The sequence below is a fragment of the Lacerta agilis genome, chromosome 13, assembly GCF_009819535.1.
Source record: "Lacerta agilis isolate rLacAgi1 chromosome 13, rLacAgi1.pri, whole genome shotgun sequence".
In the NCBI taxonomy this organism is placed as follows: Eukaryota; Metazoa; Chordata; class Lepidosauria; order Squamata; family Lacertidae; genus Lacerta; species Lacerta agilis.
Genome location: NC_046324.1, coordinates 39,059,932 through 39,132,020, shown reverse-complemented (window position 1 = coordinate 39,132,020; position 72,089 = coordinate 39,059,932). Strand labels below are relative to the sequence as shown.

The 72,089-nt window shown below is 45.9% G+C and overlaps 1 protein-coding gene across 1 annotated transcript; it reads left to right on the top strand.

Annotated features, from left to right (window-relative positions):
• The first annotated feature begins 32,012 nt into the window (after nucleotides 1–32,012).
• GPR139 (G protein-coupled receptor 139) lies at nucleotides 32,013–49,273 on the top strand. Its single transcript, XM_033167256.1, has 2 exons — nucleotides 32,013–32,334; nucleotides 48,154–49,273. The coding sequence occupies exons 1-2, from the start codon at nucleotides 32,229–32,231 to the stop codon at nucleotides 49,086–49,088; spliced, it is 1,041 nt and encodes a 346-aa protein (XP_033023147.1). The 5' UTR covers nucleotides 32,013–32,228; the 3' UTR covers nucleotides 49,089–49,273.
• Nucleotides 49,274–72,089: the final 22,816 nt, after the last annotated feature.

Sequence of the window (72,089 nt, the reverse complement as noted above, 5' to 3'; positions counted from 1 at the left end):
TCCAGCTCCGAGGGCCTTCTGGTGGTTCTCTCACTGTGAGAAGTGAGGTTACAGGGAACCAGGCAGGGGGCCTTCTCGGTAATGGCGACCGCCCTGTGGAATGCCCTGCCATCAGACGTCAAGGAAATAAACAACTATTTGACTTTTAGAAGACATCTGAAGGCAGCCCTGTTTAAGGAAGTTTTAATGTTTGATGTTCTACTGTCGGGAGCCACCCAGATGGGTGGGGTACAAATTTATTATTATTATTATTATTATTAGATCTCAGCGTTCAAAATGGCCACTGTGCTCTCCCGGGAAAACACATTTTTTTCCTAGGACACTTGTACCTCCCTCTCTCCATTAGTAGATAACTGGTTGGCTAAAAAAAAAAAAGAAATGCAAATTATGAAAGCCTGTCTAAACCATGCCCTCCAACATGTCAAGGCTGAAAACCGGGACACATGTCTTCCAGGACACACTTCCATGTGAGCCTTGTGGCTCGCACGAGAGCACAGAGCCCCAAAGCACATTTTTGGCTGCTGTGCTTTCATGTGAGTTCACAATCTCGTGCATTTGTAGGTGCTGTGCTCTCACGTGAGAGAGCACAACCCCCTAAAACAGGATGAGGGGTATGCGAAACTGTACCAGTGTCAGAAGACCTCTGAAAAAAGGAAGGGACGGTTGCTACCAAAACTCCAGTGGCAGAGAGTTCCACGGGGCAGGGCCCCATCAAAAGCTCTCATGATAATGCGACCTGTACACTGGGCTTTGCGCCTTTGGAATGACCGGACAGAAAAGCCCAGCTTGTTTTAGTTTGCTACAGGGGCCATCAGTGCTCTATCACTGCTGCTTATCTGCATGCGGAACAGGAGGTACCAGTGATATTTCTGCATACTGAAGAGAACACTTCTGCATTAGCATGGGTCAGCGTCTATAAAGCAAGTTCACTTTTTATTTGGGGGTGGGGTGTATGATCAAAATGAATTGCTCTTCAGAGGGAGATTGAGCAAACCCTTTTCGAAAGCTCGATGCAAAGCAGATTCTTAGCATTCTTGCCCACCACATTGTGCAAATGGTGGCTGGTGGTTACAGGAAAGCCAGAGTGAAAAGATATTTCACCTGTCTGTGAAAAATATAGTCAAGTTTCGGACTTGCATCTAAAACTTCACTGGAGGGGAAATTACCTCTCGATCACCTTCAATAGGATATATGGATTAAGCCATTTGGGAAGAGAGATTAATTCTGAAATTTGTACCCGTGGCCATCGGGCAAAATGCAGGTCTTGTTTCCATCAGGTTTGAATGTAAGAACTTTGTTCAGGGCAGACATAGAATTACAGAATTGTCAAGTTGGAAGGGACCCCATGGGTCACCTAGTCCAACCCCCTGCAATGTGGGAATCCTGCCCACAACCATTCCTGGGTGGGCTCGAACCACCAACCTTCTGGTTAACAACCAGGTGCACTAACCCACTGTGCCACCAGCCCTATTCCACTGTTATCACCTGTTCATTAGTTTTTCAATGGAACCATTATATGGACCATGTTTTCCCATGAGCCTTCAATCAATCCCTTGTACGAACACTTCGCCAATCAAGGGATGTAGCCAATCAGGTTCTACGCACCTCCTGAAATGAGGGGACCAAAGTTAGTCATGCCCATTGATGTCAATGTGTCTGAGTAGGCCTAACTTTGGCTACAACTCCTAGTGTAGAAGTCAAGCCCTGCAACAACATGTTGCAGTGTAGCTCCAGTCCCTGGCAGGCCTAAGGCAGAGAGAGAAAAAGAAGATCTAAACTTGGCTGAGTCAATAAATTTACTGTCCATCGCTCATAGGTACAGCATCTGCTCACCATGCAAAAAATCCCACCATCAATCCTGGCTTGTAGGGCTGGTAGAGACCCCTGTGAAGTGTAGGTGGGTTCCCACAAGACAAGACACAATGATAACAGCAAGAACCTTTATTGAACTAACAGAACTGGATGACAGGGGCAAAGCAATTGCTTATATACATTTCTGAGTGGGGCCACTCCCACTCCCAACAGGATTGGCTGTCTAAACTTCCAAGCTGCGAATCATAACTCAGAGTTTAAGAGCCAATGGCAGAGGCCCAAATCCCAAAATGTTCTGTGATTGGGTATCATGTATCAAATCAGAACACAGGGGCTCAGATTCCTTAGTCCAGACTCAAGCTCAGGCAAACACAGACCACTGAATACATTACACCCTGTCTGGAACTTGTAGAGCTGCTGCCAGTCAGTGCCCGATGATTAGACTCAGCATAAGGCAGCTTCCAGTGTGAGCTTAATTTGACCTAGTGGTAGGGACATCAGCCATAAAAAGGCAACCTAGCCTTCTGCAGTTTCAAACTAGGAGGCTTACCCATTACTGATCAAACTATATAGCTTCTAAGACAGGGGTTGCCAACGTGGTGCCCACAGGTGCCCATGCACCCGCTGAGGCCTTCCTTGGACCCTGGGGATTCACCACCCCTCTCGAAATTTGGCTTGCAAGAGGCATTCCATTGTATCCAATAGAACAGCTTGCAGGGGGTGCTTAGTGTCCCCAAGATAAGCATTTGCAACTGAGCCCACAAGCCCTGAAAGGTTGGCAACCTCTACCCTAAAACCTTGCTTTTTTCAATGGCGCTGAATTATGGGTAGCATTAAATAAGGCATATAGATGTCTTCTTCTGAAAGCTCTGCTTGGGTACAAACGTTTCAGGTGCACGATTTGAATGTCCTCAAATGGATAAATCCATATTTTATGTGGTGGGTTGGTCAAAATGTAAAAAATATCGATCTTCAAAAGTGCTTAAGCGAAGGGCAGAAAATAAGGCAAAGTTTTTTTAAAAATAAAAATAAAAATCAATAGATCAACGAGAACTCCTTTTTGCTCTATGGAACCAAGGAGGACTATGGACATTAAGAGCTTTTTAAAAGAGAGAAGAATCCAGCACAGCAAATGACAAAAATAGTCTCAATTGCCTTTTTATGATAATTTTATATGTGGAGTTAAGGCATCCATTATGCATGGTTCTGAATTTTGAAAGGCACCAGGTATTAGCCCCGAAGAAAGCAAATGCATTACCAGGCCATTATTATCTTCTGTTACAAAAACAAGACTATAGCGTTAGATAAGGCTGCTGGATCAGACCAGCCTCCTGTCCTCACAGGGGCCAACCAGATACTAGCAGGAAGTGTGCAAGAGGGACCTGAGTGCAACACCACTCTGCCCACCTGAGATTCCCAGCAACTGGTGTCAAGAGGCATGCTGCCTCTGACAGTGCAGGTAGTACACAGTCATCATGGCTAATCACTATGGGTAGCCTTGTCCTCTATTAATTTCCCTAATCCTCTTTTAATGTATCCAATATCATGTATAACATATCTTTAAACATCATATCCATGAATATTTACTTTATACTCACCTGGAATATATAGGATTCCTAAGTGAACTTTTGCACTTTAGTGTTGATAATCCTTGGAATGTATGCATCAGGCTATAGCCATTGAATTGATAATTTTTTATCTCCATTTACACTTTTGTTATAATATATTCAATATCTTTCATTGTTGTTTTTCACGGTTTTCTGTTTGGTTTGTGTTCAATCCTCTTTTAAAGCTGCCCAATCTGGTGGCTCCATGTTCTGTGGTTTAACTGAGCACTGCTTGTACTCGGTGACTCCATCTGTGCCCCAACTCTCCCTGTGTCCAGGCTGGTTTACCTGCCTGATGGTCATGCCATTGACTTTTCAAGTCCCTCTAGGGCCATCTGACTTGCCCCAGAGGGCATGACCTGGTCCAATGGACTTGCATAACAGCAGGTGCAGCCAGTGTGGTGTGTATGCTTCTAGACCATATAGGAGGGCTGGAAGTTGGAGGCACTGTTGTGCAATGTGGTTCCACTCCTTCATCCTGGACCGTGTCCAGAAAATAGTGTTGGGGTGAGTGGTTCAGACACCTGGGTGCTCACTTGTGGGGTATCTCAGGGCCCTGTCTTCTTCCCCGTGCTTTTTAACATCTATATGAAACAGTTGGGGGAGATCATCAGGGGAGTTGGGCTCCTTTAATTCGGAACCAGTGAAGGCGGTGAACATCTTATGTGAGTGTCTGGAGGGGGTTGGAGGATGGATGGCAGCTAACGGACTGAGGGTGAATCCCAACTAGACAGAAGTACTGTTTCTGGGGGGCAGGGGGCGGCAGATGTGGGGGACTCCCTGCACTTGTGATCCACAACAACTGGTATCCATAAGCATACTGCCTCTGACCATGGAAGCCCAGCATAGTCATCTGTCAGGGGTTGGATTGAGGAGGAATGGTGGGGGCCACCCCCCCCCCTTCTCCTGAACCTTCCCAAAAACAGGAGGACAGTATAGATTTAGAACAGTGGTTTGCAGAAGGGCATAGTTCAGAGGCTGCAGAGAGGAGAAGTTGGGAAATATTAGAAGAGGAACAGCAGGAAGAAGAAACACCAGGGGAGAGACAGCTGACAGACTCAGTGTCTTTGGGAAGCATTCCTGACCTCCCCCCTTCCCAGGACCAGGCAAGTATTGAGGGTAGTAGAACAGAAAGCTCAGATTACCTGACACAGGGGTGACATAGAATAGGAGAGGTGTAGGGGGTGGGACTTTACTTGGAGCAACACTATTATTAAGGGGGAGACTGCATTCCTTCACCTCTCACTGTGAATCTTGAAAAAAACAATTGGCAAGAACTTTTATTGTCTATCTGCTTCTTGGCTGCCACTGTGGGAGGTATCAGATTCCCCGAAGCCTGACATCATCATGGCTTGTGGCCAAATGTAATGAATCAGATCTAAGTTAGGGGATGTTCAGAAACCCACGGTGTTTTAGGAGTTAATGGGCACCCCAGTTTGAGTGGCAGATACCCCTTGGGAGGCGGGACATTCCGCTCTTTAAAAGGAGGGAGCAGCCGTTAGTGAGAGGAGTGGTGACTGGAAGAAGGAGGGCGTGGGGCCAGGTTAGGTTTGGGTAGGTTAGGTTAGGATCGTAGAAGATGTGTATATGTTGCTGAAAGAAAGAGTTTACACTGTTATGAAAATAAGCTTATGAACCATTACTGAAACCATTATGTTCTGTAAGAAATAAAGACCTCTTATTGTTGAGCTAAGAAAATATCGTCGTTCATTTGGTCCAGCGAGTTATATAGGCTCTTGAGGAGGTGAACTCAGGGAAAGGACAAAACTAACCTGAAGGGTGATAGTTTGTGTCTTGGAGTTCCCTCAGGAGGGGCTAGTGGGCAGAAACCCTGGTATTGCCACAGAGTTGCTAAGAGGGCTTAGCTAACTGATATAGTGAGGGGATCTAATAAGGAGAGACCCCGAACTGTAGGCAAAGGAGAGGTTAACCCCTGAATCCCTGAGCAGAGGATATAACCAGCCACGGCTGCTGGACAGGAAAACTCCCGTTACTAAGGGATCCCCAGATTATAGATAAAAGGGGATTGAAATAACAGACGGACCTCAGAGGGACAGGTGGGGTGCATTGTAATCTGACCCAGAACACCTGATTAAAAATTCACTTAGTAACGAGGGGAGAGTCTGAAGTGGAGGTTCGTTGCACCATGGATAGCCTTCTCCTCCATGAATTTGTCCAATCTTCTTTTAAAGCCACCCAGCTGCTGCCCATCACTGCCTCCTGTGAGTTCCCTAGTTCAACTATGTGCTGTGTGATGACGTACTTTCTTTTATCAACTTTTCGGCCAAAGTAGCACCACTGATCCTTATCGGGGCGGGGCAGGGCAGGAGCGCCTGATGGGAGTCTACGCAGCCCTGACCTTCTTGTTGCAGTGGCAGTCTGGGTCTAGCCATGCTTTGAATTTCTCATAATGCTTTGTTTAGGAAAATGGCAAGTAAAGGAGGGGGACATGATAGCTGTGTATAAAATGATACATAGTGCAGCCAGAGGTTCCTCTCCCTCTCACATAATGCGAGGACTTAGGGTCATCCAATGAAGCCGAATGCTGGGAAGGTTCCAAAGAGACAGAAGGAAATAATTCTTTGCACAATTCAGCTATGGCATCTACTCCTTTGAGTTGTGGTGGTGGTAGCTTTAAAAGAAGATGAGACACATTCCTTGAGCACAAGGCTATCATGGGCTATTAGCCATTGTGGCTGTGTGGTACCATTACTGTCAGAGGCAGCATGCTTCCGAGTACCAGTTGCTAGGAGTTGCAAATGGGGAGCGCTGTGTTGCACTCAGGTCCTGCTGGCAGGCTTTCTGTGAGCATCTGGTGGAGCACTGAGAACAGGATGTTGGACTAGATCGTTGTTTCCCAAACTTGGGTCTCTGGCTGTTTTTGGACTACAACAACAACAACAACAATTTATTATTTGTACCCCGCCCATCTGGCTGGGTCTCCCCAGCCACTCTGGGCGGCTTCCAACAAATATTAAAATACATTAAAATATCACAGATTAAAAACTTCCCTAAACTCCCATCATCCCTAGCTAGCAGAACCAGTGGTCAGGGATGGTGGGAGTTGTAGTCCAAAAACAGCCAGAGACCCAAGTATGGGAAAACACTGGACTAGATGGACCTTTGGCCTGATCCAGCAGCACCCTTCTTGTGTTCGGGGGCATTGTAGGAAATGCAAAGATGGGTAGCATTGGTGGCTTCTGCCTATTGTAGGATGGAAGGTGTTATGTATTGAAGTTCTCACCCTAGGCCACTAGGGGTGTGTGTATATAGTTCATTCTGCTGCAGTTTTCACTCAGGTCAGCATATGCAAAAGAGGGATTGTAAAGGGACGTTCAGGGATTGGTTAACTGTGGAAAGTTGTTACTGTTGCGTTATAGCTGAGTTCTATATAAGCAGGCTGCTGAGGCCTTCAGCTCACTTCTGTTCCAGCCTGAGAATAAACAAGAGCTGTTTTGGAAATCATTGTGTCGTCTGCTGTGTCCGCCCACAACTTAACAGAAGGCAGGGGGTGGAGCCAGCACCAATGACAGACAAGAGCCAACTCATTCACAAAGGCAAAAATGTGCACTTGTTGCTCTACACACCACTGGAACGTGGCCCTTGAAAGGAGGAAATGTGGCCCTTGGCCTGGAATAGGTTCTTCATCCCTGTCCTACACAAAAGGCATCTCTCTCTCTCTCTCTCTCTCTCTCTCTCTCTCTCTCTCTCTCTCTCTCTCCCCTTGTAGCAATCAAATCAAAAACCTGCATCCTGCCCCTTTTTCCAGTTTACATACATTTATTTCTATCTCTCACCACCAGTCCCAACAATGTCTTTTCTCTCTTCCTACATCTGTTTCCAGTAAAGGAAATGTTCAGAATGTATAATTCCTACATGAACTGAAACTCATTGACTCCGACAGCTTTATGGCATTTTTAAGATTAGAACTGGCGAGGCTTCCAATCATTTGTGGAACGAATCCAAGCAAATTGATTTCTGACAACAGGAAGTTAACAAAATGAATGTCGCCAGTGGAATATAACTTTTGGCGCATCTCCACGCTTCCTATTGTTCTGGTGGTTTTGATTGCTTTCCACGTGTGTAAATAACAGGAGATAATTTACGGCGCCTCTTCCAGTTTGCTGCTTGCTGCATTCTGACTTGCTCCCTTAAAACTGTCAGCTACCCTGAAACAACCCCAAAAGTGACAAAACGGAAGGGCTAATCAGAATCGCAGAACGAAGTGAAGAAGCAAAGGAATGAACCCCAAGTTTGTCCTGCACCAAGGAAGAAGAAAGCAAGAGAAGCAGGCAAAGACAAGGTTGTGGCCTTCCTCAGTCACCTCACCTCCCTCTCACCCCAATGGTGACTGGCTTCCTTTGGGACTGGCAGGGTGGCAGGCAGGGAGCCCAACAGCCAATGGGAGGCAGAGCCTACTAATCCCAGTTTTGCCCCAATCTTCCTCTCTGCTGAGTTTCTCCAGTGACAACCCTGTGACTAAGGAGGAAGAAGCTGACCGGCAGGGCCACCCCTTGGGCTGGTTGTAGTAAGGAGGCAGGAAGATGGGGGGGCTGGCTATGGGCAGACTGAGGTCGATATGGCGCTGCATCATTTCCCATAATGGACTTGCTTCCACGAACACCATCTGCCCTGTGGGAAGCAGAAGAGTGTGAGGGAGACAACCCTATCACTAACACTTCACATGCTAAAAGTACACACACACACACACACACACACACACACACACACACACCACTGTTCCTGCTTCCCCAAATTAAAATCTAAACACTCTGGAACCAGTCCTGTGAACATCACTTTTTAAAAAGAACAATGAGGTCATGTTAACATGCTTTGAATATCCTTCCTCATCTCAGCCTTGACTTCATCTCCTTACTGTAAATCTGACACAGGATCCTGCATATCATTCTACGCAATCAGGTAACATTATAGAAAGTTATTCCAGTGTGCAATTTAAAAGAAGAAGAAGGGGGCTATGTTATAGCTTTGAGTGGAACTGTTTGCTATTGTTTGGTTGCCAGCCAAATAGCATCCAGATGTTGGGAAAAAAACCTTTTCATGTTGTTGTTGCTGTTGTTTTTATATAAAAAAAATAAAAATGCATTTCAATGCTGAGAAAAATCTGGCAGCAGACTGAACAGGGAGGTGATTGCATGCCACATCTGCAGTATAATATTTCTTTTCTGTCTGAACGTTTCTCCACCTTCCTCCTTCTTTCCATTTTTTTAAAAAATGTAATCACTAGGATGAGAATTAAGGCCCTCTACCTGGTTTCCCAACAGTATTCCCCCCCATGTAAATTAGGGAAAGGTGGAGAGGTTTCTTCAAAATGTTGGTGTGTGTGTGTTGCTGCTTACCTTTTCTCAGGATCCCCAGTTGGCTGTCTCAGGTAGCGAGAAGGAAGGAACCTCCCCTCCAGGGGAGAGGGAACCTTGGGCCTAGAGGCCAAATGGAGTCCTCTGGGTCTCTCCCTCTGACCCTCAGGACTGTGTCCACACTGCATCCCCTTCCCAGCTAGAGACAAAACAGGCAATGCCCCGGACCTTGTTCGCTGCACAGCCGCCATGCATCCGTGGTGGGCAGGAACATAACAGAGGAGATGGAGGATGCAGTTGACCAGCACTGGAGGTCAACAAGTGTCACACTCTTTGGAGGCCAGATCTGCCACCCCTTTGTCAGGGGCTGGCAGGACACTGGCAGGTGTGCACCAGGGGAAGGAGGGCTGGAGTCTGGAGAGGGAGCCGGTGTTTTAAGGGAAACCTCTGGCCAGAAGGGAAGAGGCAGAGGCAGGGGGAGCTTCAGAGCTGGAGGGTGGAGGAGCACAGAATGCGTTGGGATCAGGAGAGGGAAGAGGCGGGGCAGGCAAGTGAAGGGCTAGGTACTTCCTCACCCTCTCCTGCACCACTGTCTCCAAGAACCAGGAGGGGATTGAAAAGGGATGAGCAGAGGAAGTTGCCATGCGGGCACAGTCTCTGGCTGCATGCGTGCAGCCCATCGGGGAGGAGGTGCATAAACTGGTGGAGAGGGAGTGGTTCCCCCATTGCTACAACTGCTCCGTAGAGTGTGGACTGGGAATAGCTTCCCTGGTGATAGACGGGTGTGCATAGAAATCTAGAGCTGTAGAAGTGACTGTGTTATCTTTTCCTCGTGCATCCCTTTGGCTGGGGGGTGCCCTTGACACCCTCCCAGCTGCCCAGGGCCTGCTGCCCTGAAGCTGCTGCCTCACCTTGCCTCGTGGGCTTGGCTCTTGCCAATGCCAATGCGGGTTCTGGCTGTCTCGCCCTCTTAGGAAGCACTCTGTTCCCCCCGGGGTGCCAACCTGAATAATATATTGTGGGGGCCCAGTTAAGCCCCACCCCACATAATCAATCACATGACACAGTGTACACAGTGTATACACACCATTTGAATAGGAATGCCCATCAACTTGGGGGGCATCCCCCTCAAATATTTTATTGTGCGGGCCGAAGCCCCCCAGATCCCTAAGAGTTGGCTCCTATGGTTCCCCCATATCTTATACAGGAGCAGAGCAAGTTACAGGGGTCAGAGCTGCTCCTCTGCGTGCTAAGAAACACAGCACCCTAAAGTTGTGTGAAGGGCCTCATAATTGCCACCATTAGATTACATATCTCTTTGCCCACTAGAATATTCAAGTGCAAAACACCATCAAATAGCCAAACACTGGCTCTGCCAGCAGGTCATTAGTTATCTTTGGTTCAGCACTCTATAAATTATTTGTGGCAGGTCTCTGCTTTTAAGAATAATGATAAAATAGCCTGTCAGTAAGAATAAGCCTCAAACAGTATCTGAGGATGAGAAATGTGAAAATGCATTAGTTAGTAAGCTTGGCGGGCCAGATTAAAACGGGGACCATCTGAATACAACGAGAAAGCGCGTGATTCATCAAGGAAACACACATTTTCCAGTTCCCCTCCCGTGACAGGGTGTAGCTGTGAACACAGAGAAATATGTCAAAATAAGGAGACGATTCCTCAGCCTGGCAACTCAGGTGGCAAACCGGTTAAAGCTAGGAGGTTTGAATTGGGAGCCAGTTCTCACATCACATTCGCACCATGCATTTCAAGCAAATGGCTTCCCTCATAGAAGGGACTGCAGTTTCTTAATGGTTCTGGAAATTGCAGTTCCGTGAGGGGTGAGCTAATGTTCCCAGGATCCCCGGGGGGTGGGGGGGAAGCTATGTGCAAGAAATATGCTTGAAATGTATGGGGTGGATACGACCTCGGTTGCCCCCTTGAGACGATGGTTTTTAGCTGGCCTGTGCCGTCTACTGTCGTGAACCTAGTGCATCCATCTCAACCCATTTGGACCAAGCTATAAAGTTGTAATTGAACATTATGGCCACCAGTTCCCCATCCCAGGTTTATAGTTGGTGCATTAAAATTTTCCATCCATTGGGTATTGGGGGGGGGGGGACGACGACGACACTGTGGCTCCATCAAGGAGTTGACCCTTCTGTTGCCTTTGCCTGCCTTCCTGTAAGCAATTTTGCAAGAGCGGTAAAGCAGCACATGTCCAGTGGCTATCTAAACCGGTTAAGTTCTTCAATGAGAACAATCAATAGCTTCCTTTCGCCTTGAAGCGCTGTGCCATTCAGTTGGTAGACCCATCCCATAGACAAATGGTTTCCTATTCTGACCACATTTCAGACTGAACATAAGAAGCTGCCGGTGGCCCACCTAGCTCAGTATTCATTACCCTGACTGGCAGCAGCTCTCCAGGATTTCAGACAGCGAGTCTCTCGCACCCCTACCTGGGGATGCCAAGGAATGAACCTGGGATCTTCTGCATGGAAAGCAGATTCTCTATCCATCTCTGCAATTCTATAGAATCATAGAGTTGGAAGAGACCACAAGGGCCATCCAGTCCAACCCCCTGCCAAGCAGGAATTGTATGGTCTATGTATTTAAAATTGTAGGATTGTATGGTCTATATATTTAAAATAAGGATAGATGGAGGGAGTTGTGTGACTGGGAGTGGGCGCCAAAACCATATAACACTGGTCCTGAAAGACCTACATTGGCTCCCAGTACGTTTCCGAGCACAATTCAAAGTGTTGGTGCTGCTGACCTTTAAAGCCATAAACGGCCTCAGCCCAGTATACCTGAAGGAGCGTCTCCACCCCCATCATTTAGCCTGGACACTGAGGTCCAGCTCCAAGGGCCTTCTGGTGGTTCCCTCCCTGCAAGAAGTGAGGTTACAGGGAACCAGGCAGAAAGCCTTCTCAGTAGTGGCACCCACCCTGTGAAACGCCCTCTCATCAGATGTCAAGAAAATAAACAATGTGACTTTTAGAAGACATCCGAAGGCAGCCCTGTTTAGGGAAGTTTTAAATGTTTGATCTTTTATTGTGTTTTTCATGTTGGGAGACACCCAGAGTGGCTGGGGAAACCCAGCCAGATGGGCGGGGTATAAATAAATTTATTATTATTATTATTATATCACCTGGGTGGCTACTGGCTCCCCATTCCTTCTCTAAGCAAACATGCTTAAAAACTCTGTTTGCTACTCCCATCATGTGGCTACCAGATTGGTTTTGGAATTCAAAACAGGTTTATTGAGCTAATGCCTCTTAAACCTTGGCTGAAATTCAACCTTGGGGATCCATGATGCTGTAATTGTGAAATCTAGTAAATCAACAACCACTGGACCTTCGGGGGGGGGGTGGAATCCAGTGCACTGGTGGGTGGGTGGAGACAGGTGGTAAAGCTTTCAGTGTTTCTGAATAGGATCTATCTCCTAAGAGCAGTTTGAATAAGAGAAAAGATGCATCTCTGACATGTATATGCAGGCTGAAACATCTTTATTTCAGCTACCACCTTAGGTCAAAATCACAGCTTGCTGCTTAAACAATGAAACCAATTTGCAGGATATGTGTATTCTCCAAGTGGCTGCCCTCCAGCTGCCCACAAACACACAGGTACACAATTTACTGCCTGCTCTTCAGCAAAAACCAAGCGGCATAGAGGATTAGCCAAAACAGACTTAATGCGCCCAAAATACGGATCAGATCAGCAGCGTACATAGTAATGTTAGTGACCGCTGGAAGCTGCCATATTACTGAGTCAGACCCATTTGGTCCATCTAGCTCAGTGCTGTCTACACTGACTGGCAGCAGCTCCCCGGGGATTCAGAAAAGGGTCTCTCTCGACCCTACCTGGAGATGTTGGGGAGTTGCATCACTTATGTGGACATTACAGTTTCCACTCAGTTCATTTCGATGCAAAGGAAATGGAATGCAAACAGAGACAGGGGACATAATTAGTTGCATATCACTTCCAGACTGAAAGCAGCAACAGCAGTGAATATTAATCATATTCACTGGATTGATTTGCGTCCTGGACATGGGACAAATATCTGAGCACCAGCAATTTCTGCTTCTATTTTTTGTCAACATCCCTTGCCTCAGGTGACATTTAACATGAAGAGGCTGTTGCTTTTTGGTGTGAAGTTCATATATCTATGGTTATAGCCAGGAACAACCTTTCTCCATAGGTGCCTGGATATACCTGGCATATTACAGGTCTGTGCAAATCCTCTGTGCGCGTTGCCCTTTCAAAAAATGAAGAAGGGAACTAGCCAACAGCCATTTCTCGACTTCTTAATTATGTGGTAACTTGATATTTTGTTTTCTCCTTCACTGGGTGCAGCTGATCAGACCAAAGTTTTCTGTTCCGAGATATAATTGTGGCGCATGTTGCGTTGCTTATCCATTATGTGTCACTTGTGAGTAATCAAGTAAAAGTGACATTTAGCCACCCACTTGTACCAACAGCCACTGACTAACAGCTGCTTTACCTCAAGTGCTCCATGTGGCGGAATAATGCCTGGTTCATCATGGGTTAACCTATCACTCCCATGTTAGGTAGGCGTTCCCTGGGAGGCGGAGCTAGTTGGCATTCTAAAAGGAGGGGGAACAACCTTGAAAGGCAGTTGGGGGTTTGACAGTTGGGGGTTTGGCAGTTGGGGGTGGAGGTTGAGAGAGAGAAAATGAGAGGTTAGGCTTTGGGGAATGGGAGGAAAGGTCATTACCATTGCTATATTATAACAAAGCTGAATTACATGAGAAGAAGATTTGTACCAGTAATAACCCAAGATATCCATGTTTTCAAGTTACCTAATAAAGTTAAATGTGCTTAAACGTTCGCTGACTGTGGCAGTGGATCAGTACCTTAAGAGGTGTGACTTAGAGGAGAGAACAAAGCTTTCCTGAGGAAGAGGAAACTGTTTGCTTATTCTCCTGTCATACAGAGGGCTGGACAGTGAAGCCAAGTGTGCCACTTATTCGCCTAAAGGGAAGGCAAACTGCAGTAGTTGGGAACCCTGGTAGGGAGATCCCATAGGTGGCAAGAGGTATTCAAACGTAGAGCCCTGAGGTACCCCCAGAGACAACTCCCATATGAAGGATTCATCCTAGTTGTCAGTGAAACCTAGGGAGAGTCTCTGTTGGGGAAGAATTGAAAGGGGAGGGAATAGGATCCCCCACACTCCAGACCAGCAGCTACCCAGAACAAACAAAAACTGTATTGGGAGCAGCAGCGGAGCAAGCCGATCGGGCGCCCAGGGTGGCAAGCGTGCCCTGTACCCAGGGGTGGAGCCAGCTGCCTATGGGGGCAGGGCCAGCCGGGGCACGATGTTCCGCGCAACCTCCAAGGAGTCTGCCTGCCTCCTCCCACTCAGCTGCCCTACAGATGGGGGGCGGGGAGGCAGCAGGCGGACTGTTTGGGGCATCGCAGAGCTTGCAGGTGCCCAAGCCACTGTGTCACTCCCAGGAGAGATGAGTGGCTTGAGTGCGCTGAAGGTCCCATGGTAAGTGCCGCCTGCCATTTTGTCAACCCCCCCCCCCCAGTGGTGACACCCAGGGTGGCCCGCCCGCACCGCACCCCCTTTCTCCACCCCTGATTGGGGGGGAGCCTTGAAAGGGTCATCTCTGATCAATGGTATTCTGTATAAAGAAAATTTAAAAGGTTTGAACAATAGCGGGTTTTAATAAATCATTCCCTCTTTCCAGCTCTGAGGGCCAATCATTTTTGTTTTTAAGATTTGTTTGTACCTCTTAGAGCTGAGCAAGAAATTGAATTCGATTTTCATTTGAAGATGAATCTATTAAAGGCGCACTTTCTGAAACAATATGTGAACCAAAGCATAGCTAGCCTTCAAAATTCACATTTATCCGAATTTTGCAATGGAGTTCTCCAACCAATGTTTACAAAAATGCATCTATTAGGCAGCAGTGTGCATAAAAATGAATATATTAATGAAAACAACATAATACATTAAGAGAAATTTGCTTGCAAAAGCATGTCAAAATAGCATACAAAATGTTGTTTGTTATGAGAAATTTGCACTAAAATGCTGAAGGATTCCCATGAGTTTTCAAATATATGTTTTATTGACATTTTCAATAAACAGAACAATCAATTTACAATAATATTGCCATTCTTTATAATACAATGATGTTATTATTATTATTATTATTATTATTATTATTATTGAAAAGCAAATTGCTGCAGCAATGTGGAAAACTGAATTTAAGATTGGAAAAATGAGAAAGCTAAAATGCATCCCTAACCTTTGCAAAACTTGGGGTTTCCCCAGACCTGCTGATAAACTCACGCCCTGCGTATGTATGCATGCTGCCATTTTAATGACATAAACAATGGCGCTCACCCCTGAACTTCTGAAATAGGGGAGAAAATGGAGTGTATTCCATGAGTATAAAAATTTGCTAGGGAGTTGGGGAGAAGCATGGATTCCTAAGCAGACTTACCTGATTTGATCCAAGTCGATCATGTTTACATGTGGGCAACCCATACAATTTCCCTGAGGTGTCATCAAACCCCTTTGCTCGTAGGGGAACTTGCTGTATGCAATCTAAGCTCCCAGCGGCAAGAAGCTTTACTTTCTGTTTTCATACTAATAACGCTAACAGTACAAGGACACTCCCAGTCCTCTGCGCAACGATTTGGAAAAATAATTTATGATCCAAGTGTCTGGGGAATACTAATCAATTAATGTTGATGGTGATGCCTCAAGGCTTTTCTGTTTGATGAGCATGTTAATGATTACCACATTCTTCCATAGTAGTAGAGCCGAAACAAGAAAATAATATTGTGGGCACTCCAGGCCCTTTGTTCTACACTTTGCAACATGCCACTGGCACAATAATAGTGCAGTAAATGTGAATTTGTCCTGGGAAGCCCACTCATAATTCCACTTCATTAGTTGTTCTACGATGTTTCATTATTGCCAGTGCTATTTTTCTCACCGTGAATGCCTCCCTCGTCCTCTTTAGACTGGCATTGGCGCCCACCTGAGAGGTGCCGGAACTGAGTTCCTATGAGTTCTAACTGAAAACAAAAGCCCTGGTTATTGCTGTCTGGAGGGGCACTGCGCTAACTTGTAGCATTTGTGGCATTAAAACAGAAGTTCAGCAGGAAAGCGCAGGGCATGCACCAATTGGAAACAGAGCAGTATGCCCACCCCAAATTTTCTGCAGGTGCTTTTGCCAGATGCAAAGGGTATAGAAATGAGAATCAAGTACAATTTCCATGACGCAATCATAAGCTCGCATCATCATGAATGCACAAGCAGAAAAGGCGACTGGAGGGATCTTGTGTTTGTTCAGCTGGGCCCTTTCTACTATTGGGGTCTTTATTAGGTCAACAATGATCCTGTTTGTTTTTATTTCTTTTCTTTTCTTTAATGATTTTTTTTAATTCCCTGCAACCAGGAAATACTTTTCCCTATGCAGATGTCATCATCTCGCTCCTTTTTTTTGTTAGTTTTTTCCCTGCCACATAACATTGCCCTCCTCAAAATACAAAACATTTCTGAAATGTCAGAATTAAGCAGATGCTAGCACAGCTGTAAATTCCAGTCTCCGGGACGGACAGACAGCATTCTGCCACTAAACAAACAGGGGTTGTGAGTAAATGTCACCATTAAATACAGATTCAAAGCAGGAACTGCAGGAGGGTGGGTGCTGCCTGAGGAATTTGCCGGGTACAAATTCCAAAACAAATTCACCTGATCCACACCCTTTGAACTAATGACCGTTCCCCACATCAAATGGGGGGCACCTTTTGCATGGTCGCGTGCAGCCCCCCGGATTCCAGTGCGGCTCCTGGTAGTACGGGCTGGCTTCATCCTCCCCAGGCTGGATACCTGGAGGTCTTCGCCTACCTCAGCCAATCGCCCAATCCTGCCTGGGGAGGCGTTGCCAGGGGACCAGCCAGGTAAGGGGAGGGACCGCCCTGCCCACATAATAGAAGGTGAATCTTACCTGCGAAGCGTCAGTTGGCTCCAGAGCTTCTCCTACCCAGCCCTCCCTCAGTTAAATCTTCTTTTGCAGGTTAACCTCTTTTCCACAGGTACGCAGGTGCTGCTACGTCAGGGTCGCCGTAAGGCCGGAAAGGAATTTCCCTGCATTGGCAGGTTTTGCCTTTCCCATAGCAAAACGTCACAACTTTGGCGGTTTCAGGCCTTGGGCAGAATCCTTTAGTCTATCTTCCTAAATGGGGAGGCTTGAAGTGGTTAAGAGCGGTAGTCTCATAATCTGGTGAACAGAGTTCGATTGCCCGCTCCTCCACATGCAGCTGCTAGGTGACCTTGGGCTAGTCACACTTCTCTGAAGTCTCTCAGCCCCACTCACCTCACAGAGTGTTTGTTGTGGGGGAGGAAGGGAAAGGAGAATGTTAGCCGCTTTGAGACTCCTTTGGGTAGTGATAAAGCAGGGTATCAAAACCAAACTCCTCCTCTTCTTCTTCTTCTTCTTCTTCTTCTTCTTCTTCTTCTTCTTCTTCTTCTTCTTCACCTTGCAGCAGTGATCCCAGGGTTCCCCATTAAAGGGGTCTTTATGTAATCCCATAACACAGTGTCATGAGTCATTATTCCACTAGGGAGTCGCCTGGGGTTGGGGGGACTACGCCTGTCCATGCAATGGGTAGTTTGCAATGCACTTCTCTTTGGGATTCTGCCCTCGAATAAATTTTATGAGGCATTCCAACAGCAGCGTTTTAATAAATTTTATATTCCTTTTTTATTTTTGCAGGTAACTGCTGCTCCAGATATCTACAGAAAGTTGGCCCTCCAGATGTTGCTGAACTACAACTCCCATCAGCCCCAGCAAGCATGTGAAATAGTCAGGGAAGATGGGAATTGTAGCTAAGCAATATCTGTGGGGGCCATAGGTTCCCCACACCTGATTTAGAGCATAGGTGGGCAATTACTGGGCCACAAGCACTGCAGAAGTTCTAAATGAGTGGTCCCTAAACTCCCCACTCCCCCACGGGACACTTGAAAATTGCTGAGACCACTTAATTATTTTGCTGCCTGTTATAGCAACTGCAATGTGCTGTGTTAGGTGCTGTGTGATTTTTATTGGTATTTTGCAAGACTTCTTTTGTTTCTTATATTGCATTAATAATACGACTTCTGCAGAATTCGGACTGTAACATAATAAAATACAACATAAAAAAGGAAAGCGGCAATAAAATGTATGTGAATATTTCATGTTGAGTGAATCCCTGTTTCGGAATCCCTGTTCTAAATATTTTTAAATGCTTTTATAAAATTGTTCTATTAGTATTATTATTATTATTATTATTATTATTAAGATGCCTTGTCATTTGCTGACCTGGTACCCCTTTGGAAGGCAGAGTGGGCTAGAAACAGCAGAAATAAAGCAATGCCTATAAATCAGCACATGCAAATTGTATGCAAATCGGCGTCCCCTTTTGCTCCTCCACATCTCACCAGAAGCAGCCATTGCGGCTCTGGCATGCCCATGACAGGGTTGCTCCCTCCCTCCACATGGCATTGGTCCAGCAGGAGGAAGCATTTCCAACTCTTCTTGTTGTGCTAACTTCTGGGGACGCGCCCACGTGACCAATCATGCCTATGTGCAGGGTTGGGGCTGGAGGTGGACCTGAGGGAAGACTTCATCCCTCTGGTCCGCTTCCAAGCCACATAAAACCAGCTAGACAGAGAAGGCCTCAGCAGCCAAAGGAAGAGAATGGCCACAATATCAGCTATCCCTACAGGAACCATTTCAACACTTGATAGGCCTATGCCTGTCATGTGACGAACCCTGAAGCCTATAAATGAATTCCCTGGCCAGGCCTCCTGCTTAGGCTTTAGCAGATGCGGGGCTGGGGTGCAAATATCTGCCCAGCACCCCCAAATTACCACGGATAGTGTTGGGGTGGTCGTAGCTGTGCACTGCCAGCCATTGGGGGGGGCACAACTCTCCCACATGCTGCTGCGGGGATCTCTCTCCTCCTGAGGAGGCTTGGGAGTGAAGTTGCACCCCTCCCAAGCCTCCATGGGAGGAGAGCGCACCTTCCTTCCCAAGCCTCCTCAGGAGGAGAGCAATCCCCGCAGAGGCTTGGGAGGGAAGCTGCATGCCCACCAGCCATATGGTTGGCGGGGCGCAGCTTCCACCCTAAGCCTCTGCAGAGATCGCTCTCCTCCCGAGGAGGCTTGGGAGGGAAGCTGCACGCCCGCCAGGTTTATGGTTGGCGGGGCGCAGCTGGTGGGAGTGCAGGGAAAGGGGAGGCCGCCGGGAAAGCCGCACAGCTTCCCCACTTGCTGGGGCACCCCTGAGAGGCCGGCGCCCTGGCGCGACGCACCACTAAGCCCTATGGGAAAGACAGCTCTGGGTCTCTGAGCTGTGAAAGGGTGTCGCAGTTTTCTGCCTTTCCTCTTGCCATACCACTCTGCTTAATCCCTTGGTTATTTGGTATTAGCCAGACCTGGGCCGGCTATTTGGAAAATGAAACTGATCCTCTTACGGCACAGTTTTCTTTTTCTTTTTTTGTAGATAGTTTTTATTGATTTTAACTAAATAGAAACCAAGAATGGTTACAATAAATTTACAAATAAAAAAAAGATAAACATTATATCACACATAGCATTTAAATTTAAATTCCATGCACTTCCCTTCTTTCATATTATGTCTTCCTTATATCTTACATCTATATTTCGCACGTCAAATTCGTTTCCACACATTTAGATTTTTCCCTCTACACCATTCTCTTAATTTTACCAATCCCACTTCCAAATTATATATCCTCCCATGTTTACGGCACAGTTTTCAAGGGAAGCTCAATTTATGAGGTGTACTAAAGCACAGAAGTTTCTCAGAGAAAAAGAGCTTCATTACAGAAAAGGCTGGCTGATGGGAAGAAAGAGAATATTGTCCTCAAATGAACTCCATTGAGAGAGTGGAGGACCAGTCTTGAAGACTTCTCCTCCTCCTCCTCCTCCTCCTCCTCCTCCTCCTCCTCCTTCCTTCATTTATTTATTGTTCTGATTCCATTTATGAATCACTTCCCATAAAATAACTGAAAGCAATTCCACAGTTGTTGTTTTTTAAAAAAATCAACAATTAAAACAATTAAAAGCAATTCTGTATGCCAAAGCAATTAAAAACAATTCCACACATAAAAATCATTCTACATATACAAGCAAATTAAAAACGGATCCCTATTTAAATACAATTATAGGCGTATAAATCATTTCAGATCCAATCAAGATTGGGATTTCTCGATTTACAAAGCTTGTTGGAAAGGGAAGTCAGATCATGGAGACGAAGATGAGCAAAAGTTGCAACATTTTTGGGCTTTTTTGTTGAGAGAAAAGGTTGCAAGAGGTAACATGATAGAAATTTATAAAATTAGGCATGTCGTGGAAACAGGGAATAGAGGAGGGTGGGTATTCACTCTAAAAAACACTAGAACTCACAGACAATGAAGCTGAACATTGGAAGATTCAGGGCAGGTAAAAGAAAGTACAGTACTTCTTCACGGAGACCAAACTATGGAACTCACCCTCACAGGAGGCAATGTTTGGGCAGACTCATTGAGGATAAAGCTATCCAAGGATACTAGCCATGATGGCTGTGCTCTGTCTTCACAGTCAGAGGCTGGAAACCACCAGGGGGGAGAGGACTCTTGTACACCATCAGGAGGGCCAAAGTTTCCTCCCCCCCCCCCCCCCGGCTGGCGAGCAGTTGCTATTCAAAGCAGACAACACTGCGTGGGTGGACAAATAGTCTGACTTGGTAGAAAGTTTACTTCCTGGACTTGTAAAAGGGTAAAAGAGTATTGACAGATGATCCATAATGAATTGGGAATTTTATGTATACCACAACAGCTGCTAGGATTTTAATTGCTAAAAACTGGAAAACTGAAGAATTACCAACAGTGGAAGATTGGCAGAAGAAATTAATTGAGTATATGGAACTCGCAGAACTGACCGTGAAACTCCGAGACCAGAGGGAAGAGAAGGTGCAAGAAGACTGGAAGAAATTTAAAGAATACATGAAACGGCGTGAAAAGTTAGATATTTGAAATTGAAATCAGTGGATATTATAGGCAATAGCATTAAAATGTTAGTTTAAAATAGAATATAAGAAGATAGAATTGTGATTTTTATTTTTGTATTCCTGTTAAGAATAAGGTGATAGATATAAGATGATAGATAAGGATAAAGATTAATTGTAAAAGTAGAGTTAAAGGGGTTACAAAGTTACTACAGTATATTTGAAATGAACACAGAAGAGAGGGCGTGAGGAAGTCCCCCAAGTAAGATTATAAATAAGATTAGAATAGTTAAATGAATGTTTGATTGTGAGGTTTTGTCTTTGTCTTTTTAGTTAGGTTGTTGTTTGTTTTGTATTTTGTAGTTGTATGTATTTTTTGTATTTTTGTTTGTTAAAATACCAATAAATTCTTATTAAAAAAAAAAAAGAATTGGGGGAAAATGTTTAAAAGTACTTTCCCCCCCAAAACCAGAGTCCTTTCTGTTGGGGATAATTCAGACTGAAATTCCCAGGTGTCAAAAAAGGTTATTTATGTATGCTACTACTGCAGCCCATATTTTGTGAACCCAAAAATGGAAAACGAGTGAGGTCCCAACCAAAGAAGAATGGCAACTTAAGTTGATGGAATATGCGCAACTTGCAGGCTTAACATATAAATGAAGGTAAAGGTAAAGGGACCCCTGACCATTAGGTCCAGTCACGGATGACTCTGGGGTTGCAGCGCTCATCTCGCTTTATTGGCCGAGGGAGCCAGCGTACAGCTTCCAGGTCATGACTAAACCGCTTCTGGCAAACCAGAGCAGCGCACGGAAACGCCGTTTACCTTCCTGCCAGAGTGGTACCTATTTATCTACTTGCACTTTGACGTGCTTTCGAACTGCTAGGTTGGCAGGAGCAGGGACCGAGCAACGGGAGCTCACCCCATCACGGGGATTTGAACAGCTGACCTTCTGATCGGCAAGCCCTAGGCTCTGTAGTTTAACCCACAGCGATGAAGAGAACAGTACAAATTCTATAAACACCCTCCGTATCTCCTCAAAATCATTTATCCCACATATTCCCTGTCTTACCTTAATGGCACGTGTTAATTCATCATTGATAGCTATACCCCACACCTCTTTATACCATTATCCCATTTTATATTCTGCTTGCCCCTTCCACTTCCTAGCTATAATAATTTGTGCAGCTGTCAATAAATTTGTGAGCAAGTCCTTCATAGCCTGTGAACCTTCCACCCCGTCGTAAATTGATAATAATGCTACCTCTAGACTTTTGGTCAGCTTTAACCCAGTGATTTCTGTTATCTCATTAAACACCCTTTGCCAAAAAAAATATAGTTCCCAGGATTCATGGCGGAGAGGGGATCATGTGCAGCAAATGTGTAAAGTAAGGAATAGATCTTCTTGTCCTTCAACACCTATTGTCCTGGCCACGCTGGTTGAGGTCCCCACCCTGATCTAAAATCTGAAAGAGTGGAGGAATCCTGTACCACATGGGGGTGGGGTGTTATAATGCTTTTTGTGATTAATTTTTTTTAATTGGAAAAGCTCACACTGAACATTTGGGAGGCTTGCATTATATTTTGTTCCTTCTCTTTCAATTTTAATAATGTGGAGTATTGTGTGACTTGCAGCCAAAAGCTAATTGAATGCGCCCGATAAGGGGGATTTATATTGTAAAGGAAAATTTATTCTACCAGGGAGAAGGCCAGAAAACAACAAAAGAGAACATCCCAAGATTACACACACACACACACCCTTTGTTAAATATATCACCATAAACCTCAGGCTGCTTTTACGCCTGTTCCAAATACTTGCAACTTCACAAGACTCTTCCGGCTTGAAAGAAGTCCTAGCAATTTAAACAAACATCACGGATGAGAGAGAGAGGTGGGGAGAGGGCAGAGGAACAGCTACCCTCGTGTGTGCTTAGAGGAGCAGGATTTTTAAAGGGATCACCAACGTGAACCGCAGGTGGATTTCTGCAGCCGTGCCACTGCTTAGCAACCACACATTAAAACCAGGGAAGGGAGGTCAAAACAGCCAGAAGAATCCCGGCCCAAGATGTTACTTGGCCATGTGAGTTGTACTGAAGGAAACACAATTCCACAGAGGCAGAGAATTGTATCCAACTAAGTTAGGGTCCTGCCAACCTAGCAGTTCGAAAGCACATCAAAGTGCAAGTAGATAAATAGGTACCGCTCCAGCGGGAAGGTAAACGGCGTTTCCGTGCGGTGCTCTGGTTCGCCAGAAGTGGCTTAGTCATGCTGGCCACATGACCCGGAAGCTGTACGCCGGCTCCCTCAGCCAGTAACGCGAGATGAGCGCCACAAACCCATAGTCATCCGCGACTGGACCTAATGGTCAGGGGTCCCTTTACCTTTAAGTTAGGGTCAGTAGTGTAGTGGCCAATTCAGACGTGCAGGGTGATTTTATGGTGGTCACAGCCATGCCTCTTCTAAGCTTCTTAGATTATCTTTGGAGCATACAGAAGACTAACTCCTGGATGTTCTCCCCATGCGCCTTCTCCAGATTGGCCCTCAGAGCCAATCGTCAGTGGCTGATTCCCCTCCTTTCACTCTGATTGGCTCCTTTAACTCTGATTTTAGCCACTGAGAAGAAGGTTTCTTCTCAGTGGCTAAAATGCTCTCATTTCATGCTGATTGGGCAGCTCTGGGACACTGGATACAGGGATCCTCTTGGGACTCTATTGCAGAAATAGTTATGGGCTTCAGTCTCCTGTGACCCCCCCAACACCTCTTGTTAGGGTAGTTCCACTGAAATCAAAGTTAGGCATCTCCACTAATTTCAGTAGGTTTACTCTGACTATTAGACTTATGCCAGGGTTCAGATCTCTGCTCAGTCAGGAAGTCAACAGAGTGGCCTTGGGTTGGAAGAGAACCATGCACGTCTCCTTGAGTTCATTGCAGGAAAAGTCTGGTATAAATGTAATAGATCCATAAAATTATTATTATTACTGGCTGTAGCCAACCAAGTCCTACTCAAAAGTAGACCAATTGGCTTCCACGGCTGCTCGCACACTGTATGCCCAGAGATGGAAAGAAGAAACAGTTCCAACTAAGGAAGACGGGCAACATAAACTGGTGCAGAAATGGTGAAACTTACCAGAAGGTTAAGAAATCAAGAAGAGAGATGTTTTAATATAGAATGGGGAAAATTTATTGATTATCTGAAGAATTATTGTAAACCACTTAAATCCCCAGCAGGACTGATATAAAAATGTGCTGTGAGAATAACTTAAACAGAACATAAAGAATGACTAGATATGAACTGTCTATGCAGTGGGGGAATATAAGTAACCACAGAAAGGGGGGGAAGGGGGTCGCCGATTGGTTGTTTCAATTGGATCTGTAAATCCAGATTTGCGATTCCATTGTCAAGTGTGAAAATGAAAAATAAAATATTAAATAGAAAAGGAAAGTTATCGTCACGCCATATAACAAAATTATAGGGAGAAAGGGGTGATTTAGATGGGCAAAAAGTTGACGTAACTCTCTCTATTTCTTGCATTGAAGTCCCCACCCTACTCTCAGCCTGGACATCTTGCTTAATTCCCTTGCCCTAGAACTGTTTGGATGCTCTAATTACAAATTCCCATTAAGAGGCACATTTAAAAGCCAACAGGACGCTATTAGAATCAGGATTCCTAAGATGTTCCTCCAGCTGAACATCTGCCACTGCTAATTGAAAACAAGTTGACAAGAGAACCTCTTTAAAATGAAACATTGATATCTGTCAAAATGGCTGCTTGATGGTGCAGCTAGCCTGGATAGAAGGAGATTCAGGTATCCCATCCAAAGTGAGAGCAAGAGATGGCGTTAGGTTGATTTCAGTGTGCATGTGCCCCACAAGTGCTGGCTTTGTCTCGGGGGATGGGGGGCTTGGGCATGAAGCCTTCAGTGGGACCCGAATCTTTTGCCATGGTCCCTTTCACTCATGACTTCCCCCCAAGAAACCTGGGTGCTACAGCCCTTGGGATTCTTTTGGAGGAATCATGTGCTTTAAATGTGCATTGGCTGTGCTTTAAATTGTGGGAATGTTCAGGGTGGCAGGAGAGGATATATTGTTCATTAATATCCTTCCTAATTTGCACTAGCAAGTTCCTTTACTTAGCAGAGTTTACAACCCCCCTTTTTGCATGCACAGCAGGTAGCTGGTTGCAGGCTTGTGTAAGCCTCTCACTATTATACAATTCAGTCTGTGTCAGATTGAATTGTACATTCCTGGTAAGTTCCGTTGTTGTTGTTGTTGTTGTTGTTGTTGTTGTTGTTGTTGTTGTTGTTCAGTCGTGTCCGACTCTTCATGACCCCATGAACCAGAGCATGCCAGGCACGCCTATCTTTCACTGCCTCCCGCAGTTTGGCCAAACTCATGCTAGTCGCTTCGAGAACACTGTCCAACCATCTCATCCTCTGTCGTCCCCTTCTCCTTGTGCCCTCCATCTTTCCCAACATCAGGGTCTTTTCTAGGATTCCCTTGAATCCCTCTTAAAGGAATAAAGATGCCACAATCTTATTCAAAGTCAATAAAAGAAGTTTACTTACATCAGTTCACAGTTGGATCCCTGAAGGCAGACTTAGGTATAGATATGTACATGTGGATCTACCCCATATGAGGGAATAATCCCAGTGCTTCTGCTGGATGAGAGGCTAGCAGAGCAGTCCTAGCTAGAAGCTGGTCAAACGAAGAAGGAAGTGAAAAAGAGAGAAGTGTGCTGCATGACTTATCCTTTTGTTACTGGACAGGTTAAATCACACCCACCTTCTATCACATGCAAAGGAAGGATGCTCCTACCAGGAGGAACAGGAAGTTTCAACTGGCTGGACCAAACATCCCCTTGCAAGTCCACTCTCGGAAAACAATGAATGTTGTATTTGACTGCTCCCAGTGGATTACATCCCACATAAATGTGTGGTGCGGGTCAGAGTCGCATCCATTGCCCTCACCACTTTCTCCTCCTCTGGTCCGAAAACCCATGGCAAGTGGCCCTTTGGAGGCTGTGAGGAACCTCTATGGCCCTCAGGTTGGAACCATTTCCCCAGCCCTTCCTGACAGCTCATTCGTTGGCTTTATGCTCGTCATCGCCATTCCCACCTCATCATAGCACAAATGTTCCCAATTGCCCTCCTGTAGAGTTGATGGAAATCACAAACAAAAGGTCACTGCTATGTTTGCTTCTGGCGTCTGAAGTCCTGGGCACATCTTTGCTTGAGTGCTGCAGTTGACTCTTGCATCCTTTCACTTAATTCAGTTTGATCCTTTATTGACAGGACACCCTGTAGAAGTGATACCAAAAATATAATTAAAGGGTGAGTTCTCTTAAGGCTGCTGTGAACTGTCTCCACCTCCGGAAGGGAAGGCTTCACACTGCGGGAGCGCATAGCCTTGCTGTGAGCAGATTACATCATTGCCGCCCCCATCACCAGCATCATCCTGTGTATGAATCCACAAAGAAGGGAGAGGTGTTTCTCCCCCCCCCATACAAAACCTTAAAGCAAACAAACCAAAAAAAAAAAACACGTTCCAAAGATCGTATCAAGAAATAAAATGCATGAGTGAACCATTCATCCTCATTACACACTTTGGAAGGAATATATGTATAAATGCCAGACACACAGGATCGATTGTAGCAGCAGACTTGTGAAATGAACACGAATCTTCTCTAAACTTTGGGGAGAGTCAGTGGCATGATTATCTAAATAAAGATAATCCGGAGCTGTCAAGATAAAGTTCAGGATAAAATACCTCTCCAAAAATAAATTAATTAATTAAACTCAGCAGAAGATGGTCTATGTTCTTCTGGCGGTATACAAATTTAATAAATAATAATAATTAATGAAAGAGCAGTAATCAAAGAATGTATATCTGGTAATTTCACCTCTGACTGCTCTGCAATGTTGTGTTAGCTCATGGGTAGGCAAACTAAGGCCCGGGGGCCAGATGTGGCCCAATCGCCTTCTAAATCCGGCCCACGGATGGTCCGGGAATCAGCATGTTTTTACATAAGTAGAATGTGTCCTTTCATTTAAAATGGGTTATTTGTGGGGCCTGCCTGGTGTTTTTACATGAGTAGAATGTGTGCTTTTATTTAAAATGCAACTCTGGGTTATTTAAAATGCAACTCTGGGTTATTTGTGGGGCATAGGAATTCGTTCATTCCCCCCCCCCAAAAAAAATAGTCCGGTCCCCCACAGGGTCTGAGGGACAGTGGACCGGCCTGCTGAAAAAGTTTGCTGACCCCTGTGTTAGCTTGTCTAGAAGCACAACCTTCCAAACCCTATCATACAAGTATTGCAGGGGGGGGGGGGTATGCATGTTTTTATGGTATTCTGAAATTGCTTTGAGGTGCTTCCTGGGAAGCAATTCATAAATTAAATACGGTATATATGTAGATAATTGTATTATTTCTTTTTAAGAAAGAAAACAGGCCCAAAAGTGGGGGAGGTGCTTAAAAACCACTCTCGGGGGGGGGGGGCATATGTTTCCTTTGGGGGGGAGTGTGGGATATAAACTGAATGAATGAAATGAATTCTAACTAATATGCTGGGTTTTTTATTATAAAATAAAATAAAATAAATATCTGGAACCAACAAGCAGTCCTCCCATGTTTTAATACATGTCACAAAGTTAAAAGTTTGGAGCAGGCTTTCCAGCAGCTGTAAATTGAATTAATGTTATTAAAGTCAATGGGCACAGACTAAACCTCCACAAACAGAGCCTTCCTGTTCCCTTCTGGAGAGGGGACTGGTGTGTGCCACCAGGAAGAATTACAGTGACAGCACAAGGAGGGAAATTACTGCAGAGAAAGGAGGGAGATTATGGAGGCCGGGTTTTCTCTGTTCACAAGCAGAGAATGTAGGAAGCTGCCTTAGACTGAGTCAGGCCATTGGTCCACCCAGCTCAGTATTGCCTGCTCTGACTGGCAGCAGCTATCCAAGTAGCGTTAATTTTTTTTGTGTGTTTTAACAATCATTCATTCAGTTATGATGTTAGGACCACAGGAAGGTGTCTTATGCTGAGTCAGATTACTGGTCCATCGAGCTCAGTGTTGTCTACACTGACTGGCAGCAGCTTCCCAGGATTCCAAGACAGGAGTCTCTTCCATTCCAAAGATGCCGGGGACTGAACACAGTCTGGAACACTGTGCCCTCCGGAAGTCACCCCCCCCATCACCCCTGAATGTTGTTGGCCAGGCTGGCTAAGACTGACGGGAGCTGTGTTGCAGCATCATTCCAAGGGCAGCACATTGGCTACCCTGTGACCCACACTGCCTGGCAGATCTTTCCCATCCTCATTTAGACATGCTGAGAACTGGACCCTTTGCACGCAAAGGGAAATCCGCTACTGAGACACCGTTAGAGACTTAGTTACCTGTTGCGGGAAGAGACAAAGAAGGGGTAATTTGAGTTCGGTGCTGAGATTCGGGTTGCCAACTGATTGGGCAAAAACAACCTGCATTGTGCCTTTGCCTTTAAAAGCTGCTTGATCCACAGCAATGTATCTGCCACTCTTAGATGCTGCTTTTCTATTCAGGATCTTCAAGGCACCTAATAATATTTAAGATCCGGATTTTTTAAAAAACGCAAGAACACAATTCAAATCTACAAATGCCTAGTTCAAAATATTTGCACCAGCTCCTTGGGGGTGGGGGTGATGCCAGAATTTGCTCCCGCAGCTTTCAAAATTGGCTATATTTTTGACACCTGCATTTTGGTATAGATCCAGGAAGCAAGGGAGGCTGGTCCATTAGGGCAACTGGGGCACTGCATCACCAACCTCAGCCTCACCACTTACAGAACTCAGCAGCAAAGAGAAGGATGGGGACAGAACTGGAATCAGTCTGCCTCCTGTTGGCCTCTCCATCTTCTGCCCCTCCAGCCCCAATGGGTACCACTGCCCATATCTTTGCACCACTGCAAAGGAAGGATGTACCACCTGGTATTTCTGAATGTGCAGGTTGTCTCTTAGGCCGCTGTAGCCTCTGGTGAGAGGCTCTCCAGGCCCGAGAAATTAATGTGCAATTCTTTTGTTGATAAAGCTCGTTTGTATTAGAACAGTGAGTCATGCTTTGTTGTATCCTTCTGATCTATTATCCGGACAGGAACCACCTCTTCTCTTTTCAGTGGCTAAATGAGACATGCCGCTCTCTGTGGGTTCCTTGGCTTCACCTCGCAATCTTTTGAGAGCAGGGATATTTAAATGGCTCACACCAGTGTGACAAAACGAGACAGCCTTCCGACCAGATTGCCCTCTGGATTTAGTGATTCACAGGGAGCGCACAAGAGTCTACCCGAGACTTGTTGCAAACCACTTTTAGCGGAAACCAAGGGAATGCTAGATCAGGAAGGGGGGAAGCTTTTCTCAGTCCAGGGGCCACATTGCCAGTGGTGGATGTTGATGTCTCAGTTTTCAGCTGCCCCCTGTGCAATGCCAAAATTCAGCACTGCTTGCCTCTCGCACTCCATTCTAAGTCATATTTATGGCATCCCCTGCCCTCCACACCCAGTGCGACCCACTAAATCCACCTCTGACACTACCTTGTGGAGGGGAGGGGAATGCCAGGGATGGGTGGAGACAGGGGCAAAAGTGGGCAGAGCCATGGAGGTAACTCTTACCTCTGTGCAGTATAAATTGGAGGTTCCTACACACACATCTATCCATCCAGGCAAGGAAGGAGCCTTATAACATTTCAAGGACACTTTCCACCCAGGAACAGTGTGGACAAGGACTGGGAAGGGTGTGGCCTGAGGAAGGCCTTGTGGTGAAATATTTCACAGGGGAACAATTGGGGCCAGAGGCACCAGCTTGTGAGGGCGATTGGGAGGGTGACATTGTGTGTGTGTCACACGTGGGCATCACACCTCCCTAAGCTAAGCAGAAGCTTCCTGGGCTTTGGGAAGGAGGCGCCAGGCCTCTGACAGGATGCTGAAGCCCTCCTGCCTCCTTCCCAAAGCTGGGCAGGCTTTGGGAAGGTGGAAGGAGGGATCTTGGACACTGTCAGAGCATCGTGCCTCCCTCCCTAAGCTGGGTAGAAGTTTCCTGGGCTTTGGGAAGGAGGCGGACTAGCCTAACCCCCCTGGTCCACTGACCACATGCCACTGGTCCAAGGATGGGTGAGAAGAGAGAGCTCTGTAGGGCCACATTCGGCCTCCATGCCTGAGATTCCCCACCCTTGAGATTGACGGCGACGGATCACCGAAGCATAGACGTTGCGCAACTCTACCACAAGCACATGGGAAAGTCAGATCTAAGGACATACACCCCTCCCTTACCACACCCCCTCACCATCCCGGCATCAGGCCTGTTCCAGAACCTTAAGGCCAAACTTGGGCATTTCAAGGAGATGCAGCACCTGTTTTTTTTAAAGGAGGGTTCCTATGTGAAAGTCAGCAATGCAGCAGTCAGGTCCTGATGTCACCATGTGCAGCTTTTCCCCTCTCGCTGCTGCTGTTCAAGGAAGTTTTTAATGGTTAATGTTTTACTGTGTTTTCAATATTTTGTTGGGAGCCATCCAGAGTGGCCGAGGCAACTCAGCCAGATAGGCAGCATGTTGTTGTTGTTGTTGTTGTTGTTGTTGTTGTTGTTGTTGTCGTCATAATCAAAGGGAGAAAGTCCACCCCAAAAAAACTGAACAAAAAACTTGTTTAATGAGCCACTGCTGGCCACAACACTGATGGTTCTAAAAGTATACAAGCAGAAGGCCTGTTTAAGGATTTACGACCTTTCAAGGTTATGATTCAAAGCGGGCTGAGGATGAGGCGATTAATCAGGCAACATCCCAGTGGGTCGTTCCCCCCCCCAAAAAAAAAAATGAAAAGGGGAACAGGTCCTTAATTCTCCCGCTCTTCGGCTCCAGCATATTTCACTGCTGAAATATGAGCAACTCCACTCGGCTGAGATGGAACGAGAAATTTCCTCCCAAGAGTTAGGGAAGATGCCCATAACTCACAGGGAGCACAGTAAGTTAAAAGTTTTCCTTTCCCTTTTGAAAAATGACCTCTCCGCTTTGATCACATGTTCAATTTATACATGGACACCTCTACTCCCAACGTATTTGATAAGTCTAGTTCACAGTTCAGGGTAAAATACCAGGTTGTAGATTCAACCCCTGGTGTCCCCATCATGTGCCTTAGATCTTGGGCAGCTGCTGCCAGTTAGTGGAAGCTGCTGCCAGTCAGTGGAGAGGCGACTGGGTTAGGTGAACAAATAATCTGGCTTGGTGTGAGCCTAGAGCCGATTCCTCTGTAAAAAACGATAGCAAAGACCATGAAGGAGACAGTGTGGAACATGATAAGCCACCTTACACTGAGTCAGGCCACTGGCTTGTCTAGCTCAATACTGTCTACACTGACTGGCAGCTACTCTCCAGGGCAGAAGTGCCTCAGATGGGGCTGAAGAGCCACAGAATTAGCTTCCTGGTGGGTGCCTTGCTGCCACTTGCAAGGAAGATGAGAAGGAGGGGAAGGGCGGCCCAGACGCCATCCTGCTGTGGGTGGATTGGCAGTAGTGCTCGATTGGCACCTTGCCCTACAGCCGCCTCCCCGCTGCCTCTCTCAGTTGTGGGGATCCTTTCAACAACAACAAAACATGCAAATTGAAGTCCCTTCTTGATTTGCTAGATCTGACTTCCTTCTAAAATCAGTAGCTGAGGGGGCTATCAAGAAAGAAAGAAAGAAAGAAAGAAAGAAAGAAAGAAAGAAAGAAAGAAAGAAAGAAAGAAGGACCGAAGGAAGGAAGGAAGGAAGGAAGGAAGGAAGGAAGGAAGGAAGGTAGGTAGGTCAGGGGGCAGTTGCTATTAGTAGTGGAAGGCGGTGAAAGTCTCCTTCAATGGAGCTTTTTTAAGCAGAAGTTGGATGGTCATCTGTGTCAGTTGTGGTTCCCTGCATTGCAGGGAGTTGAACTAGGTGGCCTTTTTTGGGAGGGTGGGGTAGTGCAATTCCATGATTCTATGGTGGGGGTGAGAAGCACCAACGCTTCCACCCACCCAAAGAGACTGCCTGGAATGGGTGGTCCTTAGGACCCTGAGGACAGACCGGGAAGACTGTGTGTGGGGTGTGTGTGTGTGTGTGTGTGTGTGTGTGTGTGTGTGTCTGTAATTCGAAGGTGGGCAGCGCCAGCCAGCATTGCGCTGCCTGGGGAAACTGATGATAAGCGCCTTAACCCTTTGCGCGACAGGCAGCTGCAGAAAAAAAAAATCCCTCCTCCTCCTCCTCCTCCTCTACCCTCCCCTTACACCGGCTAGGAAGACCATGTGCTGCCGCTGCTACTGCTGCTCCCTCCTCCAGCGACTGGCGGCGAGACTGCCGAGCGTCTTCCCCGCGACAGGTGCTGCTGCCGGCTCTCTCCCGCGGCTGATGCTGGGATGCAGAGCGCTGGGTCTGGGAGGCTGATTCTGCCCTCCATCCTTCCTGAGCGCTGCGAGGGGACCCGGGAGGTGCACGTCCAATGGAGCAAGATTACATCCACATGCACAATGGCTCTCTGCACGGCTGTGGCTTAGGATACGTACCTGTCGTCTACTACAGCTTGCTTCTTTGCCTGGGGCTACCAGGTAAGGCATCACTTGATGGGGGAGAAGAAAATAGATCGGGGGGCGGGGAGGCTGGTCCAAGCCCCAGGACGCTACCTGGACCACTCTAGAGAGGGAACGATTCGATGGCAGCCCAACAAAACTTGGCGCCTGGCTTGAAGTTCCTCCGTGACCAATGGCTTTCCCCTGCCCAACCCCACAACTACTATTGTGACTCTTTACAAGAGTCTGCGAAAAGGTTTTTTGGGGGGAGGGGGTCAGAGTCCCTGTGCAGAGGACACAGTGGCTGGTTTCTATGAAGAAGGACCCTGCTGGGGCTCAAGTATAGGTGGGGAGACCCCTCAATAAATCCCCACTGGGGAGCCAACAACAGACAGACAAGGTAGGATGCAGTGAGAGAGAAAGAAGAGAGTCAGGGGCAGGTGAGGTGTGTTAACTCTGCAAAGTTGGGGTTTAGCAAGTCTTATTGGTAAGTGCTTCATCCTGCCTCAGATCAAAAGTCCATCTGGTCCAGCCTCCTGCTTTGAACAGTGGCCAACCAGATGCCTCTGGGAAGCAGGGCGTAAAAGAAGCAGCCCTTTCTTGCTGTTAATCCCCCCAGCAACTGGTGTTCAGTGATAGACTTCCCCTGAATCTGGAGGTTTTGTTTAGCCACTATCATGACTTATAGCCATTGATAGGCTCGTTACCTCCGTGAATCTGTCTAATCCTACTTTTGTTAAGAACTCCCAGTCCCCATCCACCGCCTTCCGAACCACGTCCCAATAAGACTAAAGTGGCTTGAAGCACACTTTTATACAGAGTGATCGGCATAAATCAATGGGGGCAGATCTCGCCCACAATTCCAGCCTGTGCATGCTTACAGGTTTCCTGGCATTCTGTTTTTGCCTCCCAACAAATGAGCTGTCCGTGGTGCTGACACAGCAATGACTGCTTTTGAGAGAACACTTTTCTGGCTCACGGTTCAAATGCATCAATTCTGTCTGCCAGAGAAGTGGCTTGACAGTTGTTGGGTTTTTAAAAAAAAATGCTTGGCAGATGCAAGGGAAATATGGGGTAAGGGGGATAGAACAATAATATTGCTCATAATCCCTGTGAAAATTAGAAATGCAGACCTCCAAGACAACCTTTGCAGGGTCTCGCCTCATTACTTGTGAACCATTAAGCCAACTCTTTAGAGAGCAAAGTCTTCTCTGAGCACAACCGCAGGGGCGTTGAAGACTTAAAATCCCAAGGTTAAGGTCTTGTATGTGTGAAATTGTAGTGAAATGGCTTATTATACTGTAAACTGCCCTGTGATCCTCGAATTAAGGGCAGTATATAAAATAAAATTAATAATAAGCAGCAAGAAGGGAAATATATATATATATATACAGGGTGCTTTTAAGTTTTGGCAGAGAAACTTCCTCCCTCTCTACTGAATAACCACACCCAGCTTCCTCCCTGGCCAATTGCACTTAGAGGTTTTCATTTCTTAAGTAAACCAAGTGGATTAATGCTCTAGAGAGAATTAGCCTTGTTAGGACAGAGGTATTCAGTGTGAAAAATGAGCCGCTGGCAAAACATCTCACCCACATCACTCAGCAAGCTCCTTTGCTACATTTTTTTTAAATTATCCTGCACTTCACTCAGGGAGCACGGGATGGCATTGATCACCTTCGCCCTTTTCATTCTCACAACAACCCTGTAAGGTAGGTTAAAAGTGAAGAGTGGCCGGCCCAAGGTCACTCAGTGTGTATTGTTGCAGAGGGGAGATTAGAGCCCAAGGCTGCAATCCTATCTACACACTTTCCTGGGAGGTAGGTCCTATTCAACTCAATGGGCTTTACTTCAAAGTCAGACATGGGTAGAATTCCACTTGCAAGCCTCTGCAGGGCAACTCCAGCCCTTTAGCCTCTCCACTCAGATTGTGGACAAAATAGGATTAGAGCTTCAGAAAAATCACATCATCCATTTGCCACCCCTGTGGATTTTATAACCAGATCATTTTAATAAGATCTGGTGGTCTGCTTTAAAACAAACAAACAAAAAAATCCACAATGCTGGTAAAAAGTGCAATTCAACAGCCGCAGAAGCTAAAATTCAGACAGTTAACCTGCATAAACCAGCTTCAGGGGTATAACTTGACCAGTAAACTTCCAGACATTTCGTGGGGGTTGCAAAATACAGAATGTCTTCTTTTTGAAAGGAAAAAAAATAGTGATTCATTAAAATCACTACATAGGTAAAGGTAAAGGGACCCCTGACCATTAGATCCAGTTGCGGGTGATTCTGGGGTTGTGGCGCTCATCTCGCTTTATTGGCCAGGGGAGCCGGCATACAGCTTCCAGGTCATGTGGCCAGCATGACTAAACCACTTCTGGCGAACCAGAGTAGCACACGGAAATGCCGTTTACCCTCCCGCTGGAGCGGTACTCATTTATCTACTTGCACTTTGACATGCTTTTGAACTGCTAGGTTGGCAGGAGCTGGGACCGAGCAATGGTTTGGACCACAGTGCCACCCGCGTCCCTTAAAAAAATCACTGCATACCTGCCGTGAAAGAGCTTCCCATATGGAAGATGTCCTTTTGTTTTTCTATGTACATCGTATTTCCCTCCCAACCCTGTCCTCCAGTTCAATTAAGTAACATTAACAGTGCAATTCTATACATGATAACTCAGTCAGTTGAGCATGGGACTTGTAATCTAAGGCTTGTGGGTTCGAGCCCCATACAGTGGTACCTCGGGTTAAGAACTTAATTCGTTCTGGAGATCCATTCTTAACCTGAAACTGTTCTTAACCTGAGGTACCACTTTAGCTAATGGGGCCTCCCACTGCTGCACGATTTCTGTTCTCACCCTGGGGCAAAGTTCTTAACCCGAGGAACTATTTCTGGGTTAGCGGAGTCTGTAACCTGAAGCGTCTGTAACCCGAGGTGCCACTGTATTGGGCGAAAAAGTCCTGCATTTCAGGAAGTTGAACCAGATGATTCAACTATGATTCTATGATTCTATGATTCTATGTCTGGTCCAATTGAGTTCAATGAGGCTTACTCTCAGGTAAGCAGATATAGGCATAGCTGTGAACCTTCCCTTTTTTGCAGGAAATTCCCCTATCAGTACTATACTATAGACTACTAGCTGTACCCGGCCACGTGTTGCTGTGGCTTAGTGTGTGAAATTGAAAAGAAAGGAAAGAGAAGGTGACATTTTGAAGTTGTAGAATATCATAATACTTGAGGGTAGACTATATGTCTTTCGTCCACTGGAGGGCGCTATATTGTTTGCATAAAACCATGTTTTTACTGGTGAAAGATGTGCTATCTGTACAATGTAAGTATGCACAAACACTCCCATATGGCCATGGAACGTTGTGTCCAAATTTCAACAGAATCGGTCAAGCGGTTACGGAGAAAGGCGATCGGTCACAAACATCCACCTTTTACATTTATATATATATATAGATAGTACTGATAGAGGAATTTCCCACAAAAAAGGAAGGTTGACAGCTATGGATATAGGATTGCAGCCTAAATGGGTTATTCTGGTTTTTGTTTTTGCTTTTTAGTAAGACTTCTTAACCATTCTCCGCCATAAAATCCCAGAGCGGCTTACAACAATGAGGCAATACACAGTTATAAAACCAGATAAAGCCATTATGATGATAAAGGAGGCGAAAGTTTTCCAAATGGAACGGGGTGGTGTGAATTTGACAAGAGAAGCGGGACCCCACAAAACGAAACACGTTGACTGTCAGAGGCTAAGTTAAGGAGCTGTGTGTTGGGAAAGCTGTGCTGAGGGAAAGCTGAGGGAGTTCCACAGAAAAAAGTCCTCTCCTAGACCACCCTTCCCTACAATACGGAGGGTGGCAGAACTACCAAAAGAGACCCCCTCTTAACACCTGAGGAGATCAGAAGGGATGGAAATGGCCTTTCGGATATTTGGGACCTAACCTTTTGAAAGCTTTGTGGGGTTGTAGTAGGATTATGAGGTTCCTACTTTAGAGTACACAGACAACAGCTGGATCCTTTTTTGTCAAGTGAGGAATGGGGGAGAATTTTGTTTGTATGTTTGTTATTGGATTGACATACTGCCTTCCGGCCAAAGCAGTTTGCAGCTTGAACATGAGAGCAAATACCTGGTATAAAACAAAGACTGACAGAGTCCTCTCACGCCAAGGGGCAACCCCCAGGGAAGGTAGGATAGGAAAGAGCTTATTTCAAGGCTAACCTCCCAAACACGCACTTTCTGAAACAGTGAAAGAACCTAAACGCAGCCATCCTTAGAAACCCATTCTCCTCCGAATCTTGCAGCACAGTTCTCCTGCCAAGTAATGTGTGCAAAAATGCATCCACTGAGATGAAGCACCCAACTTTCAACATAGTCATGAAAATAACATGCAAAAATGTGTTAAACGGCGTAGCTTAAGATGCGTGTATTAGGCAAAAATCCATACTAAAATGCTGATAAATTTTAACGAGGACTTTCTCCCACCCCTGAGGGGATTCAGAGAATGATGTGGAACTCAGCTAATATTTGTGATTCTAAGTTGCTTTAAACTATTTTTAATGTTGTGTTTCGATGTTGTAACTCACTCTGGGACCTTAGAGTGAAGGGTGGCGAAATGATGATGATGATGATGAGATTGGGGAAATTAGGTACTGAGAGAAACCAGAACAGACAGATTCACCCATTCCCAACTGACAGGCATGTTTTCATAGGAATACAGCCGCCTTATATTGAGTCAGAAGACAACTTCATCTAGCTAACCTACAGGCTACACTGACCGGCAGGGTTTCAGCAGTGGAGACTCCCAGCCCCTCCTTGGAGGAGCTGGGAATTGAACCTAAGACCTTCTGCATGCCAAGCAGATGCTCCACCACTGAGCTGCACCCTTCCCTGGCGACCACAGAATGCTGACTATTTGGGGTGCAGGTGAAAAAATGGGCAGGAAAAGGGAGTATTGTGGGAGGGAGCATGGCTGCCTGGCTCGAGCAATGGCCAGGAGCACTCCACGCTGCAACATTTTGTTGCAGGTTCCACTAGTCAGATTGGGTCAGGACCTGATCCAAGGTGGGTCACAACAGGAGCATGACCACCATGCAAATATATGGTAAGAGATTAAGAAATTGGTCCCCAAAGGTTAAAGATCTGGGTCTGAAAAGGTTGACGATACCTGGTCTAGAGATACCCAGTGGAAGGGAGGTGACCTGTGTGACTTTGGCAAAGGGCCAAACAAGAGGGGCATTGTTAACTGGGGGGGGGGGGTTGGGGGGGGAAGGATTCCTAGCAATGGACCACAACAGCCAGTAGACAAACACCAGAGCGCATGCACACAGTCATGCTAACATTTGCTTCTGCCGCAACTGAAGCAGACTAGACAGACAGCCTTAGCAGCTAGACAAAGTCCTGAAGATTTTGAGGAGGCTTAATTATCAACTCCTTCTAAAGTGCCTTCCCCTCCACAGACACACATACAGAACCGTTAAATCCAGAGTTTACAATTAGCTAGCTGCACTGCTGGTGGGTTTTCAAGATCTCATCGAGGTGACCTCTTGTTCTCTGCCTGTTTTGTGGATCTGGAGAGGATTTCATTATGTCAAGTGCAGCCAAACCTTCCAGAATAGCTAAATGATGTGTTTTTAAAACACCATTCATTATAGAAAGAAAAAATCTGCTGCATATTGATCTGGCTGGGCAAGCAAGGCTTTGGAAGCACCGTGTCATTTGCATCATCTTTATTTGTCAGTGATTAATAGATAAAGATATATAGGATATGCTCGCCCTTGCCTAACAGCCTATCATTGAAATGCAATGATGAAGGCTCTGCTTACTGACTTACAAATCCTTCGCTCAGTGTGGAAGCGCTGCTGTTGCAAACAATACTTTATTGGCTCTTAAGCTGCAATTGCTCATTTTGGAAGCCGGCATTGCAAATTCTGCATTGCTGGGTAGTTAATCATGCCGTGGTTACTCTGCGTATATACAATGAAATATTAAGTATGCCCCCTCTCCCTTTCCCTCCCTCCCTCTCTCTCCACCTCCCTCCTTTCCCATCTGGAATTGTATGCCAAGAATTCAGATGAAATGTTCCTAGAGGAGGAGAGGAAAGTGGAGTGGATATGTCCACCCAGCAGATTCGCCTGCTATAATCGAGCATATATTTTTCTCAGTATCTGAGGATGGGGGCAGGGAAGGGGAACCTCTTATGAAAGGGGAGGGTTGAGTCTGCCTCTTGGGTCTCCTCTCACACAGGAGCCAGGATAGCTGTTGACAGAATTGATCGAGTCCACCTTAAGAAGCTGAGTGCAGAAAGTTAATAGAAAGCAATCAGGTACGCCATCTGTATCTTCCTGAAAAGAGGAACAGCTGGATGACTAGGAGCATAGGAAACTGCCTTATATTGAGGCTGGCCGTTGGGTCCATCTAGCATGGCAGTGGTGGCTGGTGCCCACTGGGGCTGGCAGGGTGAAAGGCAGGGAGCCCAAACAGGAGGGGGAGCCAGAGCCAATGATCGATTGAGCCAGCAGATTCTAGTGTTATTCCCCATCCTCTCTGCTGAATTCTGCAGCAGCAAAACAAAGACTAAGGAGGAGGAAGCTGACAGCCACAGCCACCCGCTGGAATGGTTGCAGGTAAGAAAGCAGACAAGTAAGAGCTGGCTGGGGTTTGTAAGGCAGTTCCCTGTTTTCCCCCAATGGACCAGTCCGCACTGCAGCTCTACACTGATCAGCAGGGTTTCAGGCAAAAGACATTCCCAGCCCTACCTGGAGATGCCAGGGATTAAACCTGGGACCTTCAGCATGCAAGGCAGATGCCCTGGCACTGAGCTACAGGCTTCCCACTCTAGTAAGGCTTGGGGGAAATGGCTGAAGAATTCCCCTTTGTTTTCTTACCACGGCAAATATCAGATAGGTAGTTCTTCTGAAGGAACAGCAGTTTCATTGTGGCTTAAGCTCTCATGGGCTAGAGTCAGAAGGGGTGTGCATTGTGCAAGTATCTCTGTGTGTGATACACATGTACACACACAAACACACATGCTCCCTCTCCTTGGACAACATTGGTTGCCTGTATTTCTGCAGAGGCTGAATTAATTCAATTAGGAGCGAGGGTACGGCTAACGAAGTGATAAAAAGAGAACTACAAGGATCCCACGTACGACAACGGCGGTGCCTTCGCCGCATGCAATTCCACAGCCTCAATTCAGGAATGTCATCTGAGGACAGGATTTCCATTGCTAGCCTCCACTGCTGTACATGTACAGTATGCTGAGCATGGAAGAAATGTGAGGATTTCATTTCAGGCTTGCGATGAGACAAGGATGGCTTGAGCCGCTGAGTTATTGGCAGGGAGGGTTTGTGCAGATGTGCTGGGGAACAGGACATTTATCTAAGGCAGGGGTGGGCAGATGGTAGATCTGGTCCGGCTAGTAAATTGCTGGGTGATCTGCATCAGCCAAAGGTTTCTGGCTTCCAGTCACACACAGCAACAACCAAAGCCTCTCTCCACCACCCCTAAATTTGTTGTTGTTGTTCAGTCGTTCAGTCATGTCCGACTCTTCGTGACCCCATGGACCAGAGCACGCCAGGCACGCCTATACTTCACTGCCTCTCGCAGTTTGGCCAAACTCATGCTAGTCGCTTCGAGAACACTGTCCAACCATCTCATCCTCTGTCGTCCCCTTCTCCTTGTGCCCTCCATCTTTCCCAACATCAGGGTCTTTTCTAGGGAGTCTTCTCTTCTCATGAGGTGGCCAAAGTACTGGAGCCTCAACTTCAGGATCTGTCCTTCTAGTGAGCACTCAGGGCTGATTTCTTTAAGAATGGATAGGCAGCTGGAAATCTCGTACGTAGATTTCAATGTGCATTTGGAGGTTGTCTCACTGTATGAAAGGGGCCGTAGCTCTGCGGTAGAACATCTCACATGCATGCCAAAAGCCCCAAACTCAATCCCTAACATCTCCAAGTAAGACAAATATAAAGAGGTTAGACAAATAGATGGAAGACAATGGCTAATAGCCATGATGACTGTGTTCTGCCTCCACAGTCTGAGGCAGTAATGCTTCTGAATGCCAGTTGCTAGAAACCGCAAGGAAGGATAGAGTTCTTGTACTCAGGTCTTGCTTGTGGGTTTACCCCAGGCATGTGGTTGGCTCCTGTGAGAACAGGATGCTGGACTGAATGGGCCATTAGCCAGATCCATCAGGGCTCTTCTTGTGTTTTTAATAAACTACAGCTCCCATAATTCCTTGGGTGAATCCATGACTGTTTAAAGTGGTGCCATTGTGCTTTAAATATATGGTGTGAATGTGGCCGTATATAGGCACTTGGATAATGAGTTCACCGTCAGTATATAGATGAAAGAGGGAGATTGATAATGTTTCTCTCTGTCTGCTTTCTCTATATGGCATCTAGAATGGAGATCAGTGGTGAGGAAAGCTGTGCCCGATGAATTTCTGCCTGTCAGAGAAGAGCAGAAGCCTTGGGCTGGAGGACTGACAGATATTGAAAAGCAATTTATTATTCCTTCACATCAACCAGGGCTTGTGAAAGTTGTGCCAAATGATAACGCTCTGAGGCTCAGAAAGAGGGACAAATGACTGCTTATGTGGTTAAAGTGAGATAGTGTCTATTTTTGTTGCAAGGGTAAAAGATCCATAAAAATGGCTCGGAGGGAGGTTAAAAACGTAGCAGGTGGCAGGAAGGAGTATGCATTAAAGACACTTAGCCCTGGTCAATACCATGAGTCTGGCAAGAGTGTCTGCTAAGCTGCCACTGTTTTAAAATACAATTTCCAAGGGATGGAAGAGCTGTGGTGGCAGATGCTGTTTAATTTCAGGCAGCAGGGAAGCAGCAGCACATTGGGCACAACTTGGAAGTAGCCTGTGGTCTCGAGCTTTGAGTTTCTGCAAGGAAGAGCCCGCTGATTGTTTTGCTAAGCCAAGGTCAGAGCAGTGATCGCCAGCAGCTGAAATGAGCGAGGCACATGATGTTGGAAGTACAGCCATTTTGCACGGTAATAACAACCTCGAAGAAGTCTTGTGTCCAACAGGCATGCCTGGATTCCTCGCACTGCATGGTATCAGCACATGGGTGGACAGAGTGTGCTCGTGGGAAGTAATCCCCATGAGGATCGTTCAAATGAGATGGGTTTGTTGAACCTGGAGAAGAGAAGGCTTAAGGGGAGACACACCAGGTGCCTTAAAATATCTGAAAGGCTGTCACATGGAGGAAGCAGACTCCTTCTCCATGCACCTCTGTGTTGCTAAGAGTGCAGGATTAGAGCCAATAGGTGGGGACTGCAAGGAGAAGATTTTGGCTAAATGTTAGTAGGAGGTTCCTAATTGTGAGAGCTGTTCAACAGTGGTATGGGCTGCGTAAGGAGGTTGAAATATACTCAGAGTCAAGTGTGAATTTCATGCTCTTTATTCTGCTCATAGTAGTGAGGAATGCAGTTCCCCCCAAAACGTTTGCTTTATATACACTATTTACACAATGGGCCCCATGTGATTGGCTAATTCCGGGATACTCCTGTATGCCAATCGGAGTGCGGATTCACTTCCACCTGGAGCTGGATTGGGTGGCTCCTGCGGACCAATCAGACTGCTGCAATCTCAATCCTATTGTTCTGGGACCAGTCAGACTGCTGCAATCTCAATCCTATTGTTCTAGGACCAATCAGACTGCTGGATTTTGGATCCTATTCAACTCAGTACATAACAGAGGTGGTGGGCTCTTCTTTGCTGGAGGTATTTAAGCAGAGATGGAGCAGCTTCTGGGATGCTGTTGTTCCAACATCCCTGCATTGAGCAGGTAGTTGATCTTGATCCTTTGGCCTGCCAGACATCCTTTGTCTACAGTTTACATAGTCTGGCCACTGGTCATGTTGGTTGCTGGAGGGCCACAGGTTTCCCATTCCTGGACTAGGTAAGAACATTAGAAGAGCCTAATGGATCAGGCCAAAGGTCCATAGAGTCAGCATTGTGTTCTCATAGTGTCTATGGGAAGCTCACAAGTAGGATCCAAGTACATTCGCACATATGGAAAAGCAGGGCTTGCTGTCTCTGGGAATTTCAATGGTCTTCACTGGGTTGTTTTAGAATTTTCCTACTTTAAGCATTTCCCTCCTTGAAATAGAATTGCATGTCTGCAAAAACTGAGGTTCCCCCAGATCAGTTCATCCCTGCCTCTTGTGCTTTAGTGACCTTTAGCTTCCGTGCCTGGGCACTGGAAACAGAAGGAATGGTTATCAGCATAGCTGAATTGTTTATTGCCCTGTTGCAGGTCTATCTGATTAACAGAACCTACAAAGATTGCGCGCGCGCACACACACACACACACACACACACACAATGTTCTAAAAGGCATTGTTTGGCGCAAGGTTTTGCTGCAAACAGTGATGGATTGTGGTCCAACTTGGGAAAGGAAAGATGACCTCGGGACTTGGATCAGGGATGGAGGACAGGTTGGATGAGTCAGTTGTTTGGCAGCCAACTTTTTCCTTCCCTTACCTCGGGTACTGTTATATATCCGCATGGCAAGCACATCAGTTAACAACAGAAGCGCTGGGTAATTTCTCCCCCTTTGTACGAGATGCTCAAGCTGCAACAGAGAACAAAGCCAGGACTCCACTACATCAGTGCTTCTCAAACTTCTCAAAAAAATTACCGGTGTGCCAGGGACAGGTGCCACATTTGGTCTCTGAATTGTCCCACCCAAACTGGGCTGTGGTGGAGTTGCTGCAGACTAGCACCCAATGATCTGTGGACCAGCATTGGTCCGCAGGCCAGCACCTTGAGTATCACAGCTCTAGATGGCCTGCTTATTGAGCATTCATCCTGATTTGCTTGCACAAAGCTTCCAGGGAGGTGAGGGCAGAGGAGAAATTCAGTTCAGTTCACCTTTAAAGGTGAACGTTCCTAACTTGCTCTGGCAATACGTAAACTCAAACACCCCAGTCCTCCAGAATTCACACTTCTTGGGATTTTGCAATGCAAATCTCCCACTGATGTGTCAAAAATTGCATATGCTTGGGTAAGGTATGCATATATATGCTTATATTCACTTTAAAAACGCAATATATTAGGGGAAATTGCTTTGCAAAAGTATGTATCAATTAGGCAAAATTACATACAAAAATTGTGTATATGAGGAGAAATATTTGCTTTAAATGCTGGTGGATTTTCATGGGGGCTTGCTTTTTAAAAGAAAAAAATTCAAACTGATGTGGAAGAGCTGGATTTAATATTGGGAAAATGTAGTAGTAGTAATTTTACTTGTTTAGCTATAAGGCACAACAACAATAACAACCATACAGAATTGAACCACAAATCTGGCTCGTAATTTCCTGACTGCCAAGGTAATAGAGAAACACACAAAGTAACATGGTTTTATTTGTCTTACAGCAAAAAAAAAAAAAACCCCACATGGTGTAACACAATTCTTATTGTGGCAATACTCAGACAGATTTTTTTTTTCCTGGCGAGGTTTAGAAAAAGAACACCGGGTAATATACTCCTCTATTGCTGTTTTGCAGAACACAGAGTAATTTCTTATAGCAGCCATCAAGAAAAGCAGAGGGCATAACACTAGGGCTTTGTTCTGTGAAAGCAATTCTACACGAAGCCCTAGCAATTAACTTCAAATAGTTAGCTGCCCTGATGGTCTGTCTAAATACATTGATTCATTGGGAAAATGAGAAATTGAGAGAAACCAAAACTGACACATTGCTCCATCCGACCACTGTTGAACAGCTCTTACCACCAGAAAGCTCTTGCTAACGTTTAGTTGGAATCTCATTTCTTGTCCTTCAGAGCCATTGGTTCAGGTCCTACCCTCCAGAGCAGCAGAAAACAAACTTGCTCTGTCTTCCATGTGACAACGTTTTAGATATTTGAAGATAGGTTTCATATCTCCTCCCAGTTCTCCCCTTTTCCAGGCTAAACATACCCAGCTCCTTCAACCATTCCTAATATGGCTTGGTTTCCAGACCCTTGATCATCTCGTTCGCTCTTCTCTGCACACGTTCCAGCTTGTCAACATCCTCCTTAAACTGTGATGCCATCTGTAGACTATATCCTTTATTGAAAATACATTCTGATTTGTTTGTGGGGCATATATACATCATCCTGTTAATCAGTCTTTCACCCCACACTTCTCAATGCATTTCCCTATCTGCAAAAAGGTCCATTGGCTTGCTTCTCAAAGGGGATTTGTTGTGCTAGGGTGGCAAGACTGGTTTGACCCACTTTAATTGCACAGACCTAACTTTCCAGTAAGGGACGCAGGTGGCACTGTGGTCTAAACCACTGAGCCTAGGGCTTGCCGATCAGAAGGTTGGCAGTTCGAATCCCCGCAATGGGGTGAGCTCCCATTGTTCGGTCCCAGCTCCTACCCACCTAGCAGTTTGAAAGCACGTCAAAGTGCAAGTAGATAAATAGGTACTGTTCTGGCAGGAAGGTAAATGGCATTTCCGTGCGCTGCTCTGGTTTGCCAGAAGCGGCTTAGTCATGCTGGCCACATGACCCAGAAGCTGTCTGGAGACAAATGCCGGCTACCTCAGCCAGTAAAGCGAGATAAGTTCCGCAACCCCAGAGTCGTTCGCGACTGGACCTAGCGGTCAGGGGTACCCTTACCTTTACCTTTTAACTTTCCAGTATGCACTTGAATTCCTTTTGCAAAATACCAACGGTCTACAGGCGTTCTTCTTTACTCAGACAATAGGAAACAGACAGCTCTTGTTGATCTCAGACTTGCCACATACTATCTGCACATGATTGGCGGGAGAAAGGTGCATCATTTCCATTTGCAGAACAAAAATGCAACCAAGGAGTGCTCTCTGTTCCTTTTGATGAGTGGAGGAAACTGCCAGCTATCCGCCAGAGCACGCCTGTGTTCATCCTTATAGGGCATCACACACTCGATTGTAGAGTGAGGAGAACAAGACCAGGCAATAGCTCATACCTGAAATTTGTGTTATTTCAAGGGAGTCACACTGACATTTGCCTCTGGCAAGCGGCACCCATTCTGAAAACATGGGCTTACTTTGCTTGGTGGGGATTGATGCCTCAGAAGGGATCACAAAAGATCACTGACTTCTTGGGACAACAGGATAAACAGCCATCTTTGCCTAGGGATCTCACTAAATTCATAGACAGAAATATAAGAGGCTGCCTTGTTCCAGGTTAGACAATTAGGGTTCGCCCAACTTTCTTTGATGGAACATAAGAGGCACCTTTGCCCCAGGTTAGACTATTTGCCCACCTATCCCGAAATTTTCTCCTGCAGGTCAGGGTCGGGGTCCAAGTTAGTGGAGTTTGCAACAAGTGTCAGGTGAGAGGCAAGGTCAGAGCAGTCCATGGTTTAGTTTGGCTGAGGCAGGAGATCCAGTAGTATGCAGAGCACAGAGTTGGTATATTAATTTTGTGGTTCTATATACTGATTTACTTCTTGCTTTCTGTTGGCTTATTCAATAGGCAAAGAAACCCATGGCAAACTACAAAGCTAGTTATATCAGAATAAGACACATCTAAAAATGGATATATTGTGACTGTATTTTTTTATAAAATGTTTTCTTTTATAGTGTCTGTGGACCTAGATTGAGCTAAAATGGATCTCCAGACCTAATGCAGAAGAGTCAGTGCAAGAAGCTTATGCCCTGGATTCTAGCGGGCCTTATCTCTCCCCTATCTTAATGACAAGTCTCTGGGCTTATTTGTTTTATCTGTTTGTTTTATAGATATTTATCTAGCTTTTCAGCAGACTTTTCTCACCAAGTGGCGAATGTAACACACTTTAATGAAACAAAAAAGCACAGTTTAAAACTTAACACCGACCTTAACAATAACCAACACACACACACACACACACACACACACACAACACCACAATTCACCAAGCACACTCATGGAAAAATGCAATTTCAGCAGTGTGGAGGCAGTGTGGTGTAGTGGTTAGAGTGGCAGGATGGGACCTGGGAGACCAGGGTTCAAATCCCAACTTGGCCATGATGTTCACTGGGTGACCTTGATCCAGTCGCTGCTTCTCAGCATAACCTACCTCACTGGGTTGTTGTGGGGGATTAAATGAGGAGGGGGAGAAGCAGGTGTACCACCTTGAGTTTGCAGGAAAGGGTGAGCTATCGATGCAACAAATAAATTCATTCCACTTAAAATCAGTCTACAAAACATCAGTCCTGGGATGAGGCCTGCCTGGGCCCCCTTGGAAGTTGGGATGGGGGAGAAATTTGATTCAGTTTGCACCCAAAGGTGCATACAATCTCATCTCCCCATCTCTGTTAAGAAACAGGCAGGCTACATTTCTGCCCAGTGGTACCTATTAGACCAAGCAGATCTAATAGCAAAAATGTTTTAGCTTGAGTGTTGAGAGGTGGATTATCTCACCATGAGCAGCAATCGGAAGGATTTCCTTTAGCAAAGCGATGTTGCTCAACTACCAGCTTTTTACTGGCAAATTATCTCGCAATCCATTTAAGCACCAAAAACCCATTTTCAAAGCTGAGTAGAAGCTGCTTCTGATGTCACAGAAAATCACAGTGAGCAAGAAGCGATGGGCCAGTCATGGAATCTTAGAATTGGAGAGTTTTAAGGGATACCAAGGGTCATGTAGTCCAACCCCTTACAATGCAGGAATCAAATCTAAAGCACCCTGGACAGAGGGCCACCCAACCTCTGTTCAAAAACCTCCAATGAAGGAGAGTCCATCACCTTCTGAGGGAGTCTGTTCCACCGTTGAACAGCTCTCGCCATCAGAAAGTTCTTACAAATGTTTAATTGGAATCTCCTTTCTTGTAAATTGACCCCATTGGCGCAGGCCTTACCCTCTGGAGCAGCAGAAAGCAAGATGCATCTTGGGAACTGCTATGCCAAATTGGGCGACAATATCTCAAGAGGCATCCAAATGCATAGAGGCAGGCAAAGTGATGGACCAACAACTATCCAAAATATATTATGGAATATATTTCTGGGAAATGAAGCTTAAAGCGGCATTTAGAAATCTAAGAGGAAGAGCGGTAAATGTCAGGCCATAAGTGGCAAATAATATGCATTCAAGCTTTCACTCGAAGGTGCATATAAGGACATAATTCCTGTTGCTTCCATCATTTCCCTTGCTTCTTATTCAGAGGAATCCTCCTAATTATTCTTGATTGCCTTTTCGAGGCCAATCAGCACGATCTGGAGTTTAACATTAAACGTGGTGCATTTAGCTCCGCAGAAGTACTAATTGCTGTACACATATAAAAATGTCAATACTTGGCAGTGTGCGCTGTTGGTAAACCAAACCTCTGCGCTTTTGTTCATGCACTAATTAAATGGGATTCAGCAAGTGTGGGTGGGTAGAGATTTGCATGAGGCTGAGCCAGCACGTTTTGCCAGGAGGGTAGAATTAAATCAGGGCCCGATTAAAGAGCGTGTTCTGAAGGACTGTGTCCTGGATCCATGAAACACATCTCCTCGTCTTCCAACACTGAGATCAGGAAAGCTGTGGCCCTCCCGTTGTTGTTGGACTACAACTCCCATCAGCCCCTGCCAGCATGGGCAGCGATCAAAGATGATGGAGATTGTAGTTCAGCAACAACTGGAGGGCACCCGTTTCCTCACCTTTGATTTTGATTCCTAGACAAGTGCATCCATGTTTTATTCCAAATCTCTTTGCATCATACCCCATCCCTGAAATTAGAGATGCCAAACTCTGCTTGGAAAAGAACTCACAGGCAGGCAGGTGGGGGCTGAGGGCAGACTGGGGTCGGGGGGGGGCAGAGTCCCATCACTTCCATTGGACCAGCCTCCATTTCTCCTGTAAAGCTAACAAAATTCTCCTATCTCTCTCCCTCCCTTCAGCTAACATTTTGACCGTCATCATTTTGTCCCAGCTGGTGGCACGCAGACAGAAGTCCTCCTACAACTACCTTCTGGCTCTGGCAGCTGCTGATTTGCTGGTGCTCTTCTTCATTGTCTTCGTTGACTTTTTATTGGAAGACTTCATCTTGAAAAAGCAAATGCCAGAGGTCCTGGACAAAATCATCGAGGTCTTGGAATTTTCGTCCATCCACACATCCATTTGGATTACTGTTCCACTGACCATTGACCGCTACATTGCTGTCTGCCACCCTCTCAAATATCACACGGTTTCTTACCCAGCCCGTACTCGGAAAGTCATTGTCAGCGTTTATATCATTTGCTTTCTGACCAGCATCCCTTATTACTGGTGGCCCAATATTTGGAAAGAGGACTACACAAGCACACTGGTCCATCACGTCCTCATCTGGACCCATTGCTTCACTGTCTACTTGGTGCCCTGCTCCATCTTCTTCGTCTTAAATTCCATCATTGTGTGCAAGCTTCGCCAGAAGTGCAATTTCCGCCTGAGAGGCTATTCCACTGGGAAAACCACCGCCATCTTGTTTACCATCACCTCCATTTTCGCCATCCTTTGGGCACCAAGAATCATCATGATCCTCTATCACCTTTACGTCTCGCCAATACACAACAGCTGGTCAGTCCACATTGTCTCAGATGTTGCCAACATGCTGGCGCTGCTGAACACAGCCATCAATTTTTTCCTGTACTGTTTCATCAGCAAGCGCTTCCGCACAATGGCAGCCACAACGCTCAAGGCTTTCTTTAAGTGCCAGAAGCAACCCGTCCAATTCTACACAAACCATAACTTTTCCATAACTAGCAGTCCCTGGATATCTCCAGCCAACTCCCACTGCATCAAAATGCTGGTTTACCAATACGATAAGAATGGAAAGCCTATAAAGATATCGCCATGATAGTCACCCAAAAGGTTTCCCAATGGAGGAAAGTTCTTTTCAATTGGTTACGTCAATGGGCTGCAACTGCCGGAGGAGCAATGGTCACTGCTAAGAGTGGCTGTTGGATTTAATTTCTCTCCCAGAGTCAGGAGAAGTTGGCTAGAACTGTTAACAGGAGCCTTTGATATCGGGGAGAAAGAAGGAGTCAGCAAAGCAGCCACATCTCCTACAGGGCCTTGAAAAAAGAGGCTCTCAGAAGTGGCAGTTAGATGTCCGAGCACTGAAGCCATGGAACATTGTTGGTGATAATAAGCCACTGTGAAGTGTACCTGAATGAACTTATGTTCTAACCAAGCATACACCTGTACTGAACGTTTTCTCTCTATATATACATATATAGTAAATATATATTTGATGGGGTTATTTACATTATCTGCCCTCGCTTGGTTGTTTTTTTCGTTTACAAATTGTCATGGAGTCCTACCACATGGATTATTCCAATGTTGATGACAAGAAGCGATCCACCTGCAAAGTATTTATTTGTACACTAGTCGCTCAGTGTGTCTTTTTAGGTTCTCTGGAGGAATGACAAAGAACTGGAAGAAGCCATCCTGTGGCCCACAAGGCAACATGGGAGCTGCAACTTATCCTTTTCACTATGAGCGCTGTGTTTCATGGAATGGTTGAGCACATTGTGCCAAAAGCAGGGAAGGGATTTCTTGAGCAGAGGGGGAAAAAACATATTTGAGCATCTTCTTCTTTTTTTAAGAACCCTTTTTGGAAATTCCATATTGAAGCTCACTAGGTGCTTTGTTCCCTGGGCGATGCTGAATTATTTTGTGATCTATATGGAGACAATAAATCTCACAGAAGCCCAAGGAGACAGCAAGACTTTCTTGAGTAGGCTCCTAATGGTTATTTGTACACATCGGGGGGGGGGACCACATGAATGTATGGAGAATGGGGTGCTTTTTGTTTTTTAATGAGCTCCAGAATTAAATCATTCATCTTTCAAAGTTACCTCTCCGTCCTGCTAAAAGGGGTTTGGAAGTAACACCCAAGAGACCTCATAGCTTAACAGTGACCAAGAATCACATTCTTTCGGCAGTATTGTTAGAAGAATTTTAAATAAGCAAGTCCTTCAGAAGCCCAGCTTCGAAAGCATATGGCAAATGACACCACAGTTTCTGAGACGTTTGGGAAATGGTTGAGGGGAAAGTGTACTTCATGGTTTGCTGCTGAATAACTGCGTTGGCCAGTTAACTCTGGCCGTAAAGTACGGGGAATGTAACTCCTGGTGTGCTAAGCACCATCTTAGGTGTGGGCTTTCAGCAGACCTGCGCACACTGGACTGCATTGCTTCCTCACATGTCTCAATCATCTTGTTCATTGCTAGCCCAGTTCTTCCGTCTGTTGCTTTCAGGAACAGGAATATGAACCCCATGACAAAGAGTTGTGGAAGTGCATTGCGTGGACAGGCAGAGTCCCCCAAACCTTGGGCGGCCCCCAAGTGGAACAACGACTCAAGACAACGTGCTATGGAATTAAAATTGGCCACAACTTTATTATGTTTCAGATGTAGGTAGACCTTGGCTCAGGCATTGGGTGTTTATCCCTCCCAGTCCCCCGCTGGGGATCTGGGGAACATCAGGGTTATCCAGAGTGTGTGGGGGATGGGCCGGCTCTGGAGAACATATGTTCAAGCAGAGAGCCCTCCCCCCGGTACACCGCCATCTCAGGGGAGAGCAATGACAACCTTCTAGGCATACGGCCAGTGCCTCCCCTCAAAACAACCCCTTTAACAGGGAACCCTGTGATCACCACCGCAAAGAGGAGGGGGCGTGGGTCACCGCTACACACCCACCCCTATTTAGGGAAGATAGACTAAAGGATTCCGCCGAAGGCCTGAAACCGCCAAAGTTGTGACATTTTGCTACGGGAAAGGCAAAACCTGCCAATGCAGGAAAATTCCTTTCTGGCCCTTCAACAATGACCTTGATGTAGCAACGCCCGCGTACCTGTGGAGAAAGGTTAAGCTGCAAAAGAAGGCTTAACTGTGGGTGGGTAGGGTGGGAGAAGCTCTGGAGCCAACTGATGATTCCCATGTAAAATCCTCCCCTATTGTGTGAGCAGGGTGGTCCCTCCCCCTACCTGGCCTGATCACCTTGGCAACGCCTCCCCAGGCGGGATTGGGCAACTGGCTGAGGTAGGCGGAGACCTCCAGGTATCCCACCCGGGGAAGGGGAAGGCAAGCCTGTGCTAATGGGAACCGCATAGGGTCCAAGGGGCTGCTCATGACCATGCAAAGGGCGTCCCCCCCCCGTTTAATGTGGGGAGTGGTCATTGCTGGGGGCTGTGTGATATGCAGAGTCCGCACTGCCAATCAGCAGCTATAAAGAAAGGATGTATTTACAGCCTTTTTGCAAAGGTGTATTATTATTATTATTATTATTATTATTATTATTATTATTATTTATTAAGTGAATTTAGGGAAGCTTTTAATATCTGATGAATTGTTGTATTTTAATGTTTTGTTGGAAGCCGCCCAGAGTGGCTGGGGAAGCCCAGCCAGATGGGCGGGGTATAAATAATAAATTATTATTATTATTATAATTATTCAATACGGCCCTTCACCTGAAGATCTCAGGGCAGTTTTCAATCTAAAAACACAACAAGGCATTCACATAATAACAAACATAAACAATAACACAAACACACACACACACACACACAGTTCAAAAGGCCATCGATTGTTTAATTAGCCAAAGGCCTGGTCAAACCTCTCTGGGGTGTTTAGATTTGTGGTGGTGAAAACAAATGCAGGTAAACCGTAGCTTGTGATTAAGTGAAGGGCCCATTTCCAGGAGAGAACCATGAAAATTTGCACATGCGGTCAAAGTGTAGGATCGGGGCAATTGCCTGATATCTTCATAGGAGACCAAAGGAGAGTGACTCACCTATGTTTTATGTGGATACTGGGATTCTATATCCCTCAGGTCCTTGACCCTATATGGAAGTCACAGCTATGATCAGGTCTAGCCCATGATTTTGGGACCCCTGGGCAAGTTTTAATGCTACCACGGCTTCTTAGCCACAGGGATGTCACCTGACTCGCCACCATTCCCCATGGCAAGGGGGTGCCCTTCAGATGTTGTTGAACCAGAACTCCCACCAGCTGCAGCCAGCGTGGCAATGATAAGGAACGATGGAAGTTGTAGTACAGCAATATTTGGTGGGCGCCACGTTGACTACCACCATTCTAGGGCACCTGAAAGCCAGGTTTTAGCCTTGATTCAGTGCTGACAACCAAACTTACCCTCATTAACTATCAAAGATCTTTTGTGTAAATGTGAGTTTGCACCACAAATTGCAGGTATCTAAGTTGTGAGTAGGAGAAGGAGGAGGTTGTTGTCACTGGGGGGTTCCTCTTACCCCGATTTGGATACTGTGCGATGCATATATTAAAACGTTGGTTGCAATAAAACTCAGAAAGTAATGTTAATTGTCAAAATAATGACCAGTGGAAAGAGAGCACAAGCATATCTGCTTGAATGTTATACGAAGTATTGGTTTTCTCCCCCTACCACTTCCTATCCTTAACTTCCCAGTCCTCTACATTTTTTCACTTTGCAAATGGAAATGAACCAAAGTTTACCTTCAAACAGTTCTTAAGGTTGTGTGTGTGTGTGTGTGTGTGTGTGTAACACCTTTGTTTTATCATTCATTTGGACTTTGTTTAATAGAAGGTGGATGAAGGCGTTAACATGATTGTATACATTAAAGTGCAATATATCCTTTTTTTAAAAAATGCATCTGATAACTGGGGAGTGGGAGATTTAAACTATTTAAACTATTTATAGTCTGCATTTAACTGCTACGTTAGCAAAAAAAAAAAAGCAACTGAATGTTCAGATTTTTTTCCATATTGTTAACAAACAAAAAAACTTTTTAAACCTTCTAGGTGGAAATCAATTGCCATATACTTTTACTATTTTTAAAAGATGAGAATAAAGGTCTGCCCCTGGTGCTTCCATTGCATGCCCTACCAGCCCTCTCAGCTTTCGCAATGTATCCCCTTTTTAGGAGGCTTTTGGGTGGCTTGGATTTGTCCAAACAAGGGACGAAAGAGGAGGGGCTTGTAGAAGCCATTAGGTCTCCTTTAGCAGCAGCACCCTTAATTGAGCACTGAACTACCACAGTGTTTGTCAGCTTGAATGGCCTGTATCTCTCTCTCTCTCTCTCTCTCTCTCTCTCTCTCTCTCTCTCGGCCTTTCTGGGGCCTGCTACGACAGTTCAGTGGAAGAGACCCTCCTTTGTACACAGAAGGTCCTAGTTTCAATCTCTGGTGTCTCCAGGAAGAACACAAGAAGATCCCTGACGGATCAGGCCAATGGCCCATCTAGTCCAGCATGCTGTTCTCACAGTGGCCAGCCAGATGAATGCGGGAAGCCTGCAAGTAGGGAAGAAGCACAACAGCCCACCTGCAGCTCACAGCAACTGGCAGTGTAGTTAGAACATAGCAACTAATAGCTTTATCCCTCCATCCAAGTTGCTGACCATCACTACATCTTCTGGGAGCAAATTCCACAGGTAACTTCCAGCATTCAGCTTCGTTGGACAGCCCCAAGTTATAGTCTTAATTTTTTTTTAAGATCATTATTTGATTGTTTAAGGACAAACAACCCTAAGAAGGGGGAGTAAGAGGGGCCTTTTAATAAGGAAGTTAATGGCAAGTTTAACAAAGATGGCAGGAGAAAGAGGGGGGAAAAATCCTTCCAGTAGCACCTTGGAGACCAACTAGGTTTGTTCTTGGTATGAGCTTTCGTGTGCATGCACACTTCTTCAGATACACTGAAACAGAAGTCACCAGACCCTTATATATTGTTTCAGTGTATCTGAAGAAGTGTGTGCATGCACACGAAAGCTCATACCAAGAACAAACTTAGTTGTTCTCTAAGGTGCTACTGGAAGGATTATTTATTTATTTATTTTGTTTTGACTATGGCAGACCAACACGGCTACCTACCTGTAACAGGAGAAAGAGAGAGAAAAGAAAATTAATGGCAAGTTTAACAAAGATGGCAGAAGAGAAAAAGAAAAAGAAAACTAAGAATAAAGGGAGGGAGGGAGGGAGGGAGAAGTCACCAAAAAGCCACTGTCACATAATAGGTGGTGGGTGTTTATCTTTCCAGGCACAATGTATAAATCTCTTAAAAAACAGGAGGATAGCAAAAGGGGCTTTGAAGTTGCCCATCATCAACAGTCAGTACCTGGACCACAGACTGGGCAAGAGCACAGACCACCTGGTCACAGTCTCCCCCACTATAGGGATGTGCATTTCAGCTTCAATTTTAGCCATAGTTTCTCAATTTGCATCCAGATTAGAACATGAACACTTTTCTCTACTTTTTAAGAGGAGTTTTATCAGGCCAGGAAGCAGCCGATGAGGAAAGTTCTCCCCGAGACCATCAAGAGCCACTGGCAGCCAGAGGAAATCCATACTGGGCTCGATGCACAGCAGAGGATGACAGGGTGAAGCAGTGGTTCTCACCCGACCTCTGACTAGCCACACTGCCTCTGCTGCATGCCAGAACAGAGGGTGAGAGGGGCAAGGTGGCAGCAAGGTCAGTGCAGGGCACATTCACCAGCAGGGGTGCTGAATTGGCTGCGCCGGTGCATTTGCACTGCGCCACCTCACCCCCTCACAGCAGGGATGCAGGGGGCCAGAAGTCAAGTGAGTGCCATCGCCCCAATCCACCATCCACTATTGTCAATTGATAAACAGACTGAGCCTGACTTAAGGCAACCTCTTATGTTCCTTCTCACAATCTTCTAGCACAGATTTGAGGAATTTCCAGCCCTCCAAATGTTGCTAAACTACAACCCTCCCATCACCCCTGACCATTGGCCATGCTTGCTGACGCTAACAGGAGTTGTAGTTCAGCAACAGCCAGAAGGTCAACAGTTCCCCACCCCTGTCATAACAAGAGCTGCTGGGGACCGAATCTTGAATCTTCAGTTTGCAAAGGGGACCCTCTGCCACTGGACTATACCTGAGTGAAGAAAAAGAAGCTCTGTGTCATTACTTCTGGTGGTGTTTTTATTGAAGGACATATTGGCACAAGTGGCATGCTCATTGCTTACTTGTGTATGGGAGAAGGATCATACTTTGCATCCTGGTCCAACCAAGCTACGCACAAAATCTTGTTGGGGAGGACCAGAGAGAACCTCCAGCCTCCTCAAGCAATTGCTTGAGCCTCTGTTCGGATGTCACCTTGGCTCACCTTTGAGGACCTTATTCTATTTCCTTGGTATTAAATAGTGGGTGGACATAGCAGTCAACACAGTGGTTCTCCAAGCAGCTCTCTTTATTCTCAGGCTGGAACAGAACTGAACTGAAGGGCTGAGCCATCCTGCTTATATAGTACTCAGTAACATGCAACAGTAGCAACTCTCTCTCTAGCTACCCAATCTGTGAGCTGCAATCTCAATCCTTCATTTGCATGTGTGGACCTGAGTGAGAACTGCAGCCACGGTAGGCAGAGTGAAACTATATTCACAACACCCCTAGTGGTCTAGGGTGAGAACTTCAATATATAATACCTGGTTTGTTGATACTGAATGAAATGACTGTTGATAACTCAAAAGTGTCTTGCTGGATTATTGGTAGCCTCCAACTTCCACACAGTGAGTATTTAACCAAGGCCAAAACGAAATATAACAGAGACCCTGGTGGAAGACAAAGAGAGGGAAGCTTCCTGTACTTTTAATTGATTTTAGCACCTCCAGTTGTAACAGGAAGGGGAAAGGAAGACCGCTGGTTATATCAGGCCAGGCAACAAGTTACCCGTCTATGTGCTTAATTTTTTTAAATAAAAAAGCCAAAACATTACGAACAAAGTTTTTATTTAAAAAGAAAAGAAACACAGAAATAATAGGTGCAAACTGTTCTTCTAATGTGACTTACTACTACTGTCTATTTCAACTGTAATTGTTGATATTTTCATAAGTAGAGGTTATATTGTGTTTGGCAATACCTGTTTGTATTCTAATAAAATCCTCAGCTCCAGGGGGCTGCCTGCCTATTGTGTGCTGTTTATTTATTTATTTCCTTTGAGTGGTGTGCCAGTGTTTACATCCCAGAAAATATCCAGAGCAGATGCAGTGGTGGCTGGTGCCCGGTGCCCATTGGAACTGATAGGGCAGAAGGCAAGGAGGCCAACACTAGGTGGCGCCAGAGCCAATGACAGGCAGTGCCAATTAATTCTGCTTTTGTTCCATCCTCCTCCCTGCTGAGTTCTACAAGGGTGGCACTGGGAGTGTGGAGGAGTAGGAAGCTGTCCAAGCAGAGACTGGATGTAAGTAAGAAGGCAGGCGGGGGGGGGGGGGAAGCTGAGAGCTGACTGAGATTGGTGGGGCAGTGCCCCATTTGCAAGACTCCGCTGGGCCCTTCGAGTGTCCCAATTTCCCCAGGACATCCCAGAATTACAGAAGCCATCCTGACTTCTGACACGATCCCAAAATGTCCCGTTTTCCTCCTCCAGAGCTGCTGTCGCAGTGGTGCTGCGTTCTTGTGCGAGACAACTGGATCCTATTTGAGCATGGCACAAAACGACATGCATCCTGAATTCTTTCTGCCTTTCCCATTGGCCAAGCTGATGGGAGTGTTGCTCCACCCACTTTTGTATCTGGCCCTGTCCATCACTGGTACCCTCAGAATTCTGACCGCTCCCCTCCCCTAAGCAAGTCTGCTCCCTTAGGATTTAGCAGAATACACTATGATGTGAGAAGGAAAGCATTTCAGAAATGGTTGTATGGGGAAGAAGCATTTCTGGGTGGCACTAGCAGGGAAAAGAAGCTAAGTTTCTGTTTTGTATATAGTTTGGTAGAGCACACTGCTAAGTAAAGTTTGTTCCTTCCAATTTTATTCTCTGCGGCTCATTTGTAATCTTGCAAATGACAAATAACTACTGTCCCTATCCTATCACTAATGTTGAAATAATGTGCAACTGCCCATGGATTCTGCTTGTGGCACTGCAACATATTGCGCTTTTGCCTCAGGTAGCAAAACATTTTGGACTGGGTTGGCAGAAATGAAGCTCGATCTTCAGATCAATAAATATTTCACGATGGCACTGCAAGAAAATTGGCTTCCAGGTGTCAAAAATACCCAGGCAGAGACTGCGGCCCACTGATATGATAAAACTTTCTCAAATGTCTCCTGCCTGTCTTGAGGTCCCATGTGGCTATGAGAACTTTATGGCCTCATGAACTTTATGGCCTCAGGATGAATGAAAAATGGCAATTCCTGGAGGGGCGGGATCTCTTAACAGAGCATTTCTGCCAATGCTAAACAACAAATCCCATGGTGCCTTTGTTTATTTGTAGTTAATCATGTATGCCCGCCCAAGGCAGCTTTCATACAATATAAAAATGCAAAACAAATTCAAAACAGCAAGATGCATTAGAAAAACCATCTGTGACAGACAGACCCTGGGCAGGGGCGTCTTACCCATAGAGGCTAGTTGTGTGGGGTGCCAGGGTGCCAAGTTCTGGAGGGCGCCAGGGAAGAGGCAGAGGCTGGACGCGGCACCTCCTGGCATCAGCTTGCTGCCCTCGCCCACCTCCGCCATGCCGGGCGGAAGCAGCACCATGCCCGGAGCCTCCATCTGCCATGACCACCGTGGCATAAAGTGACCAGCTGAGCTGGGAGGCGCCGCGTCCAGCCTCCGCCTCTTCCCCGCTGGAGGAGCTGCTCTCCAGCTGCTGCTTGCCTCCTCCAGCCCCGCCAGCAGCGCCGTCCTCCCTAAAAACACTGGGAAACAGGGGGGGGCGCCAGAGGGAGCTTTGCACCACGGCGCCGGATATGCTTAAGATCGCCCTGACCCTGGGTCAGCCTCCTGGTGACCCAGCAACCAATCAGAGCTGGGTAGAATGTTAGCCAATCATCATTGTCCCACCACCAATCCCCAGGCTCTCAGACTTCTTCCCTTGGGGGTTTCCCAGCTGGTTCCTCCCACCATTCCTCTGCGTCCAACTAGACCAACTAGACAACTACTATGACATTTTAATAGTCACGGCTCCCCTCCCCCAAAGAATCCTGGGAGTTGTAGTTTGTTCAGGGTGCTGAGAATTGTTAGGAGGCCTCTATTTCCCTCACAAAGCTGCAATTCTAAGAGTGGTTTAACAAAGCTTTCCTCTCTCCAGGGGATGCAGTGGATCTTAGCTGTGCCGGGAGAATAGCATCTCTCTGTGCTCTCTTTGAGGGAAGAATACTGCTTTCAGTGCCTGGTGCAGATCACGTAAGAGTTTGCGAATCCTCTGGCTGTTCCCTCATCAAAGCGTTTAACATCCTTCACAGCTACGGTGCATTTGGAAGCAGCTGTTTAGTATGGCGAAGATGAAGAGGTAGCCAGGCCAGAAGCATTTATTGGTGAACTCCTGCTGACTTTCCTCTTTAGCTTCCCCTTCCCCCCCCCCACCTTTTTCTTTTTAAAAACACTCCGAAGCACAGCAAGCACAGCAAATAAGAGGTGGCTTGGCAGGCCTAGATGGTTAAATAATAATCAAGCTATTACTTCTCCCAGGCTGAATTTGATGGCTCAGCCTCGGCAGCAGCCTGCAATTAATCTGAGCGTATGCAAGGCTCTCCAGACACAACAAAGAACTTTAGAGTTTTCAGCCGCCACTCTCCTCCTCCCCCCCCCCTGCATGCAATGCAAAGACAGTGGAAGTGAATTTGCAATGAGATCAGGCGAGTTGTACATATTTATGACCTTAAAATGCTTTTAAAGTACATTTGGGAATGTGGTACGTTCTGGTTGTCTTTGTTCTGTATGCCGGTGACACTGTGTTGCAGCGTAATGCCTTTTGGACCTCTTGACTTCCTGTAGTTTGCATACTGCAGAGCTCTGGTGGATGTGTGCAGTTTGATTTTTCTGTTCTCATTCTATAGCAATAAAGGGCACTTGTGCTTGAGAGGCCTGCTTCCCTCCAGATTGGTTTTCCCGCTATCCCAGCACAACAGTCTTTTCTAATGGGTGGGAGAGAAATTCAATCCAGTTTTCATTCAAAGGTCATCTTGTCAAACCCCTTGGGCAATGCAGGAACCACAGCTGAACAATCCCTGGCAGGCGGCCGCCCAACCTGTCACGAGCGAGCCAGCAGTAAATCACACCGTGCAAGTTGGAGTTAACTCTTTATTAGGTCCATGGATCAGTTGTCAAGACTGGAAGTCCCCACCTTCCCGCAGCAATTGGAGACTGTGTGCGCATGAAGCCAACCTCTCCTCCGCCCTTTTCATGCCACTTCTGGTTCTGGAAGACAAGGGGGAGGGGAGCTGGACACAGCAGCAGGAGGAGACACCCATGACTCTTCACCAGCCGGACTCATCTCTGCCTCTTGGCCTCCTCCTCTCCTGCTTCAGCTTCTGCCTCCAAATCTGGGCTTCTCTCTGCCACCGACTCTCCCAGCTCACTAAGCTTCCTTCAGCATCCAACACCTCCTTTCCCCAGTCTTCTCCCTCTGACCACTCATCATTGTCCCACCACCGTTCCTGCGCATCTGAGCCTTCTGAGACTTCTTCCCTTGGGGGTTCCCCAGCTGGTTCCTCCAACCATTCCTTTACATCAGACCAGCCTATGGCACAACGTGTGTTTTAAACTATACAACATGACACCTTAAAATATGGAAGGTTGTTTTTTTATTTTAAAAAAACATAAATAACATATCCTAATTAAAAATTGTAACAGCAACTGGACATGATTTGTGCAGCCAGGAGGAAAAATCTAGCCAGTCCCTCTTAATAATTTGCGGAAATTTATACCAGATACCATTCAGAAGTTTTACCTGGAATTTTTGGGAGGATTTGGTCATCTTTACAGAAATTACAGACAAGAAGCACATGAACCAAATATTATCTAACCCCCCAGCTGATGCAGATAAATACCTACCTATCTCTCTTGGCATGTTTGCAGGCGCACAACCTTTTAAAATGTATATTAAAACGTGAAATAAAATAGGTGGGAGAAACGGGACGATCTTCCTGTGATCTGCTTCCCCGCCGTAAGCCAGCTTGACTCCACATGCAGTTTTCCCCATTACCTTTACAGGCTCAATAGATGGGGAACAAGACTTGCCATGGTTCCACGAGGGAAATCAATGCGGCCCGTGGGCCTGTATGGCTTGAAATCTCTGCACATGGCTCAAGCTGGCTTGTCGCTGCAGGGAATCAACAACCCCCCCCCCCACAAACGCCCCTCAGCAGGTCCCCCTCTCCCAGGAAGAAAATAAAATAAAAAGGCAACAGGCTTTGCGAAGCAATCACCTAAGCTACCTCCATGCGGTAGCTATAGCAATGAAGGGCTGAATCGAATAATCATTCAGCGCAATTGTAATGAATATAGAAGCACTGGAGTTTAACCAGGCAGGCCTGAGATTAAGTTTGTCATTTGCTCTGGCTGGTCTTTTGGCTGCCTGGTGTGCTGTCGCGCAAACAAAGCACATACACAGCGTATTGCATTATACTCTGGGTTGAAATGGGGAAAGGAACCGGGGAGGGGGGGGAGGCTCAGAGGCCACCCAAAGGAAGCAAGAGGGAAACTCCATTAAAAAAAAAAAAAGGTCAGATCTCCTAAAACAGGAAGGTGCCTTTGATCAAATTTGGGTCTCTCTTTCTGCCACACCTTTCTGTCTGTCTCTCTGTCTCTCTGTCTATCTCTGCGCTTCCAGGTAGGGCTGAGGGAGAAATTTGATTCAGTTCACATTTATAAGCAAACCTACCAAATGTTCGCTTTTATTTACAATAGATTTGTTGTAAAGTGACCCAAAGACCTGCAGGTATAGTACAGTATACAAATCTGTCTGTCTGTCTAATTTAATTTAATTTACATCCTGCCTTTCCTCCCAGGTAGCGAACAATGAGCGATAAGACAATAAATTCATCTTTAAAAACTTTCTGAAACAATCTACAAACACGGCTTTCCTTTCCTTTGATGGCATTCCCTGACCAAGCAAATATGAAAGTCTCCTTATCGCCTCACTCACTTGCCAGAGCGAGGAGAGTCCCATCCATTATCCTGGAGCTCCGGCACATGATGCCATTGCTCCGATCCTGAATGAAACCCTAGAGCTGTTCTCCCCTGCGTGCCACCTTCCGCTGCACCAATGAATATCACAATAAAATACAAAAGATCTAAGAATTAAAAACTAGAGCAACACAATTGTCTGTTGGCAAGAATGGGCAGCAGTAGATCACACCAAGTAAGTTGCAATTAACTCTTTATTAGCAAAACATGGGAGTGTCAAGCATAGTGAACACAGCAGTTCATCTCTGCCAGGTCTTGGCCCATGAAGCAGTGGCCAAAACTAAAGGTCCCCACCTCCCCACAGTCACCTATGTCACCTATGTCTCTTTCAAAGCAATTTGAGACTGCGCCTGCATGTCTGCCATTGTTCCTCCTGCTTCATGCCTCTCCTGGTTCTGGGAGACTGGGAGTGGAAGGAGCTTGTTACAGCAGGAGGTGGAGACACCCGTTCCTCTTCACAAGCCTGACTCTTCTCTGCTTCTTAGCCTCCATCCTCTTCTGCTTCTGGACTTCTCTCTGCCACAGACTCTCCCCGCTAACTAAACCCTGTTATCTCTTCAGCTTCCGACATCTCCTTCCAGCTCTGTTCCTCTTCTCCCTCTGACCACTCGTTGTCATCCCACCCCAAATCCCTTGGCTCTGAGTCTTCTTCCTTTGGGGGTTCCCCAGCTGGTTCTTCCCACCATTCATCTTGTGTGACCAGCCAGTCCCCGGCATCCACTTACTTAAGTCTGCATTTTTCTATTTGTTGCAGGGGCAATTTCATATTTTTTTTAACAGGGTGCATGTGCGCCGAATGAATTAAATTGTTTCCCAAAAAGTTAATGGTGACTGATCAGATCACATTGATTTGTCCTTAGCAAGCCTTCCATTGACGGTAATCAAGGAAGGCAATGAAGTTAAGCCCTAGTTTTAAAAAGGAGAAGGGAGATGGCATTTCCTCGAGGAGAGACCTAGCACAAAGTCCCCTTCCCACTTCACGACCTACGTGACTCTGACCGCATGGCTCTCACTGTGGCAGTGTCTGTTCCGCATTTGTCTCAGGCATTAAAACCCCATAAATCTCTCCTAAATGTGCTGTCACTGATTAGGAATTAAATTACTGCTATACACAGGAGCCCTTTTAATTTCTTCCTCCCTTGAAACAAATCAAACAGGGGCTGCACGGTTTATCTTCCCACACGCCACCATGATAAAGGGGAGAGCAGATTCATGAGTGCCAAATCAGCTGCTAACTGGAAAACCCGCTGGGGTGAGGGGTGGGGGAGGAACTTTCAACTGCAGCGCAGAAAGATGAGGTGACCAGAGACTTCCTTCTGCTCAGGCTGAAGTCAGCATAGAAAACACAGGAAAACTTTCTCTAAGACGCTACATCTTCTCAAGAATCAAAGAAATAGAAACCATATATATTTTATACACTTCTCTCAAAAAAAACAAGCTGAGGAAGGCATCTACGCCGAAACGGGGCCCTGTCCTGGTCTCCCTGGTCTCCAGTTGTCTCATTATACATCTGACACGCATCGTAGAAGCCCTTACATCAACTTCTAAAAGACTTTCAAGGGATTTTTCAATGTGAAATTATTTCTTCATTTAAGACTGTAATTCTTAACAGGGGTGTGTGACCTGGCACACAAAAATAGGGATGGTGAATAAATTCAGCGGTAGAGCATGTGCTTTGTATGCATCTGTCGTGGATACTTCAGTTGATATTCCTGGATTGCAGCAGGGGGCTGGACTAGATGACCCTAGGGGCCCCTTCCAACTCTACAGTTTTATGATTCTATTACTACGGACAACAAAGGTGCCATCTAGGGGGAGGTGTCATCTATAGGTAATGGGGATTTTATTATTATTATTATTATTTGCTGTGTTGTCATCACCCCCATCTTCTTATTCAATGGGTTCGGGAAGGGAAAAAATTCCACTCATTAGCTACAGCTCCTGTCCTGGGCTGGCTGAGAATAATTAGTGTCATTAATGCTGTAATCATGTCTCCAAACCAAACGCTTTACAAAAGATGGGACTGGAGCTCCTAAATAAATAAGTAAGACGTAACTGAGTCATTCATTTGGTTGTAATTAAAGACCACGTGTGTTTTCCCTTTGGTACTTGTTTACAATGGGCGGGTGGAGAGAGGCAGAGAGAGAGAGAGATCAAATGGTGTTCCGAGACTTTAATCTTCCAGGTTTCCCCCTTGAAAAGTGGAGAAGAAAGAGATGGACAGAGCAGTGATGTTCTGTCTGTGTTTAAGAAGAAACAACGTGACATTTTAAGCCGCATTAAGGGCTGAGCCTCTCTTCTTCTTCTTCTTTTAAACTTGTGGATGAGCATTAGTGTATAAACATGAGTATGGATACCTGAGTACCAAATATTTCCATATATTTATGGTTACCCGAGTGCAAAGTACTCCCATGGGTCTGCACATACCTGAGTATGTGTACACATACCTAAGCAACCAAGTAAAAAAAACCTTTCATGTGAATAAGATCTTAGGACTGTAAGAAGCTGTTTTATACTACCATAAGCCAAACTACAGGTCCACCTAGCAGGTCTAGCAGTATCCTGAGTCCTGTGGAGATGTCATGGAGGGAATGGTGAGAACCCAAGAGGGAATGGGAGATGCTCATGGAGCTGGACAACCCTAGTGAGGGACCTAGCAGGATGGGGGAGGTGAGATTGGGCCTCCAAGAATCTAGGGAGTGGAGAGCTGGCTCCAGGGGAAAGACCAAACAGGTTTATGGAGGAGTGTTCCGCCCCATGATATCGTCGTTCAAAATAGCGCTTGGCATCCAAACATCGCTGAAGAACCCCAACCCCATTTGGGGAACCCTCATGCTGAGTTTAGTGACACTATCTAGAGCGGCGGTCAAGCCTATGACAAAAAAACCAGACAAAGTTATGCCACTTGTCACTTTTCAGTCCACCACCTTGATTCAAAATGGTGCCTGGTGTACAAACAGCGACGAAGACTGTCGCCATGTCGAGAAACTTGGATCTGAGTTTGGTGATGCTATCCCAATAAACGGCTGAACCTATAGAGAACAAACAGACAGACGGACAGACAGACAAACAAGCAAACTGCTTTCCAAAATCTATAGTTGAGAGGGTGCTAGATAAACCAGCAGTCCGACTCATTGGAAGGACTAATCTTCCTATCTTCCTTCATTCCTGTCTTCATACCCTCTAGGTTCAACAAGAAGTTGCCTTCAAATAGAGAGCTGCTCTCTGTCAAGCAGGATATGTGACCATCCTTTGTGGAGCTTGGAGCATCTTCCCCTTATTCATTCATGAGGAGCCCTCGCCAGTGGCTTTTAGGAGACAAATAATGATGGTTTTATTCTCACTAGTACTTAATGTGATTCAGTGTGACACGATCTTACTGACAGGACATTTGATCACTTTTGTTTTATTTGTCTGAATTTTTACCACAGGGATTATATATATATATATATAATGGTACAGTATATGTGTGGAGAGAGAGAGAGAGAGAGAGAGAGAGAGAGAGAGAGAGAGAGAGGGAGAATCTTTGATTGAGAGGTGGCATATAAATGTTTTAATAACTAAAGAAACAAACCCATAAAACATATGGGCTCTCTGTCAGCTGGGAAGGGTACGTGTGGATAGAATGAGTCATGTATTTATTACACCATCTCCAAGCTCTTTTTTAAAAAGAAAAAGAAAAAGAAAAACCAACCATAAGGATAAACCCAAAAGAAATCAACAGAACTCCTCACCATTTGGAGCAGTAGGCAGCAGAGTAACAGCAGCTCGTCTCATATGCCACTGTGGCATATGAAATAAGCTTCTTTTCTACAGTGCCCACTCTGCCCCCCCCCCCCACAGTGAGAAATTTTGACAATTTTGCCGCTCTGTGTTTCAGAGCAGGCAGCCGGAGGGAGAAAAATGTGAGCAGAAGCTGCTCTAGTTAAAAAACAGTTTGTTAAATCAAAGCAGGCCAAATGATATACGATCAATAGTATAGATCTCCCTGCATACAAAAAAAGGCCTCCACACATCCCTACTTGCAGGTCCCACTTGTCTGAACAAATACTGAATGGTTCCTCAGACATGGCTACCAGAGAAAGAGACAGAGAGAAACAGAGAGAGAGAGAGAGAGCACTCTCCTGTGGTGGAAATTGAAATCAGATGTGGCTGAGCCCACCCCAAGATCATTGCTATTAAATATCTAATGAAGATCCCAGCGCTGTCTCTGTCTTTGCCTCTCTCTCTCTCCTTTTAATCCCTGCCCTTTTGCTATTGACCCTGCAACGCTGATCAGAGATGTTTTCCCTCCCGTCACAAAAATAGCCATCGCTGCCACCGCTGCCGTGACTAATTTAAGGCATACCGTCTAATGCCCTTAAACAAATAAGGCTGCACTCCCCACTTCCATCACCCGCCACCTGGCTGGTGTCAAGAGAAGCGTGCAAGGCACACACACACACACACACACACACACTAGGACGATGTGATCTATTCGTGCGAGGCTTTCCTCTCCCATCTGAAGTCATCGATTTATTGTGAGCTGCTATACCCCTAGCATCTCGCCATCTTGAAACCAGGCCATTGCTGAGGGCCATTTCTCTTTCACAGGCTAGCTTTTAGTCACAGATCTGTTGGCGGAAAGAAGGTGCACCACGCTGTCATTTCTGCTGGATTCCCAATTGATTATTGTCTGTCACCTGTGCCTAGAAAGCCACACATTAGCCTGAAAAGAGGTATTTATTTCTCTGCATGTGAACGTGACCACTGACCTGGAGACGGGTGTCTCCCTTTGATTCTTAAACCCGTGGAACCCCAAGGACGTGCTGGCTTCAGGCGCCAGGCCTCTTGGCAGACCAACTCTTGTGTTACAAAGATACCTGCAAAGTTAACATGAAGGGTGGCAACATTAACTCTGCTGTGTGGCAATCCCTTGCAGATGACCGTAGTGCCTAGAGACAGACAGTCAGGTTGTGCATCCATAGCAGTGACCAGAGGAGGAATGACCACTGGGAGGAGGACAACTGAAGGAATGGCATGGTGCATCATTGGTCACCTTCTCCCCTACGGGTGGCGCTAAGGGCCCTTTGCTTCTGAGACCTTTGCTCTCCTACTTTCAAGGCTCGTCCGGTTCTGGTAGAGGGGGGGTCTGGAATGCTTTCTAAAGACACTGTGTGCAACAGCTGTTGCCCTCCTGGTGCTTCCCCTTCCTCCTCCTCTCCCATTATTTCCCAGCTTTTCCCCTCATCTGCCTCTGAGCTGTGACCTCCCTCAAACCCCTGTTGTAATTCTGAATGGTCTTCTTCTTCTCTGGGAGGGTCAGGCTGGGGAGGCGGTCTCCACCATTCCTCCTCTGCCCTGTCCCTGACGCTATGGATGTGAGATGTGCAATTAAAATTCAAAAGGACGCCATAGAAATTCAGCACATTGACAGGCCCACTCCTGTAGTGCTCTTGCTTGAGAGGAGTGGGTACTTATGAAATCTAATTCTCTATCCCCAATGAACTGTCGTTTTTTTTTTTTCTTTAGTCAACTCATCCACTGAGGCCCTGTAAGTGCCTGTGCATCTATTGTTCAGCACAGATTATCCTAAAGCACACACCGTACTCCTTTAACAGTCTGCCATGTCACAATATTTACCTCCCGCATTTTCCTAGTCTCAAATCAGCTTTGCCTTTTTGCTCCTCACCTTTCAGACTGTCTCGGTCTACATTAGTCAGCACAGTCTGGCAACGCTCGGTGCTTGCGAGAGCTGTGCTTCCAGGCGGCTGCTGGATTTTGTACAGGTATTTGTACTGTGTTGATTGCATTTGCTTCTGGCATGTGGTTCTGCTGCTTGGGTTCTATACCAGCTCTTGCCAGTTGCTGAAGCGGATGTAGATTGAGGTTCATACATATGGATGGGGAAATGAATTCAGTTTAGTTAACGCTGACAGACCACCCTGGGGGCACAGCAAAGTCTGCCTGTTTCCTCCCAACCAATGCCCGCAAGGAGGTTAGGGGTGCGATCCTTTTCTTGCCCCGGGCACTGGCAATGCTTGCTACGCCACTGGGGAAAATGGGGAGGGCAGGGGAGGGAACTTGGGGGAGCATGAACTTCGCAGATAGGTAGCAGAATTCAACAGCAGGTGCCATTCTGCAAGTGGGCCGTGCTGGAGGACTCTGGGGGCTTCAAACAGCTCATAGACTGCCAACATGTGAGTTGTAAGGATTAAGGGATGCGGAAGATCTCTGCCAGAGATTCTGAAGAGCTACCGATGGTTCGCACAATGCATGTCCCATGTAGTTTGGCCTGAAGATAAGGGCATGACCAGTGTCAAGTGCTTCTGAATCAGCACTGGTGTCAACATGGAGCTATTGCTGAGGAGGGTAAAGGATTTGTGCACTAGGCAGTGCATTATCGGCCAAAAAACGCAAGGCACATTTTCAACAAAAGGCCTGCCTTTTAATATGGGAGTGTTTGTTATTGCTTTTATATACAGAGCCAAGTGAAGAAGCTTATTGAGGGCTTTGAAAGCTGACAAGTCACTCCATTCATTGCTCTTTGCATTGGTAGCAAGAGGCATGATTAAAGCTTCCCTCTCCAACGGGATCGAGCCTCACAAGGAAAGGAAGAGGCGAGATGTCCTCCTTAGGAGAGATGGGAGGGGTTCTTAGTGGGAGGGTTCTCCTGTCAGGAAAGCTTACAACCTTTGGGGCCTTTAGGGAAAAGGAAAATAAGAGGTTGGCATGGTTGTTGTTGTTTAGTCCGTCTTAGTCATGTTCGACTCTCCGTGACCCCATGAACCAGAGCATGCCTTGGAAACTCTCACTTTCTTCTCAAAGCTTCTCCTTTTTTATGTCCATGGAGTTTTCTTGGCAAAATACTGGAGTGGATTGCCAGTTCCTTCTCCAGGTTGGATCACATTTAGTCTAAACTCTCGACTATGACCTGTTGCACTCAGGTAAGTACTGCATCCGAGCTTCCCAAATGGAGCATCTGCTTGGCCACTGTTAAAACTGGATGCTGGGTGAGATGGGCCCATGGCCTTGTTAGTTGAAACCTCCACAAATAGTGCTTTGTTGTTGTTGTTCTGTCGTTCAGTCGTGTCCAACTCTTCGTGACCCCATGGACCAGAGCACGCCAGGCACACCTATCCTCCACTGCCTCTCGCAGTTTGGCCAAACTCACGTTAGTAGCTTCGAGAACACTGTCCAACCATCTCATCCTCTGTCGTCCCCTTCTCCTTGTGCCCTCCATCTTTCCCAACATCAGGGTCTTTTCCAGGGAGTCTTTTCTTCTCATGAGGTGGCCAAAGTACTGGAGCCTCAACTTCAGGATCTGTCCTTCCAGTGAGCACTCAGGGCCGATTTCCTTGAGAATGGATAGGTTTGATCTTTTTGCAGTCCATGGGACTCTCAAGAGTCTCCTCCAGCACCATAATTCAAAAGCATCAATTCTTCGGCGATCAGCCTTCTTTATGGTCCAGCTCTCACTTCCGTACATTATTACTGGGAAAACCATAGCTTTAACTATACGGACCTTTGTCGGCAAGGTGATGTCTTTGCTTTTTAAGATGCTGTCTAGGTTTGTCATTGCTTTTCTCCCAAGAAGCAGGCGTCTTCTAATTTCGTGGCTGCTGTCACCATCTGCAGTGATCATGGAACCCAAGAAAGTGAAATCTCTCACAAATAGTGCTCAATTTCCCCAAATGTCTGATGACCCCAAGTTCTTAGATACTCCTTGAGTCCATCAATCCAATGTGCATTTTTATTGACTGAAATTTTACTTGCTTAATTGCCACTTGTCTCAGTCCAAAGCAGTGAAAACAGCAAAGCATACAGGTCAGCCACAGTAAACTGCATCACTCCTAGCAATATATGACAGCAAGATCCCGACAAAGGAAGACTTGGAGAAAGCCTTCCCGAGCTAGACATCTTTAGAGAGGGTTTCTTGTCCCCATGACATGGCAGCCATTCATATTAATTGCCTTGACCTGGCAAATCTGATCATCCACCATTGGAGAGAACCAATTAGACCTGCCGGCTGATCTGCCATAATTTAATCAAAGCATCCCTCAAAGAAGACCTGTTAGCATTTCAAAAGGATCAGGGGGTTGAATAATTTATTGTAGTCCCCTATTAAGCTCTTCTTAATCATTACAATTATCAAGGAAGCAGATGCCTTACATAAGACACCCTTCTGTTTGGGGGCTGAGTCACAATCTGCAAGGTACCATTTCTTGGAGCAGGGGTGGGAAGCCCCAGACCTGGGTGGGTGAGGGTAGCAAATGCTTCTCTGTTTGGCCCTCAAGGCTCTCTCCAGATCACAGCCCTTTCTGCAGCCATACATCCTCACCAGCACTGCCTTGCACCCTCTTTGAGTGTTTTTGCTTGATTTGAAGCTCAGCTGGTAGAGGATGAGACTTTGAGATCAAGCCCTATTTTGGGCAAAAGATTCCTGCATTGCAGGGGGCTGGACTAGATGAGCCTCATTATCCTTTCCAACTCTATAATTAAAAGATTATTAGTATGTCCTTGGACCAGTAGCAGAACAGGGCTTACTTGACCTCCCATTCAAAGCACCCATCAGGGAACTGGAACTGAGCCAATCCACATTTTTTCCAAATCAGTTTCCCCTGATATAATGCGGTTGTGTACATTATTCTCACTGATATATGCATTTATAGGCACACCATATAGGCATCTTCTACACATCACTTAGTTGGAGAAAATGGAGAAACACAAATTTCAAAGGGTGCCTGTGTTTTGTTCACATGTTGTTTCAGAAAGTGCGGATGGGTAATTTCACCTTTCAATAATAATAATAATAATAATAATAATAATAATAATAATAATAATTTATTTATACCCCACCCATCTGGCTGGGCTTCCCCAGCCACTCTGGGCGGCTTCCAACAAAATATTAATATACAGTAATCCATCAAACATTAAAGGCTTCCCTAAACAGGGGTGCCATCAGATGTCTTCTAAAAGTCTGGTAGTTGTTGTTCTCTTTGACATCTGGTGGGAGGACGTTCCACAGGGCAGGAGCCACTACCATGGTGTGAACTGAGCTGAATTTCTACCCTTTCCCCAGTCAGGAGTTGCCAAGGCGATGCCCTCAGGCACCACGGTGCCAGAAGACACTACAGTACCATCAAGTATCTCCTATGGCGCCCAAGAAAGATATCAGTAGCTAAATACCCCCATTTTGTGTTATGCCACAAACCACGTGGCGGCCATTTTGTGACTGGCGCCTACCACACGTTCCCAAAATTGTGCGAACTGGCCTCAAAAGTTTGGTGGTCCCTGAGCTAGATTATCTTCCCCTTCATTTGTGATCTGCTGGCAACTGAAGTATTTTCTCTTTAGGCAAGCTTTTGATGCTGTTGCCGCCTAATTTAATTTCTAAACCATTCTGTATTCTTAGTGCTTTTTGTCTTGTAAATGTGTCTTTAACGATAGGGTATTGCTATTTTAAAAAAAATATGTGCTAGTAAGGTGCTTTGAGCAACTTCTCTCCTGGAGGGGAAAAGCAGGGCGTACATTTGATATGTAGATATAAGTCACAAATCAATGAGCCTTTCTAGGCCCTGCAAATCTTGTAGATTACTGCCTGAGGAAGAAGAAGACGCTAACACATGTGGTTAACGATCAGAACAGATGAGGAGGAGAGGGGAAATGTAGAGGAAAGTCTATCACCCTACAGGGGACTCCTTTTCTTAAAAGCAGCTTCCAAGTCGAGCTGTTCATAATCTGGAAAATTGGCTGAATGGTGTTAAAAGAGAGTCTCATGGCCCTCCAGGCTCATCTCATTACACTCAAAGTCAAGGAGAAGAAAGAAATTACATATTAGATCAATGGGCAGTAGCTCGAGGGAAGGCGCATCGATCAGATTTGTCTAGGTTAGGCAATGAGGTGGAACTGAGGGGAGGGCAAGGCTTCACTTGTAAAATGGTAGCAGGCAAGGATAATCATAGAACTGTAGACTTGGAAGGGACCACAGGGATCATCTAGTTCAATCCCCTGCAATGCAGGGATCTTTTGCCCAACGTGGGGCCTGTCCAATATTAATCAGCTGTCACTCCCTGTTAACTGCAGCTCCTCAGCGCACCCTGCCCCACTTATCTTAACAACAAAGTACAAAGAGTAATATAATATAATATAATATAATATAATATAATATAATATAATATAATATAATATAATACAATACAATATAATATAGGGTGGCATCTGTGGGAATGTTGAGGGATGTGGGAGAGGATATATTGTTTTAGATATCCTATCCCAACTTGCGTTTACAAGCTGGATAATATCAGCAGAGCTAACATTCCCTTTTTACTTCATATGCACAGCAGATAGTTTGCATAGACTCGCTAGAGTCATTAAAAATATTGTCCTGGTGTCTTCCCCTTTTTATCCCTCTTTCAATAAGACACTTCACAGTGTTTGGTAAAGTGTATAACGTTTACTTATAAGTAATCATCTAGTCACACAAGGATCCTAGAGGCAGGCTTAAAAGTTACTAAATAATATACATATGGTGACTTTCTCCTTTTGAGAGAAAGTCCCTCTTTTTACTTTTGGCCTAGTGCCAACGGTGCATTTTAATAATGCTGCTTTTAAACTGTCTTAGAGATCAACACGACAACTGACCAGCGACATGGAGACTCGGCATATACTACAGTTGGAAGCTCCCAACTGTAGAGTTCACTCCCAGCTGTAGAGTTCCATATAAGGAAGTTGGGTTTGACTGCCCCTGTCCTTTTACATCCCACAGCATCCAAGTAACATTTACTCAGAGTAGGCCCATTTAAATGAATAGACTTGAATCACACCAAATCCAATAACCAACAATGCACAATGCTTCCTCCCTCCCATCCCCAGCTCGTTCAAAAAGTTTAGTTTATTTAGGTCGTTATCTATATGCTTTTATGTTGATACACTCCAAGCAGTGTTCATAACA

What these genes read in the sequence shown, in the direction of transcription:
- GPR139 (XM_033167256.1), top strand. Translation starts at nt 32,229, where the DNA reads ATGGAGCAAGATTACATCCACATGCACAATGGCTCTCTGCACGGCTGT. An exon ending in TCTTTGCCTGGGGCTACCAG is followed by an intron (nt 32,335 to 48,153) that starts GTAAGGCATCAC and finishes CCCTCCCTTCAG; the next exon opens with CTAACATTTTGACCGTCATC.